The following is a 72,089-nucleotide window of genomic DNA, read 5'->3' on the forward strand; positions in this document are numbered from 1 at the left end:
CACATTCACATGGATGGGTTCGGAGAAACAGCTAACAAAGCCCTTCTGCAATTAATTCTGATTGCGTGACAGGTCTAAAGGCAGCAAAGGCGTCCCAGTCAGGTGAGCAGTGTTTTCCTACTGCGAGTTAACCTTATCTGTCAGGAATCATTTAGACAGGGCCGTCCCATATGTCACTCTAGCAACACACCAGCACGCTCATGATGTCAATGCACTTAACGTGAATTACACAATAAACATCCTTAAAGGAAGGGTAGGCAATTTTCAGAGCTGTGTAGGTAACATCAGCAGATGAAAGATCTGACAGACATAGGGCCCTATTTGAATGATTTAAGCGCATGATCTAAAGCGCACGGCGCAGGTGCACTTAGGTCGTGTCCTCATCCACTTTTTGCTAGTTTAACGACGGGAAAACTGGTCGACACGCCCGGAGCATGGTCTAAAAGAGTTGTCTCTATTCTCATAATGAGTAGGCCTAATGGGTGTGTTTTGGGCTTTACGTGCAATAAACCAATCAGAGTCATATCTCCCAGTCCCTTTAAATGCCAGTTGCGCTCGCACCGTGGCGGATTCGCTATTTACTTGGCGGAAATTGCAAGTGGAAAAACTGAACACTTCTTTAGCGAGGAAACGGATCTGCTCGTGTGAGAGGTTAAAGCGCGCAAGCAGACCATCTACGAGACAAGCTGGATTCAACCATATATTTATGTACACAATATTAATCTTTTACATTGTAATCCTTTTATTTTTAATATTTGGCTAGTTTGTGTGCTGCTGTCGTGTGTGTAATAAGCAGTTTACGCGCGTTGTGGACCTGTCTATAGGCTTACATTACTAATGCGCTCTTTAAATAACATAGCAACACGCAAACAATGCGCCAGAACACACCTCATTTTCAGACCAGCACACCCATGGCCATGGGCGCACAAATGGGGCAAATGTATAGCTATTTAAACAACGTGGCGCAGGACGTGAAAATGATAACTGCGTTGGGCTGAAACTAGCAAAAAACATAAGCGTTGCGCCTGTATAATAGGGCCCATAGAGACACAGCACAGACTTATATACACATGCAAATTGTCTAAACAGACTACTTTTAAATCTTCTGGGAAGTCTCACTCTCTCTAACACCCAAGATCATTAACTGAACTTTCTAAAAAAAAAGTCTGTCACTAATTGACAGGAGAACAGAGAAACAGGAACACAGCGTTCAAGTCATGATGGTGCTCATCATTATCTCACAGCAGAACACCTCAATCGGTGCTGATGTTGTGTGTGAGGACAGCCGTGGTCTGATGGTGTGAGAGGGAGTGAAAGAGCGCTCTGGGGTTGGGAAGCAGGTTGTTACTCCAGCACTTTTCCTCTGGGCCTATTCGAGCAGCCGGTCTTTCAGTCCAACATACCAACAGCAGGAGAGAACAGATGTTGCTTCTGGTGTAATGAAGAAGCCAGAGGCTATCAGATTATGCACAGCTTTAGATGGTCCTTTTTACTGATCCAGTTTGGGTTTCATCTTTTGGTTTGAAGACTAATAAAGGAACCGAATGAATGAAAAATTGCTTGTTCGGTGCTGCTTAAGTTCTTTAATGTTATACATGCATTCACCTTCTTCAGAGTCTCATTTATCACAAAAGAAAAGGAAATATTTCTCCTTTTTGATAGAACAACGTCAAAGCAGTGCTATTTTAATTTATTCATCACATGCTTTCTTAACAGTGACTTTTTAACAATTAACTAGCCAAAAAACAAACAAAAAACATTATATTATCATGTACTGGGGAAGAACAATGAAGCATCTTTTAAAATAACGCACTCAAGATAACTTGTTTCTACTGTATGTACAAGTTGCAAACTATTTTCATCATTTGCAAAGGACAAATTGATCTCCATATATGGACTGAATGCAAAACAAAATTTGATTAAAATGTAAAAAGTAATTGTCATTTAATTAGTCAGATTTTGCTCTTCATAGCTCTTAATTTCTAATTTTTTTAGAAAATATGATTTACTCACCATCATGTCATTCCAAACCTGTATGCTTTCTTTTATTTGATGGAAATATTTAATTATTTGTAAAAACAAAAAATTATATATATATATATTTTTTTTTTTTTTTCTAGGTTTAACTAAACTTTCTAAATTGGTTATTGTAGCGTTGCACTGTAAAAATGTATCAGTTGACTTAACTTAAAAAAGTGATGTAACCGTCGCTTTAAAATGAAATAATAAACTTAATGTGTCCTTAAAAAAATTAAGTTATGTGAACTTGACAACACCACATAACTTACATATTTTTTCCAATTACGCATGAAGTTTATTTACTTAATTTTAAGTCAATGGGTTTACTCAATTTTTTAGGTCGTCAACAGATCATTTTTACAGTGTGGGTTGAGACTGTCAATTGCTTAGAAATAAATTTTATTAAACTTCCTGTTACGAGAGGATTAAAAAGTGATTTTTTCCTGTATTGATTTAACATGTTAACTTGTCAATTCAGTCTTCAACTTGTCTTCATTTGGCAATGCCTCCAGCAGATAAAGAATTCAATGTTTACTTAACACATAATAATGAGAAATTCTTAGGAAGTTCAGTAATTAGACATTTTATTCGCCCAACAACGCAGCACACACTCCTAAAAACTGACCAAAAATGTATGGCTTGTCACATTCTAAAGTGCTTATTTGTTAGAGGCAGACATGCTTAAAACATAACACTTAAAAAAGACACGACAGCCAAAATGAGCCCAAGACTGTTTCAATTAAATAGACACAGAATTAAACATTTGGTCCTTGTTGCAAGCCTTGAAGTACACACAGTAAAGAGCATAAACATCTCCAGAAAACAGTAAGAATGTAACAGTCCTCAAAAATTTGATGTAGTTGTCAATGATCCCTACCATAATCTGGCACTATATAGAAGTTCGGAAATAAACACAGATTCAGTATTTGACTTTATGAACCTCAGAGGAAAAGTGAAACTATTCTTTTTATATTAAACTTAAAACATAAAGTAGTCATATTACATTGCCCTGTTTAAACATCACTTTTGGCTAAAAAGTAAAAACCATTTCTATGAAATACAAATGTACATTCATTTAATTTATACAAATTTGACTTTGCATTGGCTCTATCTTGGAATATGTATGGAAGCTTGTTTCCACCAGGAAATAAAATAGGTAATTGCGAAAAAAAATGTGAGTTTATATCTCTAATTCGCAGTAAAAAAAGTCTGAATTAAGAGATAAAAATCGCAATAACCGTTTTTATTACGTGGTGGAAACAAGCTTCCATAAATATCACACTAACCTCAGGCTTAAACAGACACGTGCAAATAAACGGTCAAATCATGCTTGAAATGAACCATCAACCATCATCAGAAAGAATAAAAATTTAAAAATAAAACTTTCAAGTGGACACAACATCTTTATCTTGAGAAATAAATAAGCTGAACATCAAGTGGTCAAATGCTGTCTTGCACCATTAAAATGATAAACCAGAATCGAAGCATGCCATTCAAATGCCTGACAGAATGCATGCACTCCACAAGCTTAACTGGAAATATCAGAGCTGTTGTTGCGGTTTCCGTATTTGTGATGAATGAAGAGGAGCACCACGCCGAGGAAGAAGCAGATGGAGCCCACCGTTATGTAGGCAATGCCCAAGAAGGGGTTTTTCCCTCCCATCCAGGAGATGGTGCTGAGGATCATACGCTTGCGGCCCTCAAAGCTGCGGACGGGGTAGTCTGAGGGGCAAGTGGTTGAGGAAACAATGTCAATTTAGAAGTTATTAAAGACCCCCTGAGGTGAAAATCAAGTTTTTAATGTTGTTTACATGTCGAGTGGATCAGGTAGCTATTCTGAGCTGGCGTGAGTGAGTGGAGGCGGGGCTAATTTGCATATTCATGAGTCCACGCATGCTAAATGAAGCAAGGGTGTAAAGTTACTTTCAAGCCATTTTAAGGCATGAAGAAAATATTTTCACAGGAAAAAAAACATTTAAATATGTAATTTTGATTATCAAAGATGAGTTTTAAGGGATAAAATTACTGACTGAGAGGGCAAACCCTCTTTTGGCGCTAAAAAACTACCTTCAGGATTTACTAAAGACACAGTGAAAAATTAGCGCTGAAAAGGCGTGAACAGGGTTATTTTTGTGGCTGACCTTATTATGCATTTGTAGGAGTTTCCCTTTCAGACGGAAAATTTATCAGAGGAAAGTATTTAATTGACTCATGCAAGGTGATTTACTAAGGTTTGCGCTCTGAAATTTACTGGTATTTGCACCATTATTTACCACCCAAAAAAACATTATGGAAATAATCCGGCTGTGTTCTTTAATTTGCGTGTCGTCAGCAGATCACGTGCTGAACTTTACACTCCCATCTGTGCTTTTGTGGAATTGCGCTCTCAAGCTAATTTGCCCTGTTTAATAAATCGTGTGTTTTGTTGTTAATATTTGGAGGTGAAATACTGGGTGTCACAATACAATCATCCAGTGTGTGCAAATTTAACAATGCATTTTCTGTATATGCAATGTATGGTTTGTAAATTGCATTTTAGAACTGAACTAATTTGTTTAAGAACTGGTACAGTTATTATGGCATAAAATTAATCCCTCCCTCATTTAAAACACTTGAAGTTATTCATTTATTATCATTAATCAGTTTTCGTTTTTTTTTAAAACCTTTTTAATAAATAAGTTCAAACACATAAAACAGTTTGTTTTATCACTCTCTATTGTTCATGGAATTCCTATGCCATTTTTAAATGGTTCTTGCATTAAATATTTGAATTACTAGTCAACAATAGCGGTTATGATTCCACGGATGGCAAAAAATATATATATTTTTTTTTTCGATTTCAGAGCAAATATACATTATTATTTAAAAGTTTGGGGTCAGGAAGATGTTTTTGGAAGAAGTCTCTTATACTCACCAAGGCTGCATTTATTTGATCAAAAACACAGTAAAACAGTAATATTGTGAAATATTAAGCATTCTATTTGAATAAATTAAAAAATATAATTTATTCCTGTGATGGTAAAGCTGTATTTTCAGCATCATTGCTCCAGTCTTCAGTGTCACATGATCCTTCAGAAATCATTCTAATATGATGATTTGCTGCTCAAGAAACATTTATTATTATCAATGTTCAAAACAAGCGTGCTGCTTAATATAGAACATTAAAATAAAAATCTTCTGTAAGATTATAAATATCTTTTCTGTCATTTTTGATCAATTTAATGCATCCTTGCTGAATAAATGTAATAATTTAATTCAAAAGAAAAATCTTTCTAACCCCAAACTTTTGAACGATAGTGTATACTACTTACCAAAGTCAAAGACAGATAGTGAAAATGCTTAATTTTAATTGAAAATAATCATTTGAATTACAAATAATATGATTAGCCTAGCAATTTGAATGAAAAGCTATCGGAATATGGTTTGATATTGTTGATCTCGTGCAGAATCGGAAATATTTCTTGTTCATTTTACTGTACATACTCCTTACACACACACACACACTGTTAGCTATCTCTCACGTTGTAAAGGTAAGCAATGCAAGGATACTGTAGGTGACTTCCAGGGTGTAGTTTCCTCTGGGCAGTGTGGGTGTCATGTTGTTCTTCTTCTGAATGATGCGGTAGAGCTTTCTGAAGGTGGGGAGGGCAGCCGTACGCATCCATACAATGAAATCCTCATTTATGAAGCCGTTGTTTTCTGAGTCCGTGTCTAGCTCATAAACAGGCTTGAGCCAGTTGACCGGCTTCGCGGTGTCTGGAAGATGAGGAGAGTTTTAGTTCGAGATATGGGAGAACATACGCCAATTCATCACAGTAAACATGTAAGTCTATATATAGAATTATACCTTTAAAAACAGCAGTAAGATTACTGCCAGCAGGATTTCTGAACTTCACGTGTTTGTCCGTCCACCATGCGATCCCTTTTTTGATCAGTGGAATTGTTTTTTTTGTTCCATTGGGATCAATGTAAAACAAGTCCAATGTGTCTGAAGCAAAGAGTGAAAGAGACAATCGATATTAGAACTCTTGAGGAAACAGTCTCGCACGATGGCAAGTATTCAGACCCAGGTCTTACCATTAAACATGCTGTTAGCAATGGCTCCACACGGGGCTATTGGCTTTTCATTAACGCGGTACGGCTCACATTCTTTGCTTGGATCCTGAAATATATAAGATACGCTTTGAGCTTCATATATAACATACAATCAAGTACGTTTTTTATTCAGGAAGCAGTAGACTTGTTGTAACCGGTGACAGCTGTTTAAAGTTCATTAAAAGCAACAAGGTCTCTTGGTGATTGACAGGGCTATAATAGGTGTGGAGATGTTTTAAACCCATAATGACAAACCCTGCTCTCATGCAGCACTTGCTGACATAGTGTTGACATCTGTCAGCGCTGGCGAAGCATACTATGCTGTCAAACACGTCAGACAGCTGAGCTCAAAACTAGGAGAACTATTTAGTTTCTATTTGCTTCGTCATTAAAACTAGGGCTGTCTATATATCATTAAACTGAAAGACAAGAGTGTCAATAGATAGATAGTGTAATAGATGTTGAAAAATGCTGCCTCCACAGGAAGCATTCGGAAGTAGGAAGGCAACAGGGCACGTCCGAATCCAATGATCACTTCACATCCTTTCTACCGAGATCCCTTCATCTGAGTGATTTTTGTAGGCAGCGGCATAGATGTGTCCTTCGCTGCCTATTAGGCTATATCCCACAATCATGTGCGTTCAGTTCCATAACAGTTAAACTAAAAAAATACGGATGTCATCTGAAAGTTGTGTTTAGTGGTCAGTTTGAGTGTAAAATTGACATTTTTGGCTAACTTTTTCCACTTTTGATATCATTTCTAGTGAGAACTTAGTATCGCAGTAATTCAATATTTGCTTAGTTATCACCAAAGCTCTATGCTGCCTCAGAAGTCTGTCCAAAATCAGTTTCGTAAGATACCTTCATGCGCAAACACAGCCTGCAAAGTCATTGCCTGAATGGGCAGCGAGGCAACAAGAGTATAGATCTGTATCTGTGTAGATATATAGAGTTACAGATAGATAGATAGATTCAAACAGTAATACCTTAAGTGAGTTAAGGTCTCCATTGAGTTGGCTGTCATCTCTGGACTTCACATACCGTCGATGGTTTTGGTAGAAATTTGATAGGCCATAGTACATGAACACATTACTCTGAGGACATAAAGTTAGAGTCGTGAACTGGCATTGTTGTGAAAGCTCATCAATTAACCCACCAGTAAAATATCTTCTATAAATAACTAAACTGAGAAACTTTGGATTTAAAATGCGTGTCAGATGTTATCAGGAAAAACAAGGCCTTTCGTTTCCTCATAGTACAACTAAAAGTGATTGATGAAACTACTAACAAAAGTACTATGGTACTATGTTTCTACATAATGACCAAAACCATGTAGCAATGAATATGATAATTTAATACCTATCAAAGTGTGAGAGACCTCCAATTTATTAGCCGCAATGAGTAAATAACTAAAAGAATAACAGTGTAGTAAACGGTTTAACTATTTGTGCTACAAACCAGTGTTTTTATGAGTACTTTAATAAATTAAAACAATATGGTAATAAATAACAGTTTGCAATATCAAGTAGCATAACAGACTGTTTTTGTGCAGCTAAAAAACACTGGAAGCAGCTGACACCAGAAACCTTGTACACAAGTTAAATATAGCCTAATTTTAATATGCAAAAGCTTGAATGATTTGAAACATGAGAGGTAGAAGATGGTAGAAGGCTTCAGAATACATGGAACATTATAATATAGAACACAAGTCAATTATGAGTATGTTAAGACGCTTTTGTGCAGTATTTGTTGTTGCGTTTTTGTCCTTTTAACACTTCGACATTCAATGGCTACTAAAAAGTTTCATTGTATGGGGGGAAAAACTGAGCATGGGTCCTTCTTCAACTTTAATGCACGTTATGTTCAGGGTTCTAAATTAACTTTTTTGATCACCAGCCAATGTGGCTGGTAACTTTCTAAAGTTACCAGCCAATCAGAATATCCACTAGCCAATTTTTTTTTTTTTTTTTTTTTTTTTGAGTAGGCTATACATGTGGCAATCCTGACAATACATGATGACATTATTGTGATCAAACACTAGCCATTCACGACCCGTCAGCCATTTGGCATTACATTTTCTTTTCTTAGTTTCTCTGTCCTACCCTCCTCATCCCCTGCCTCGTTCCTCTTCTCGCCCCCAGAAGTCTGTCCAAACCACTGCCGCATTTCGTTTAATATTAACCTACTTTACTAGCCAACTCCGTTTGTCTTATTTCTTGTGTTTTCTGTGTCCGTTCGTTTCCATGGTTTCTCGCAAACTTTAGGCTAAAGAAAACTCAGAAAAAAAGTTTCTGTAATTAACAGAAGAAAGACAATATAAGTTACACTGTAGTTTCCACAAGTGTAATGGCTGCCAACATTAACAGACGATTTTGCAAAAAAATAAATAAAATAAAAATAAAACCAAAAATGTTCCGTCCCGCCCCTCCGTGTTCGGCGATCAGGTTTCGTTCTCTCGCAGCTAGTAACTTCACGAGCGTGTCTTTTCCGCTCTGTGTGTGCGCCGTTCTCTTCCGTGTGTGTGTGTGTGTGTGTGTGTGTCGGCGCGCTGCGCTCTCTGCTCAATGTTCTGCTCTGTCGTTAACGGGCCAAATGCTCGAATCATGTACCGCTCGGCGATCACGCACTGGAAAAGCGTGAAATTTAGAGGTGGATAAACGCAATTTACACACTTAGGAGAAATGCTATTTCCGAATTTTGGGAGGTGCGTAAACGGCGTTTACGTGCGTTTAGCCTCCACTACATCCCTGCATGTAATGCCTCATGCATCACCGGCCAAACTGGCTAGTAAGTTTTTATTAACACCCGCCAAAATGAATTTTAACCCGCATTTGGCGGGTTGGCGGGTGTTAATTTAGAACCCTGGTTATGTTCCAGCTAGTTGATGGTTTTTGGGTTATTTTCAGTTCCTATTTACACTTCTGACTGTTGCTTCATATGTCAGGCTTTAAAGCAACAACATGTAACTTTTCAACCTTCATAATATATTTCCAAGACCCTTGTGATAGTACATCGACTTACAATAGGTTGAATGAGACGTCTGCCAGAGCCTGACGGGGTCTGTATCGCTTTTACTGGCACTATGTAACTTCGGGGTGCGGGTAGTAACCAGAGCTCAAAAAGAACTACAAAATTCGACTGCTTTACGGCATACGTCACTTTGCCCACCACTTCCTCAAATGTGGCCAACCAGCGCGTTTGTTTTCGTACGTCTGTTTTCGTCATGGCTGAAGCAGCAGCGAAACGTAAGAAGTCCAAGGTTTTGTCGGAGTAGAGTCGAAAGAGGAAAAGGGAGAGTGATAAACTGAAAGGCAGGACGAGGATCAATATGGGTCGAGCGTTTGCTCGCTGGCGTTAGCTTATGGAGGAGGAGAGTTACCAGACCGATGCTGACTTGGCCGTCATGCTGTTGAACTAGTAAGTAACTGTAAATTGCTTGCATACTATCTTTAGTTTTTCTAATCTGTTGTCTGCCTGGCTACGTTATGGAAACTATCTGGTCCTCCATTTATTTATCTTCATGAATCAGCTAGTAGATGAGCGAATTATCAATCTGGTAGCAAGTAAACACTAACATGCGTTAGTTTTAGATGGTTAGGATGCTATCGCTATCATTCTCGTTCAGATTTGAGCATTGCAATCGACATGCAAATCGCAAATGTTTGAGTTAAAATGTTTAGTCTACTAAACATGTATAAATTATGAAAGGGGGAAGATTAATAATTTTATCATTGCCCATATGAAAAAAAAACCTGCATGCTTCATATACAGTAACCGTAAATCATTTTACGACAGCGGTAATGGACAATTCCGCTTCCAACCTGTAGGGCGACCGCAGAGGAAAAGTTCCATGTTGTTGCTTTAATAAACGGTTAAGTCACATGGAGTTGGAACAACATTGAGAGTGAGTAAAAGACAAAACGTTTATTTTGGCTAAACCATCCCCTGAAAAGGAATGCCGCATAATGGACAGGTCACAAACACGCACTCACCTCGAAAGGCTGGTCGAGAAAGAAGGACAGGACACATTTGCATGGAGTCGTGCTGTTCCAGCTGAAGTTTTGAGAGCAGTTAAAACACGGGCTGGACATGTCAGTCCCGGTATATTCAATCTGTAAAGCAGAGAAACATGCTTAACACGCGGTTACATACACCTCACGACGTACGAGTGAACAGTAGACGTCTATTAGCTGTGTGTTTGTTAGTAAAATGACACTACACACACTGCAACAGACTCAAACCTCAATCTCTTTGATGTTGTTGGACGTCACGAAGAGGCCGATTCCTATGGGAATGAAGATGAGGCCGATGACGAAGAATGCGGGCAACACGGTCCCCGCGGTCAAGATGGGCTGCCAGGCCGGCAAACGCTGCTGTTTGAAGGCGGTGTTGTCGGGCTTTCTGGTCCGGATGGCGGTTCCGCCGAGCCCCGAGGATCCGGAGAGATGACCGTCTTCCTCTTTCGCGTTGTAGCTGGCCGCCATAATCGCCGTAATTACCAGCTCACAGCTCCAGTATTTGTGTTAAAACACACGATTCCCCTATTAAAGACACGTAATTATTATAAAAGTGTTTTATATGTCCGCTGCAGTGGATTATCTTCACTGCGGCCTTCTCTCCGGGTTATATGGGAAACTAAAGTTGCTTGTTTTGTTTGAGGCGGTGCAGTGCTACAGGAAGTGTCAGCTTGTGTGATTCGCGAATCATGTATATGATCCGGTCCATTTGATTCAGTTGAACTGATTTGCGAAATAGCTTTTGAATCACTGAGCTGAAATTAGTGTCAGAGTTTTGTTTGTTGGAATTGTACTTAAGCTTGATTGTACTTAGTTTAAGGCAGCAACTTTTTTTTTTTACCATGAGTTGGGTAAAATTCTATTGTGGTGAATGAGAGACTACATTAAATATATGTTTGTGTTCCAATGTGCTCAAATAGCAAAAGAAAAACTTTCAATTATTAAATTTTTTTGTAATTTGATGCAAAGGCAATATACTACAGTAAGTATAGTATTATAAATATACATACAACTTTGCAGGATTTACAATGCTGATGAGCGTGTGAAAAGGTTCCATTGAGTGAGAAAAATATTTTACTAAATAAATATATTAACAGTTAACATGTTAACTTAAGATATTAATTAAACTCAAATATTACATGTGGCCTATGTGAGCTCGATCATTTTTAAAACATTTACAACATAATATTATACTTTTTTAATTCTGTTTAGACTGTCAAGTCAGACATCATAAAATCAATTGGATTTATGTTTAATAATGTTTAATAACAACAGGTGAAGAACAAATGAATGAACAACAAAAATGTCAAAACAAAGTAGATTTTGGTTAATATTTAATTATACATTTTCAGATCATATTCAACTCAATAAATGTCTCTGGCTAGAAATCATTATTAGACAGCGTTTACAAGAAATCAAATCAAAACCTCGAAAATTTCACGTAGGCTATAGGCTATGTGCAAATTTTCAGTTCTGAATATACACTGTAAAAAGTGATCAGTTGACAACTTAAAAAAGTGAGGAAACTCGTAATTGAAAAAAAAAAAGTTACGTGGAATTGTCAAGTTCACAAAACTTATTATTTATTTTTTTCAATTAGTAGGCCTATGCATGAAGTTTATTAATTAATAGTTTTAAGGCAACAGATTTCCTCACTTGTTTAAGTTAAGTCAACTAAACACTTTTTACAGTGAACCTGTTACTGATGAACGTGATGATTAAAGGTATTGGTGAATCAGTTTTTTTAAATGGTTTACTGAACCGAACCGATTCGTTCAAATGAATCGGACATCTGTCAGGCGTCATACCACATGACACCACCACACAGAAACGTTAGCAGCGAATTAGAAAGAAATAGTATTAGAATTGTATATACTTTTATAACAAACCAATTGTTAAATATCAACCTTTATTATTGTTGTTTTATTTAAAAAAAAAAGCTGGTCAAAACACATATATTTCAAACTAATTAAAGAAAGGCAGCATGTAAAGCAAATATACAGATTTTTTTAAGTGTTTACTAATGGCCTTTATGACATTATTCTGTGGTGTAATAAATCTTTTTTTTTTTACCTTCATGCAATATTCACAACCACCTGTGTTTATCTCTCTCTTAAATACACATTTTATTAAAAATATAATATGTTTTATAATTTTATATCAGAAATTCTGCACATCATTTTCACACTAGTAGCGACATTTAGATAGGCTACTCCTCTCTAAATGCCTCTATTGTGTAACTTATGTGTGGAATTTCTATAAATTCTATACATATGCAAATATTCTAGCAAACAATCAGTTCTAATAATCAATGTGTTGGATGCAGGAGAAATGGGCAGCAACAAAGATCGACTTTGACAAGTGCCAAATTGTTATAGCAAGGTGATGGGTCAGAGTATCTCTGAAATGGCAAGGCGTGTGGGTTGATCCCAGTCAGCAGTGGTGAGAATTTACCAACAGAGTCCGAGGAGGGACAAACCACAAACCAGCAACATGGTGTAGGGCGTCCAAGGCTCATCGATGCATGAGGGCAACCAATGCTATTCCGTCTGGTCCGAGCCAACAGAAGGTCTACTGAGGCACAAGTCACACACAATTTTAATGATGGGTATGGGAGGAATGTGTCACACACACATTGATTCACACTCTGCTGCATATGGTGCTGCGTAGCTGCAGACCAATCAGAGTGTTGACCTATGTTGACCTCTGTTCGGCATCTATAATGGACACATGAGCTTCAGAATTGAATGTGTCTGAAGTGTGATGCTTTGCTGGGACACCCTGCCTGAGTACAGGCACACCCCTTCATGACACCTGTGTTCCCTGGTGGAAGTGGCCATGTTTCAGCAGGGCCCTGATACACTACACATTGTTTAGGAATGGTTTGAGGAACATGATGTAGAGTTCAGGGTGTTGACCAAGCCTCCAAATTCCCCAGATCACAATCCAATTGAGAATCTGTGGGATTAAGTTTGATCAATGGCTCCACCTCACAACCCACAGGACTTGAAGGATCTACTACTAATGTCTTGGTGACAGACTACAGGACACCTTCAGTGGTTTTGTAGAGTCCATGCCTCGGCGGGTTGGCGCTGTTTTAGAAGTACGCAGAGGACCAACAGTATATTAGGCAGGTGGTCATAATATTTTGGCTCATGGGGTATATATTCAAATATTATATATAATACTAAAATATATATATTTAAATAAAATATACTATTTGGCATTTTCTGTAGGCTATGTGGTTCAATTCACAGTCAGCATTTAGAAGGTGCACTATTTGAACCACAAGATGGAGCAGGAGACCAAAGCAACGACTTAAACAGGAACAGGTTCTCTCAATAACAGGAGTGGAGACTAAACTTGCAGTATTTTATCAAAGCTGTGTTTATGCCAAACCTCTTTTCCATTCAAAGTTCCAAGTTCCTTATCATGCAGGTGTAGACCTCCAGACTTGCGCGCCTTAAAAAACCCTATATATTTTTCAAGGTCTTACATGCTCTTTTATAGTTTGTCAGCCTATGATTTCTGCTCACAACTTTGATTCTTTTTATCCAATAACTTCCCCTTCTCTGACTTTGTGATTTCTTTATCTTTGTCCTCCACTCTCTTTTCACAACTTGCCTTTGCTTACTTCATCCCTAAGGTCCCTTTTTCCTTCTGAGCTTCACTTTTGTTGTTCTTTGATTGCTCAGTCCAAAAAGTTGGCCAACTTTTATACACTGTCAGCTCTGCCCGTTCCTGAACTGCTGTACTAGCAGTCAGCTCCTCACAATCCTGAGCAAACTTGGCTGGGATTTATCTACTGTGCTACCCTCCAACCTTTTGGGTCATTTAGCTGTCTTGTTCAGCTTTGCTGTTGACAGCCTCAAGACACTGCTTTGCCGAAATCCTAGGACAGTGTAATCTTTTTGTATGTGTGAAACTGACACTTATTCACCAACATCAATGCAAATGATTCCAGCTATATCATCTTTCTATTCTCCTTATAAATGATTTATCCATGCATATCATTATTTAAATATATATATATCTTTAATCAAAGTAAGATCCTGTGACCATCACAATGGGGAAGGAAAGATTATCGCAAGCAACTTCCATTTCATGCCTACTTTAAACGAAAGCCTATATCGTATTGATCGCCTCTATGCAGTTAAGGGTTAAAAAAATGATTTTCAGAATGCTGAATAAGCTAGATACTAAAATAATCTCTTTTGGTTCCCATGTGGAAAATCCTGTTTGGTTCCCTGGTGGTGTATCTTTCAGTGAAGTATCTTATGGCTGCCGCAAGGGTGTTTAGCCTAAGCTGAAAATTCAGTGTGAGTGTAAAATTACATTATGGAAAAATTCATCTGTTGTTTTGATATTTTGAGAAATTGGACACACTGTGTTAATGTATATGAGTTGAATAAAAAGAAGGGGATTCCTTATGGGATATGTCCTTCAAAGTGAGTCAGATAAATTAAATCCTCTCCCGTGGCCTTATGGGAAAGTAAAGTGTCCATCATATGCTCACTTGACTTTGGAATCTCACTACTGTTTTATAAATACTGTAAATCTGGACATGCATCATGTTTAACCAAGTAAATTGTAGAGAACTAGCCATATTTGAATGCAGCCACACTTATCCACTGTGAAAAAAAACTTTTTTTTTTATCTTATACAAAATATATATTTTCAAAGTAATTGTTACTCTAAAATTGCTAGAAAATCAAAACCATATGCCTAGCCAAGTTGTGCTCCAAATTTGAGGTTGATATTCCAAAAATTTAAGTTCCCATGAGATTTTGTTTAGGCGCTGTACCAAAAATAGCCACCCATTGTCACCCACATTCCATTGATTTATTTTTTGATGCGTTCTCCTGTAACAAATTAATAAATATCTGTCACAATATCAGTTCTATCACAAAACAGCTGCCACATATGGAACCTTGAGTCTCAGACTGACGATATGCGTCTTGTCAAGATTAGAAAACTTTGATTTTGTAATATGAAACATGACACCGCCAACTTGGAGGAGGAGTCCGCTAGAAGGTTTTAAAGTAAACGGTTCAAAACGGTTTTCACAGGATGAATTTTGAGTTTTTTTATCTTTTGAATGATACCAATTTATGTGTCTTTACACTGTTTTGCGGGCTCACAGGAACAATTCACTTATAATGACAGAGACCGCTGAAATCTATTTTATGGATAGGCCTACATGATGCAACGAAAGGGCAAAGAAGCTAGTTAGGTCTTTAGAGTGGTCTGAAGTTGCTCACCTGGTTCAGAGAAGGGAACCGAAGATGAACAGGGTCTGGAAATCGGACTTTTCCAAACCAGTCTGAAATCTTGCACGCCTCTGCAGAGCTGCAGTGAAGCATGCAAAACAATCCAGCATGGAAACACTGTCGTCTCCTCTTTTCCTCACAACTTTTCTGCTTTCTCAGCAGGAGATATTGAAATGCTAAACCACCATGATTAATCAACCGCTTGTAGCTGGAGACACCATAAGCTGCTTGGCCAAGAGAGACACAAACAGACAGCAAGGGGCCTGGATGCTCTCAGGGTCTGAACGAAGTATGCTAATAAAACAAGAACTGTTGGTGAGAAGCTATTCAATCAATGATTTCCACTGACTCTTGAAAAAAGAGGAACAGTAAAGCAAATATGTAAACCTAAATACTGGTGGTGGTACATGGAAACTTCAGCTTAATCTCCCTTTATGAATGATTCAGGTGCCAGTAACATCAGTATTATGTTAGCTACTACATTGCTCTTTTATGTACATGATGTATAAACAACTCCAACATTTGGTCGAATTTCAGATAATGTCTTTAAAGGGATAGTTCACTTTGAAATTAAATTTTGGTATGTTTTAGCTTACCTCAAGGGCATCCAAGATGTAGGTGTCTTTGTTTCCGCAGTAGTTTCAATTTTGATATTTTTAGGTCAAACCGTTCTTGTCTGTCAGTCATTTAATGCAGGTCTGTGGTCACTGTCTCAAAGAGCATGCACAGAGTCCAAATTAAACAATTCCCCATCGTAAGTACACATTGATGGCCTAAGACACGAAACGAGCGGTTTGTGTGAAAAAACGAACAGTATTTATATCGTTTTTACCTCTACACAACCACGTCCAAGTGATCTGAGCGCTTCCTGGTGTGTGACGTGTGCGCGCGTTCTGGTTTAGTCTGCGCAAGCGCCGGAAAGTGCACAAGAGGTGAAAACTATTGGACTTCTCTGTGCATGCTCTTTGAGGTGGTGACCATAGACCTGCATTATATGAATGACAGACAAGAACGGTTTGACCTAAAAATATCTAAATTGAAACTACTGCTGAAACAAAGACACCTACATCTTGGATGCCCTTGAGGTAAGCTAAAACATACCAAAATTTAATTTCAAAGTGAACTATCCCTTTAAGAATGAGGCCCAAGGTCATAGCTGGGGAATCTTTAAAGGATCATCTTTAAAGCTGGAGATGAAACTTAAAGATGAGTGATAGTGATAAACAAGATCGTTAGATCCAGGAGGATAATGGATCAATCTGTTGTGGAGGATTTGGGTGGACACCAGCAGATCCATCTTAGCCTTTTCAGGGGGAATTACACAATTTTCAAATGCCGTTTTTGCGTCCTTGAAGAGCACTGCAGAAAGGGAAACACTACTTAAAGGGTCAATAAAAGTGAGCAATTAAATCACCACATGAAGATCCTATAAGCCTGTTAGCAAAGTGTAAAAAGATTGGGACTGGGATTGCCTAAGCCAAAATTATAAAAAATTAGTTAAAATAAAAAAGTCTGGTGAAAAAAGTACCGACCGGACCCTCACAATATTTCAGCAATTATGTCTGTATTTTATGTTGATAGTTTACAACCAACAGCAGCGGTTGCCGATTTGTGAATGTATCACTCCATTAATTCGGTCCGATCAATCTGCTTCAGTGGCCGTTGAGTGGCACTAACAATTGTACTGGACTTTTTTAAAAGTTATATTAAACTGTCTGAAAGGGTTCACACACTGTCTAAATATGTTCACTTTGGTCCATTTCTGTATATAATAAAGGGGATAAACTATATGTAATCACATCTATATGGATATACGTCAACATTTGAACCGCTTTAATTTTTTTTTTTTTTTTTTTTTTTTTTTACATGTATCATTAGATATTTTAGTAAGCTGAAACCCAATACTTACGTTTAAAAGTGTAATTCGGAAATTTCCCTCAAAAAACCCTGTCATCACTGGTGCGCAATGAATTCTGGGGTAGGCAAGGTAAAGGATCCATCTGTTGTATCCTTCATTGCACAGGAAACAAAGGACGCTCTGAAGCATCAGGCCTTCGAAGGATGAAGCCTCTGAATTGGGATGCAGCTGGTTAAATGGGGAACTTTGTAAATCGGATTGAGATTAATGAATCATTCAGATAGACCTCACAATCGTAATAGCTGATTCTCGGCTACTTCACAACACAAGAACAAAATGAGCACAGGGTGAAATTAATATTTACCTAATCAGTTGCAATCAACATTTTATCAAGTGAAGATTTTCATTGTGTTCACATTTTTCTTACCAACATCGGGCGAACCATTCTTTAGAGTCGGTTTTGAGTGGGTTAACAAAACGGTCTGAATCGGTTCTAAATTCATGAATCATTCCTACAGAGCTTGCAAATGTTCTATCATTTGACAACGACAAATGACAAGGGTGAATACAGTATTCTTCTGACCGATTCTAACAACATCGGATGAATGACTCTTTTGAGTCGATTCTTTTTCATGAGGGATGTGGGCTCAAATGTTCTGAATCGGTTCGCGATTTAGAATCATTCTGACAGCTCACTCACACACTGAATTGTTTGGAATGGTTTGGTTTCTCGTTCCATAAACGTGGCACTAGAAAACAGATAGGCCTAACAAAAAAAGCGCCGGATGAAGTGGACATTTAGCTAGGCTACTTCAACGAAAACAACATGCAAAAGCGTCCTATCGTTTGTCAGCATACGTGCATCATCCGAATGACTCTGTTGCAGGTAATGGCCAAAAATAGTTTCACAAAACACGGTACCATGGCACCATGTTTCTTTTGGACATGTTCTTCCATATGATACCATCACTTTACTCGAGTAATAAAAAGGGCTATATATATGCCTAATGCCTCTGAAATGTGTATGTAGCCTATATTCTTTATGAGACACTCTTTTTTGTTTTTGAATATCATTAGGCCTATATTTCTTTGGAAGTGTGTGTACTTCACTTAATGCATGCTAATATATGCTACTTGTTCATGTTTTTTTCTGTTTATGCCTATGCTTATTTATGAATCCCAGCATGAACTTTGCATATCTTTCATTCGTTAATCATTAATAAGGGCAGTTTATATATATATATATATATATATATATATATATATATATATATATTCATTTTATTTATTCATTTTATTTATTTATTTATTTTATTTATGTTTGTTTGCTTGTTTCAAAAAGCACATTTTAAAACCCTTAATTGCTTTTGAATACCCAAATGCTATTTTGGAATTGTTTAAGACCATAAGTCACCTGAATCTGCTAGTTAGAAAAGCTGCGGCATATAAAAGATATAGACAGAGAGAGATTTTCTGAACCCCTGAGGAGATCAAGAGGTTAAAAACAAGTTGTTTAAAGTCACCATGAGATCAAAATGGACGATTCTTATTCTAAATGGTTTATTTGTGCACAAATAAATAATTTATAATCAACCTGTCAGAATTCTTTATTTTTCAGTTTTTCAGTTTTAGAATTGTAATCTAAGATAAAGTTTAAAAACCTATTTTAATCATTCCTTTTAAATCTCTTTCTCGCCATGAATATAGCCGGGGTAGCTGGCATGGCTATTTATTAAAAACAAACAAACATAATCTGTCACTCACAAGTGATCGCAGCAAAAGCAAACCATCCAATCAGTTCCCGATGGACAAAATAAAGTCAAACCCAATACACTCGATTATACACAATGAGGAAGAAAAGACTAACGCAACTTCCTTTTCATGCCGACCATCAAGGGACAATAGCTGATGGCATTACATCTGAAACTGAAGATTTGTTTTGACCTTATGAGTGAAAGACACAAAGGTCAAATGTGACAGCAGGCAATGACAAGCCTCTGCAAATGAATTTCCCACACAAACTGTCATATGAACGACCACAGCAATCTGATGGTACGCCGGTCTCAGTATGCCTCCCCTGAGATCCATCTGCCCATGTTGCTCCGTAAGGTCACTCCGGTGGGCGTCTGCACCCACTCTTTTCGGCTACACGGCCAAGCAGATGGCCTCACAGCGTAAAGGGTTTCCATGTCTTAGGATTCGCTGGGAAAACGATGAGTCAGCCAGGATGTGGCCTGCCTTCAAAAATACCCCAGCCTGCCAGTGTCCTTGCCACCCTGATCAGCCATCCACATGACGGACTTCCATGATGTGCCATCTTTCATTAACCTCCCTGTGAGTGATGGATTAACCCTGAGGGCAGAGACAGAGTCATAGATTATTGAGAACGCGTTTGCCTTTGCTCAGCCTCACCTGGTTTATAGCGGATGAGACTGAGCTGCTTTAACTGCTATAGCACTCTTGTCTTAGACCAGTTTTCTAGAGGACAGTTTTTGGACTTCAGATGTAATGTTTTTGCTCGAGCTAGCAGAGGTGAGATTACAGTATGTGCAGGGGAACTGATATTAAAGTTGGCATGAAAAATGTAGGACTTGGGAAGTGTCCCGCCCTCGCTTTAATAAACACGTCATCAGAGAAGAGAAGAGGGCTGCATCCGAAATTGCATACTTCCCTATAGTAGGCGAAAAACAGTATGTGACAAAAGAAGAACGTCAGAATTCAGAGTAGTCATAAAGTATGGCAAAAAAGTACCATTTAAAAATCCCATTAAAAAAATAATTGTCTATTTTGATTTCATGGTGACTTTAAAATCAAATAAAAACCTGACTAAACATAAATAGTAATAAATAATAATCAAAAGTTTTTCCATGCTAGAAATTTAAAGAATTTAAATAAACTATCATTAAAATGAAAAAAAAAAAGTGCTTAAATGATATAGGCAAAAATAGGCACTTCAAACAGGTCTTCGAAATACATTGCCTGACAGACAAGCAGAATATTAATAATAATTCCATTAGCAATATGTTGATGCGGCAAGGGTTTTTTAGCGATTTTTAGCAATTGGTCATAGGTTGAGATCATAATACATGACAGACTTTCACGGGTAAAGAATTGGAGAACTGCTGATAATTAATTTCCTACTATCCATCAATCACACTTTTGCATTGATTTTATTCTATCAGTAAACTGTTATGTCAGATATTTCATGTATTACATTTCACCCAGTTCTCATCTCTGATCATGAACTGGTTACCTTCACTCTTAAAACATAAGAATCAATAAAACTATAGACAGGAGGCAGTTCAGTAGATCTCAGTTGAAAGATAAGAACCTTAATGAATACTTCAACAGACAGTGGACATCCTTCATGAAGACAAATGACAAGCCAGATATTAATGCGGCAACATAAACCGAAATCAAACTCTACAGTGATCTGGGAATATTCCAGATTATTTTCAACATGATGTATACTAAGAGACAAATGCTTTAAATAATTTAGATTTTATATATATATATATATATATATATATATATATATATATATATATATATATATATATATATATATATATATATATATATATATATATATATATGAAAATTTTAAATATTGTTATAGCTGTTTTCTATTTTACTATTTTAAAATGTAATTTATTCCTGTGATGGTAAAGCTGAATTTTCAGCATCATTACTCCGGAGACTTCTTACAAAACATTAATTTGACCGGTAATGTATATGACATGTAGTCATTTACCACAGACCATTATTATAACGTGTCCTTCAGTTTGTAAAAATGAATAGGAAACACAAAATAAATGAGAGTGAGTAAATAATGACAGAATTTTCATTTTTTGGGTTAACTATCCCTTTAACCCCCTGTAGTTGATGCCTGGCTGTACTACTGAGTTGGACTGACCATATTTAGAGTGCCCCTATTATGCTTTTTCAAATATTACTTTTCACATAGTGTGTAGCTGTTTGTGAATGTAAAAAGTCTGCAAAGTTTCAATTTCAAAGATAAAAGTGCCATCAAATGAGGTTATTGTCTCCTAAAAGAAAGAACTGATCTAGAGCTGCTGAAAGGAGTTGTCAGCAATTCCAGTCTTACTTCCTGTTACAATTTACAAACCTATGTAGGTTTGTCACACATTTGCATAATGCCAGCCTGTGGTCTTCATTGGCTGCCTGCAAACAATGTCTACTTTGACCCTCAAATACTGCAGTAGTAGCTGAGGCCTTTGGTTCATGCTGTCAACATGTCAAGAAGACGCTGTTTTCTGTGCTGTGAAAGCAAATCTACTTTGCATACGCTTCCAGTTCCAAAGGATGAAGACTCTAGCTTGAACTGATACAGTAAAACCGACGCCATTGTTACTGTTCATATCACTGTGTATCAAGTTCTGAGGATGCTGCCGCAGATGAAATTGAGATTTAGGTGTTTCTTTCTGACTCACACTTCAAGCGGTAGACCAATCACAACAGACTGTGCTATCCAATAAGAGCAGAGTAGACCAATCACAACAGACTTTGCTATCCAATAAGAGCAGAGTAGACCAATCACAACAGACTGTGCCATCCAATCAGAGAAGAGTAGCCCAATCACAACAGATTGTGCCATCCAATCAGAGCAGAGTAGACCAATCACAACAGACTGTGCCATCCAATCAGAGCAGAGTAGACCAATCACAACAGACTGTGCTATCCAATCAGAGCAGAGTAGCCGAATCACAACGGACTGTGCCATCCAATCAGAGCAGGGCAGCCCAATCACAACAGATTGTGCCATCCAATCAGAGCAGAGTAGACCAATCACAACAGACTGTGCTATCCAATCAGAGCAGAGTAGCCCAATCACAACGGACTGTGCTATCCAATAAGAGCAGAGTAGACCAATCACAACAGACTGTGCTATCCAATAAGAGCAGAGCAGAGTAGAACAATCACAACAGACTGTGCCATACAATCAGAGCAGAGTAGCCCAATCACAACAAACTGTGCCATCCAATCAGAGCAGAGTAGCCCAATCACAACGGACTGTGCCATCCAATCAGAGCAGAGCAGGCTGTCGGAAAAGAGGGGTTCAGAGAGACTGAATCTTTGAACAAACTGTTTTCAGACTCTTTGAGAAATTAGGTGATGTGCAATGTATATTATGATAAAATGATTATAATGTACAATGATTTTTGCTACATTGTTTTAGACAATTGTTTACAATATCATGCAACTCAATCATCTTAGACACAAATACAATTTGTTTTGTCTCAAAAAATCCACTAGGTCGATGTTTCCAAGGCCACTTAAGTTTCGGCCAATGGATGCTGGCGGTGGTTCGGGAGATCTGGTCCGTGCTGGTATGGAATGGAACGCCTATGTTTCACAATCCAGTCAATTCCCAATGGATAAAATCAAATCACCCTAATCACCCCCATCCTACCTTTAGGCCAAAAGTTTGTCAGAACAATGAGACTGAACACAGCAAACAGTGAGCAATCTCATTTTGTTGTTGTTAATGGTGGATCATGAGCCGGCTTTCCATACATGGCTCCTGCATGCTAGTTATTTTTTGTAAACAACAGTGAAATATTGTTATACTGTAAATAGGCCTATATAGCACAAATAGCATTGTTAATATGTCAATTTTAATATCACGTACAAGCAAAATGAACATCATGACAAATTAGCCACTCTTTAGGTCCTAATATTTATCTTTACTGTTATTAAGCTTTATCTTGCCTGAGGGGAGCCCACTGAAACATCTGAAAACAAATTAGAAGTAGAACATGAAATTAGTCAGTATGAATATAAAATATACATCTGAGAAAATGTTCGAAAGCAGTTGCTTCCATCTGTAATTAGGTCAGCTTGGGCTAACAAAGACATTTAAACAATTTCACCCTGTAGTAGAGCAGACTGAGATATGAAGGGTTAAACTGTCTTCAGGTGGTTAATAGAAGAATTATGATGCTTTTATATTTTACTCTACAGTTTAGAATTTTGGGTTTAAGATGCTTTTGGGAGAAGTCTTATCTGCACACCAAGACTGCATTTATTTGATCAAATACAATAAAAACAGTGGTATTGTGAAATATTATTACAATGTACAGTAACTGTTTTCTATTTGAATATATTTTAAAATGTAATTTATTCCTGTGATCAAAGCTCTATTTTCAGCAACATTATTCCAGTCTTCAGTGTCACATGATAGAAATCATTATAATATGATGATTTGCTGCTCAATAAACTATTCTTATTATTATCAATGTTCAAAACATTTGTGCTGCTTAATATTTTAGCAAAAATTGTGATTAATTTTGAGATAGAATTCTTTGATGAATAGAAAGCTCAAAAGATCTTTTACTTTTCATCAATTTAATGCATCCTTGCTGAATAAAAGTATTAATTTCTTTTTAAAACGTCATACTAACCGGTAGCTCATATTGGGCCGGGTGAGTGAAGCGAGAAAGGTTCTCACAGACTCTCATGCTTGAGCTTCAGTCCCAGGATTTATAATTACTTGAGTTTGTTGGGAGGATACTGTTAATACCGCTAATGCTTTCAAAGCAGGAGGAAAAATAAGATTGCTGTGTCATAAAATCAATCTCTCTTTATGAAGAATTCATTGGTCTGGTGTCGTTCTCCTGAAAGCTCTAGAAGTTTTTGATTAGTGTAAAATCAATACTATGTTGGAGATAGTGTGTGAATAACCAAAGAGAGATTGCGGTGTGAGCCCCAGAGTGAATGAACCCTCTCCATCCGTGAGGATCTGTGTCAGTTCTGTGGAGTCTGGGTTAATTGGTCTGAGAGAAATCAATAACATCTGCTAATTTGCCTCCAGATCTCACCAGCTCAGTGACATGGAAGGGAGAGCTGGATGCGGAAGATCACAAGCTTTTGATGAACGCGCTGAAACGTCTACCGTCAGCAAACCTCAGCAATTACGTGCCTTCTAGTGCTAATGATGTGTGTTTTCCATGTCTTAGTTCAAAGCTCAATCACAGTTACTCAAATTTAGCATGACACCAGTGGTCACCTAACAGGATTGTTTTCCGTTGGTTTGATGATGATGATTATGAATCCATAATACAATGTCTCAGGAACGCTTTTAGATTTTCAGACCACTGTGATTGTTATTGTGCTGCTTTGTTTGTTCTTGTTTTAGGTACTTTGGGAAAGGAATATAGCTCGACCCAATTAATAACTTAATGAGGGAATCTCAGGAGCTAAGTTTCCTTCTGTAAGCCAGGAGTGATAGAAACCATAGTTTTCTCTTAAATGGAAAGTTCATCTAAAAGGTGAAAATTCTGTCATTTCCTCAACCTCATCATGTTATTCCAAACCCATAAGACTTTCGTTCGTCTTAAAAACACAAAAGAAGATATTTGGATCATCTTTTGTGGATTTGGATTTCTTTTATAATGTCTGGAATGGACTTTCAGTGGAGGACAAAAATCTCTGGAAATATCTGCATTTGTGTTTCAAAGACGAACAAAAGTCTTATTCTAATATAAATTATTGTGGCGTGAACTAATTCCTAAAGTCACCATGAAATCATGAAATCAATCAATCAATCATGAAATTTAATTCCTAAAGTCACCACGATATCATTATCATCAGCGCTTACAGACGCTCAAATCCACACATAAACACACCACTGACGTCTTCACTTCCAGGTCAAAAAGCTGTCAATAAAAAACTCAGTAGCCAATGAGAACACACTGCTACTAGCCCCGCCCCCACGAGAGAAATGTATCAGAACAGCGAACGAAAACTCAGGGAGCATAAACGAAAACTTCAGAAGCGTAAATGAAAACTCTGGAAGCGCATTTGTAAGTTTAGATCAGCGAAAGAAATATGAGAAATAGTTAACAAAACATGCAGTGTATTAAAACCGAAGTAAAAAAATTTGCCTGCGATTTATTCTTTTTCAGTTTCAAAGATATTTTATTCAGTATCAATTTATATTTTCATTAGTTTCTTAAAAAGTTACATTCATTATTATTGGCACAAAAGTAATTCCATAAATTACAAGTTCTGAGTACATAAATGTTCAAGAAAAGTTGTGTTTACAAGTGTTTGGAAAACTCAGTATTTTAGAAGATACACAATTTGATTCACAAAAAGATTTGAGACATGAAAGAATTATTTATCTATATTATTGACAATATAATGTATCTACAATCTATATACTGTATAGAGATCAGTGAGCGGAAAGCAAGTCTGTAGTGAAGGTTGTCAACTTTCAACTTTCATGGTATGTAACAAAAACATTTAGTGAGTAAAAGAGTGAGTATAAATGACTAAAGTAAGTACAGAATTTTTTGAGTGAACTTTTCCTTTAAAATGCATTAATTGAACTGTTAACTGTATTAATTGAGTCTAAATAAAAAAGGTCTGTTTGTAATATTATTGTAATTTTACTCATGCAAACTGCATTAACTATCCATCAGATAACTGAAGCAGAAGACACCGGCTCACATGACTGACGGCTCTAATGGGTAGATGAATATCTAATTCTTGTCTCACTCGTGACCTTCTCCATTGCTAACCCAGTTGCCATGGCAGCCACGTGTGATGTTTTTGACAGGGTATATGGGTGCAAAGGTATGTGTTCATCACACTCATACACACATGCAAGCACTTTCATCTACGGTTAAGGTTGCCAGTGGATCTTACAAGCATGCTTTTGTTGGTGAATGAAGAATCTCTGTTTGTACAGACTTTAAACTTCTAAGATGATTTACACATGAACACCAACAGTGGACAGTCTCTGTCAGCCAACACTAATAGAATTCGCCATGCAGCTTTGAGATCTAGGCTGTTAAATCTATATAACTGTAGTAATTTCAGTAAAGTAATTTCAGTTGTTTTGCTAACATTTTGTTAACTGGAGAGAGACCTCTCTTATATTCCAACTTTTGTTGTTGTTGCAGCATTCTCACAACTGATACAATGTTTTTTGTAACTGCAACTTTACTTCTAACAATTGTGAAAAAAAAACATTTTATAATGGTGAATATTTCTTGTAATTATAACTAATTATGAATATTTCTTTTAATTATAACTTCATATTTCAAAATTGTTACTTTATTTCTCCCAACTGTAACATATCTACTACTTCTCACTGACTTTATTTCCTACTATTGAATTTTTTTTTTGTAATTGTGTCTTTATGTTTCTCAATCTTTAACCTTTTCGTAATTGCAGCGTTATCTCACAATTCTGTCAGCATTATCTCACAGGGTCTGTCTGTCTGTCTGTCTCACTGTCTGTGGGCAGAGGGAACCGCGACTTCGGATTCCATACTTGGAAAAATTGGTGACTGGTACCCTACGCTTCACTCAAATGGAGACAGGCCAGGATGACACTGGTACCGAGTTATGTGTGTACTCAAGGACGGGTTCTGTAACCAAACATTGTAACATACGCTCCAAATCTTGGTTGGCCCTCTGGCTTTCACTCTGAGGATGGAAACCAGAAGAAAGACTAACATTCGCCTCCATTAAATGACAAAATTATTTCCAGTATTTGGAGACGAACTGGGGCCCCCTGTCAGAAACCACATCCCCCGGAAGGCCATGAATGCAAAAAACGTGGTCAATGACTGCAACCGCTGTCTCTCTGGCAGAGGGTAATTTGGGCAGAGGAATGAAATGGGCTTTCTTCGAGAACTGGTCCACCACTGTCAAATCTACTGTGTTACCCTGCAAGACAGGGCTATAACGAAATCTAGACCAATGTGGGACCATGGGTCTCGAAGGAACCGACAGCAGTTGAAGGAGTCCAGCAAGGGGTCGATTGGAAGTCTTACAACTGGCGTAGACAGAGCAGGCCAATATAAAACGACGCATGTCATGAGCCATAGATAGCCACCAGAAATGTTGCTTAATGAGAAACAAAGTTCGACTGATCCCTGGATGACAAGCCACCTTGGAGCAATGCCCCCATCGAATGACGTAGGACCGCAACTCTCAGGCACGAATAAATGATTCGATGGGCATCCGGGCGGAGGCTTTGCCTCTTGTAAGGCTGTACGAACCTTCGACTCGATCTCCCAAGTCACCATCAAAACAGATTGGTCAAAAACATGAGATAAGGCATTGGGTTTGATGTTCTTGGAACCCTGGATGGTAAGAGATGGAAAAATACAAACGACTGAAAAATAAAGCCCAACGAGCCTGCCTGGAGTTTAACCTTTTGGCGTATCTGATGTATACAAGATTCTTGTGGTCGGCCCTGAACCCTCCAACCAATGACGCCATTCCTCCAAAGCGAGCTTGACTGCAGGCAACTCTCTTTTACCAATGTCATAATTGTGTTCAGCAGGAGACAATTGATGAGAAAAATACTCGCAAGGATGCATCTTGTCGTCCGTAAAAGAACGCTGGGAAAGAACCGCGCCAACCACAACGTCTGATGTGTCGACCTCCACCCACAAACTGACGAGAAGGGTCAGGGACAACAAGAATGGGAGCTGAAACAAAGCGGCTCTTGAGTTTGGAAAACGCAGCATCTCTTGAGTTTGGACCACCTGAAAGCTGTTTTGGTGGAGGTCAAGGCTGTCAAAGGAGCAAATGCGAATGAAACGCCAGCAAAAATTGGCAAAGCCCAGACACCTCTGCAAGGCCTTGCGGTAATCTGGAGTTGGCCAATTTACCACTGCCAGAATCTTTGCGGGATACATGCGAACTCCCTCGGACGACACAACGTACACCAAAAAAGGGAACAGACTGTGCATGAAAAATGAATTTCTCCGAATTTCTGAATTTCTTTTCTTGACAAAAAGCCCATTCTCTAGCAGCCTCTGAAGCACTCACCTGACATGTTCCTGGAGAGACGAAGAAAATATCAATATGTATCCATATAGACATACAATATATGGATTGATCAACCATGTCTCTCAGTACGTCGTTCATGAGTGCTTGGAAGACAGCAGGGGAGCTGAAAAGCCCGAACGGCATTACAAGATATTCAAGTGCCCCCTGGTGGTATTAAAGGCAGTCTTCCACTCATCCCCCTCTCTTATGCCGTCCAAATGATAGGTGTTCCGAAGGTCCAACTTTATGAAAAAAGAAGACCCCTGCAGTCGTTCGAAGGCTGAAGACTTCAACGGTAAAGGATAGGTAATATTTACTGTGATGCTATTCAGCCCCCTATAGTCAATACAAGACCACAGGGAACCATCCTTCTTTTCCACAAAGAAGAAAACCTCATCTGCAGGGGAAGACGAAGGGTGGATGATTTTGGCTGCCTGAGAATCAGAAATATATATTTTCCATGGCCTCCCTTTGCCAAGCGGAAAGCAAGTATAATCTGCCCTTAGGCAGAGACATACCTGGCAATATATCTATACACAGTTGTAGGGATGATGCAGAGGGAGCGAAGCAGCTCGAGACTTACTGAACACTTTTTTCAGGTCCAGGTACTGGGCACTGGGTTGTGAAGCGAAAGCCAGGGATGACCAAGGACAACAGGAGCCATAGGAGAATCTATTATAAGGAAACAAATCTCTGTGTGATTACCCGAAGTTATGAGACTCACTGGCCCTTTAGTATGGTTGATGGACGGGAGAGACTGACCACCCAGGGCACTGACGGAGATCGGGTGGGTGAGTGAGACCACCAGTTTCTTGAGTTTGCGGGCAAGATTGAGGTCCAAAAAATTCTCCTCAGCTCCTGAGTTCACTAATGCTTGACAAGCATGATATGATCCAGCCCATTGCAGTTTAACCGGGAGGAGAGTGGCGACAAGGGAGGTTTTTCCAAAAGCAAGACTGCCTGTCAGTAACCTCTTCCTTACTGACGGACTTTGGCTTTTACTGGGCATTGAGCGGCGATGTGTCCCATCACCTCCACAATATAAGCAGAGTCCCTGAATCAGACGTTTCTCCTTCTCCTCCTGGGACAGATGAGCTCTACCCACCTGCATGGGCTCAGGATCGAATGAGGAATCAATCAGAGAATCAAGAGCTGTGGGTAATTCCAGTGCGTAGATCTCGTTCAGGATACGGTCGGCCAGCCAATGCATGAACATGTCCCACTGCGCCTCAACGTTCCAGTTACATTCTGCTGCTAGTGTGCAAAATTCAATGGAGTAATCAGCAACTGATCTGTTACCTTGCCGCAGGTCCGCCAGAACTCGTGCCACTTCTCTGGGGAAACCGTCTGATCAAATACCTTCTTGAGTTCATCACTAAATGACTGAAACAATGAGCAGCACAGGTGTTTCTGCTCCCAAAACGCAGTGCCCCAGAGCGCAGCCCGACAAGACAACAGAGTAATAACAAAGGCCACTCTGGATTCCCCCGTGGGAAAAGATGATGGCTGAAGGGCGATGTACAGGGAACACTTGGCTAGAAATGAATGGCAGTCGTGGTTTGCTGACGCGAGAGGCAGGGTTCTGGGGTGGAACAACACGGGATGTTTATTCTAATACCTGTGTTACCAAAGCCTAAACAGCGTGACCCGTAGCCAGGATCTGTTCAACTTGATGTTCCATCTGTGCATTACTGCTTGATAAAATGTCTCTTAACTCCAAGATGCTCTCTGGATCCATGTATGATCAGATCGTTATGTCAGGAACTAAAGAGGCAAGGATCCAAAGGCGAGTGAAATAAGTTTATTAAACTAAACAGAAAACTAGAGCAAGCAGAGCTGTCCAGTTTTTCTGGCACAGGAGAAGTCCTTGGCAGGCCTTGGTAGCGAGGGAACTGCAATGGACTGGAGAGCAGAGGAACGAAGAGTCCAAACTGGCTAGGCCACTGTTGCAGTAATAGTTCACACACAACCAGGCTGTAATCCAAACACAGTAGGGAGCAAACACAGGAACAGATAGCTGGAAAACTGGTGAAACTACGAGAAATGAATAGCAGAATGGTCTGACGCTGAACACAGCAAACGTAGGAAAGATAAAGGTGCCAGGAACGAGCGACGGGTGCCGTCAATCTGATCTGATCAGACCAGCTGCAGAACACAACACAAAGAGCAGGAATGAACACGTGGATCCGTGAACCGTGACAATTTTTTACTCCGAAATATACTTCCATTAATAACTGCTTATACTGAAAAAAACCTTCCCCACATATCGTCTCTACAAAACCCCACTCTTCACAAACATACCAAATGAATTCAGTGGGCCTGAATTCACGGAATGAGGTCTTTTCTGATTGGCTGATTTTCTGATTACAGCTGTAATAGTGAGGACATTTTATGCATGGCATAGCATAAATCCCTCATAGCACCTTTAATGTGGTTTACGAAAATATAGTGCTTTATATATTGAAGAAAATAGTGATGGTGACCATCTACGTCCTTCACGCTCTGTGTCTACATGCATTTAGATGTCCAGAGTGCCCGTTGCTGTCCATAATAAAGCAGCTCAAAGCCCTGGACATCCATCTATCCATTTAAATCAGCATAGTTTCTCCTAGAGACCTTGAGGCATCGGTTAGGGTGGCCGATCCATCAAAGTCCCAAGTGAGTGATGATGTCATCACCACAGGCCATCTGACTGATATATATTTTTGTCAGCTCTCTCATGAATGAAGGAGAAACACCCCCGCATGCCTCCAACTGCATTCCCATTAACTCTACTGGTATGGCATCTTCAGTCCACCAAACGGCTGTATCCCCTAATCAACGCAGGCTGGCCCCGTACCATCCGTAAGCGACTGCCCTTTCCATCCTCCCTCCTCCACAGAGCAGTTCCCACAGCGGTGCTTCTCAATGGCCCATTTCACCAATTACTGTTTTCACTGAACCAATTGAACCACAATTGTCTGCTTTCTGAGAGATGATAATTTGTAGCGAACTGAGGCCGGCTGTGTCTCCCGTGTACCCCAGCAGTTTAATTGCCATAATTATGGAATTACAACTGCAAATGAACTGCCCTGTCGCCAGTGAATGGAGATCTTACTTGGGCTCTTCTGTAGAGCATTAAGAAGGACAGTGATAAACCTCACAGGACGCTGCAGTAGATAGAAAAGAGCTGAAAGGAGCTAATTAACTAACCAGTAAAAGTCATTGCTCTATATTCTATCTGACGTCTCCTTCCTCTTTTTCTTGTTGGCCTCTAGCTCTCATTTTGTGTAGATTCATTTTTCCTGCATGATTCATGTTCAGAATTTACTGGAAACTGTTTTCTTTTCTATTTGTCAAACTTATGGAAAGACTTTCATTCTACTTTAATGGAGTCTCTCGTGATGTCTTATGACTGACTCATCTTGAAATGAGTCGTTATTTGTACTATAAGGCAAACAGTGCTCTTATCTGAAGTGACAGGACACTTGAAGGAGGGAGAGAGAGGGGAATTGGATCAGGAGAAGACTCAAACCAGATTCTTCATGACCCAGCAGCTCTTACACGCTAGCCACATCATTATAGTTTAGATTTTCTTTTGTTTTTCTCTTACTTAAACTTTAATTATTGATAATTATTAATGTGCTAAGACCAGAGGAGGGAAAATAAATGACCTTTCAAATTTTACACAGCACATCTATAACCTATAACCAAATCTATAACCATTTGTACATGAACAATACTCTGATGAATGTGATAATGATTAATAATGTGCATTTTCTGCATTATCATCACACTAGTAGACTGGAAACATTTGTGTATGGGGTGTAATATGTGTAATTATTAAATTGTATATAATTGTATCACTTATATAATTATTAATATACATATAAATTGTATATAATATTTAATATTAATATTTAATAACTTATTAATATAAGTGTTTATATTTTAGACCTAGCAGGGTGGTTTTTAAGGGAAATTGTGTACATGCGTCACTCGTCCATGTGTGTCTCGTCAGATCTGTAAATAGAGAAAAGTTGCTCCGGATAGTTTCACATGTGTGTAGTTTGAGAGTGGCATACTGCAGGTTAGTTGTTACAACGAGTGAGAAAGGTAGGAGCAGCTAAATCTCCAAACTCCAGGGAATCACATGTTTTTTTTAAAACAGAAGAGAGTCTGCTAGCAAAAAGATAACGTAAAAGAGCTCCTTATAAAATGAGAATCAACAGTGGCTTGGCTTTTCATTGAGAACTGATGGGTTTGAATGGTTTAAAACTGATGTGGAGATGACGTTTTTTATAACTCAAGAGGTGAGTTAGGTATTTTATTGAACAGATAAATTGGCATTGGTAGTAGCTCTCTAACAGAGTTCATTGTAAAGCATTATCTATTGTGAAGGGTCATTTTATTATGGGTTGCTGGAGCGCTGAGCGAAAGGAAGTACTGCGTCTGTTAATGGGTAAAGCTAGTAACGTCTTTAGCTAGTCAGATCCTTTCAATCTAAACTGGTTATATCTCTTAATTAAGCCTAGTAGTGAATGTTTTATGAGCAGAATACCATTCATCCACACAGCCACACAGAGCCGAAGCACAAACAAAACAAAGTTCTTCCACAAAATGCATGCAGTTTTGTTTTTTAACCGCTAGAGTGCCAAGCTATGGAAGCTTGTTTCCGCCACAGAATAAAACATTTTAAGAGATAATTGCGACTTTTTATCTCACAATTGCGAGTTTACATCTCGCAATTCTGACTTAATTTCTCAGAATTTCGAGATATAAAGTCAGAATTGCGTGAAATAAAGTCGCAATTGCGTGAAATAAAGTCGCAATTGCGTGTTATAAAGTCAGATTGCGAGATATAAAGTCAGAATTGCGTGAAATAAAGTCGCAATTGCGTCTTATAAAGTCAGAATTCTGAATTTTTTTTTCGCAATTGCGACTTTATATCACGCAATTCTGACTTTAAAATACGCAATTGGGAGATATAAAGTCAGAATTGCTTGATATAAAGTCGTAATTGCGTGTTATAAAGTCAGAATTCTGAGATAAACTATTCCGAGGTTAAAAAAAAAAGTCTGTCTTTTTTTTCCCCTTAGAATTGGACTTTATATCTCACAATTGTGAGTTTATATCTCACAATTCTGACCTTATAACACGCAATTCGACTTTATATCTCGCAATTCTGACTTTATAACACACAATTGCGACTTTATTTCACGCAATTCTGACTTTATATCTCGCAATTCTGACTTTATAACACGCAATTGCGACTTTATTTCACGCAATTCTGACTTTATATAATTCTGAGAAATAAAGTCAGGATTGCGAGATGTAAACTCGCAATTGCGAGATAAAAAGTCGCAATTATCTTTTTTTTTTTTTTTTGTGGCGGAAACAAGCTTCCATAACAAACAATACATAGTGTACGTTTAATAGTATACCAAAGTTGGAAAAAAAAATTGCCAAGCCAGCCACTCAACTAACTCTAAGTGTTATATTAAAATATTCTATAAAATATTTTTGCACTAGTGACACAGCCTAGCAAAAGTACATTTTAATACTGTTCATAGGATTATTGGGAGCTTCTGAATCCCTATTATTGTAATATAAGAACAGGAGCATTAAAGCTGTAACACATCTTCTGTCACTATCCACTCCAGTGTGATCCAGGAACAGATCGCACTCACACTCAGTCAGGATGTGCAGGTCCTCAGATGACCAGACTGTGTGCTCTATGCCTGTCCTTTGCTCAGTTTGATCTGGACAGTGTTATCTGATGTTCTCTACCATACATATGCTACTTTTTGTTGTTTAGGTGACCGTTAGGTGGCGGATCCTCATTTTGGATAATCTGAGGGAAAGATATACTTTTTTTTTTTCTTTTTTTTCTAAGGTCAGCATGAGTATTACTGTTGCTCATACTTATGATTTGAACAAAAACAGAACTTTTTTTTTTAGTTAGGAGTTACAGAAATTAATGACACCTTAAATCGTTTGCCGATTTTTCTTTCCCCTTTCCAAACCATCCAGTACCCCATAGTATCATGGCAGTGAGTTTATGCACACATTTTTTATTATTCATTATAGTAACCGAAACAAAACACAAAATCAAAGCGGAAAAAAAAGAGATTGATTGCATCTAGAATGGAACATTATATTGCAACAACATTATTGACCTTTGAATGGCTGGAATATCCAGTTGAGTTTAATTCACAACATCATTCAAAATTCAAAGACTCGTGGTGACATTCATTACTAGCATTACTTCAAATATGAAATGAGATAAACAACCATATTGTTTTGACCTTATGTTGTCCTTGTGAAGCCAAGTCAAACCATGCATAAGAATTTCGCAGTGGTTCTCCTTTGAAAAGTTGTTTTTTTTTTTTTACATTTTTTTGGCATTTGAATAATGTGTCATTTTCAACGCTGAAAAAGCTATGTTTGCGTTTTTCCCCCTCCACTCCACCATTCTCCTCCTTCCCTCAAAATAGCATACAGAAGAGGGTTGTTGCTATGGTGATACATCCACTGGCTTTTGCAAGACATTTATAGCCATGCAATCCATGGGGGATTTAGCTCCCTGTAACTTTCTGTAATTTCCAATCTAATTATATCCCGCTGCTGTGGCTGGGCTGGAACATTGCATGGGTGAACTGGGATTGAGCTTTTGGCTTGCTTCTCCCCATATGGTGACAGTGCAGTGTGCCGTTACCCATGAAAGCAAAGGCTTCAGCATGAAATATCATTTACTCGCATGCATATGAAGATGATATCATGTCAGGGCCCTTTGCTAGTGTTTCATTGTTGTTGCCGATGGCAGATCATTCGTGTAGTACAGAAAAGTCTTGAATGGTCTGAACGGCTTTAACCCATTCAGACCCAGACACTAAATTTCTTTTAAACATTCGGTTTTAAAAGCAACATCAAATTAATATCCATGTTGGTTTTGATTAGTTCTTATTTCAGTATTATTTATATAGTATTTATTATATCTTTAGCATCTTTAATTTTTATATTTTCTTTTTTTAGGTTTTTGTAATTTTGTTATGTTTACAATTGTGTTTGTTTTTCAACTAATATTGATATTTAATTTCATTTCAGATTTATTTAAATTAATTTTAGTTTAGTTTTTAGTTTTAGTTAACAATAACAATACCTGTGTTTAGTGTATCTTATGGATGCAGTGATTATTCAAATTTTGACTGATACAGATATAATATAGCTTTTACAAGCTGATAAATATTATAATTAATTTTTAGCAAGTAGCCAATAAATGTCCGATATCAAAATTATATAATATTTTGTCTAAATGAAAAAAATAAAACATTAAAAACTAAAATCAAATATTTTAATGATACAAGTTAGGCAATATTATAATATGTATAGAATAAAAAAAAAAATAGATTTTTGCTCTGAGATTTGCTAAAAATTACATTAACTCGAGAGTAAGATGACAGATATGGTATTCTAAATGTAAAAAGAGGAAATTCATTAAATATGAAAGATTGACTGATATATAAATACTCTGAATATAAACACTTATTATAGGTGTACCGTAGTGATTCAGGATAAGACAAAAACACGGTTTGGAAAATGGATTCATGATGTACTCGCTCATTATATTACGGACTGCAGCTTTAAATAAATGCATGAAGTCCATTTGGCTCATCAATTTATTAGACTTAAAATATTTTTTATTCATTTTATAACACCTTGTATATTATGAAGATCTCAAATTTTTGTCAAATGATTTGGGTTTATATGCACAGTGGCTATTGTCCAAAAAACCAGCATTTTACATGAGGTTACTGTGTAAACCCACTCAATTTTCTATATACAGTATAATTGTAATATTTTATAGTTAAAGGCAATACTCATTCTGCAGTATTGCCTTTAATAAAGCTCAAAGGAATTTGTACAAAAAGAAACCTAGTTCAGCAAGTAAGATATTTTATAAGTGCTGGCATAAACTGTTGGAAACAACTTTGGTGAAAACTACAGCTACATCATCACCTTCTGTGCCCTACTTTTCCTCGGCTAAACAACAAAATCAAATCAAATCAAAATGTTCACAAAATGGAAAGATTTTAAACTCAAAAGTAAAATCAGTGCTTTGAAAATAGTGCTTGAATTTGCACCGTCTTGTCCGAGCTGCCATTCAAATCGACAAATTAACGAAGGTGACATACAACTCTCTCTAACATGAATCAATCCTCATGTAGAGAATGAAAAGCTGTCAGACACATCCATCAAAGCAGGGCTGACCGTACTTCACCCTACAAGACTTGGACTTGTTTCTCCATGTGAGTGCAAATGGGCACCTGATAAATGTAGGGTGGAGGCCTTCTGACCGTAACATCTCCACTGTCATTTTCTGCTTCATACCAGCCACAGATATTCATTTAATATGACTCCTCCATGAGCAGCTGTGTCTCTACAAACTCATTACCACTGTCGGCCACCAATGATCAGAGGAGCCGACTCAGATCCAAAGGCCTGTCTTCAGGGTTTAGTCGCATGAGTGATGTGACATGTTGTAATACAAGTTACATAAGACATAACGTATGATTAACACTGGACATTAGACTCTCAAGAGTGCTGGCGCAGGTGATAAAGTTACAGTATGGATGTGAGAGCAGACGGGCATCAAATGCAAACCCCGGCCAAATACTTCTAGGTGATGTGGGTTATTTCCATGGGCGTAGAATACACTTTTTTTCGGGCAAGTGTGTTCGTGTAAAGGCCAATGTAAATAAATCTAGATTTAAATTCAAAGAGACAAGATAGTCTATGCATGACCTGTCATTTTATTCTTATCCAAAATGAGGCGATACTCGAAGCCGGAGGGCGCTCTCTCAGAAAGTCCAAAACGGATTCGCAGAAGTGATAACTTAAGACGTTCCAGGAAATCCTTCATATGGACAAAGACATCCAGCTATTCGCTCATTTCGCTGCATAGCAGCAGATGAATATTGCGACAATATATGGTTTATGCGTGCTTTTCAAGCCACCTCATGGTATTTATTGACAATGAAGTATATGAATAATGCAGTAATTGACAGCCTTTTTAATGTTTTTGAAAGAAGTCTTTTCTGCTCTCCAGAACATCACATTCTGAAATATTATTACTATTCAAAATAGCTGCTTTTAATGTCAAATGCAATTTATTCCTGTGATTTCAGCATCATTACTCCAGTCTTCAGTGTCACATGATCCTTCAGAAATCATTCTATTAGCTTTACATCACTAGGATAAATCAAATGTAAAAATGTATTAAAATAGAAAACAGCTATTTTGAATTAATAGGCTATATATATTATATTTATAGGCTATATCTTAAAGATGCCTGCTCAAATATGGACTTTTTTTGAAAGTCCTGCTTCGGTTTAGAGTATGAATAGCTGTAATAAACTGCATTTAATTACGGCTCTCTCTGAAACTGTTCTGATGAAGGATCTCATATAAACTTGAACGATATTTAATTAGTGGCGTAAATAGCAGAGATGCTTCTGCCAGAGGGTGATGTCATTCCCACACAGGGAGAAGAAGAGGCGGAGGGAAGCATCTTTTATTTATACAGTTATAACCTAACATTTAATGAGGAGTTAAAGCGATACGTTAAGATTATGTGAAATTGGCTATCAGAGCAATACTCTTTCTTACCATTAGGACTAAAAAAGCTATAGGAAACCTAGCAAATTTTTCCCAGTTGATCTTCTTCCAACTTTTGATAGTAATTTGATCGCAATTAACACCAGCTGAGAGTTTAGCATATAAAAAGGGGGGAAACAAACAAACAAACAAACAGCAGATGAAATCAAGCTCCTCATTTATGTCGGTGACCAGATTGGCTTGTTCATTACTCCTGCAATGCACATCTCAGCAGATGGAAGTCATCATTACTGAAACTTCTGCTCGAAGACCGACATCACACACACACGCACGTTTCTTCCCTTCGCAAGCTCTGTTTGCTTTTCCTACCTCATTGACTTTGTTTATTGTTTGTCTCTCGGCACTGGGAGGCCTTTTTTAACGCACAATGCAGGAGCGCTCCAAATTGTTCTATTAAGTGGGTCATCATTTCCTATGGTCTCCTGGAAGACAAAAGAGCTTTTGTGCATCTCTTCCTGCAAGGCAAAAGCCCCCTGCCTCCATTCTCCTGTTGTATGCGCGTTAGAAAGCGTTTCTGGAAAACAATCTAATGTCTAGGATTAATAAAGGAAGATAGTGAGGGGATTTGAATACAGGGAGTGCACATGCACCCTCATTCATGAAAATGAATCGGATGGAAATTTTTTGGCACGAGCCGAGCTTGTCTGTATGCCACGATGGATAAAGTCACATTCTGAGCGAGATCTGGTTTGAAGGTCTGAGTGTTTAAAATGGATATTTTTGCCCTGGAGCTTGAGTCTACGCCAGTGACTCAGCCCTGTAACTAATAAATGACGTAGGGTGCATGTGCTATCCAGGACACTTCTCTTCAGAGCAAGGAATGAAACGCAATTTGTGAATTTTCTTGCTGGCTTTCGAAGATGCTACGACTGGAACTGCATGACTGTTATGGCTCTTTAGCATTTAAGCACGTAGGATCAACAACTTGTCCTGGAACAACATTGCTAACATTAACTAATCCCATCTTTTGGGTTAAGGTTATGCTTAGGATTCTTAGGATTCCCATCAACCTGACAATATGCATTGTCCTCTCAGATTTTAAAGTTCTATTTAAGATTAGGAATTGTTCCACTTACATGTCCTACTTGGCTAAATTGCATTGATCAGCAAAATGTCCTCCAGCTTTCTCTGATATTTTACACCATAACTTTTATTTTTGCAAACAAAATGCTGTGCACACATCTTTTTTAGGACAGTGCAGCACTGGTTTCCTTTATCATCCATTTACTTAAGGCCCCTATATACTAATGGCAAAGTTATTTTTTGTTCTTCGTTTTGGGGTGAAAAGAAGAATGTGCTGCATGCAAAAAAAAAAAAAAAAAAAAAAAAAAAAAAAAGAAAAGACAGCGGTGATAGTAGCGATGTGGATGTTTGCACTGTCTGCAATTCAGCACTCCAGTTTAGTCACGTCACATTTATTTATATACCACTTTATTCAATAGTTTAAAAGCAAGCAGCTTTACATTATTTAAAAACAGTGTTGGTGTCTCTTTTAACTAGTATTACAACTTAATTTCCTTCCATAAAGCAGCTCTCCAGGGTGTTCATGTTTTTATTCGTGGATGTCCAACCTCAACAGAAGAAATAAACTGGAGATGATTTCCATGTCAAAGAAGGCGGAGCCTCAGAGCCACACCTACCTATGACATCATCACCACAGACCAATGGTAGTTAGAAGGAGTTTGGCACGCGGAGTTTGGCACGCTGCACGCTGTTCGAAAAATCGTCAGTGCAAGTGAATGTGAGAAAATAATTATTTTCTTGTCCCGTTTGAATTTTGCCATGAATGTGAACATATGTTATCTGTGAATTTTTTATATCATTTTTCGTGTGAAGAATGCTACAATTTAGCGGGTGGAAGTTTGATACGGTTAGACTTTGTGTGAGAGCACTTTGCGGACTACAACTCTTCGCTGCTTGCGACGGGAATCTGAAGAAAGAACCGCCCATTTGGTTTGAATGGTGACATTTGGGTACAAAACACACAGGCATCTCGATCTGTCTCCATAGATTATCGCAGCATTAGCGCCGTGATTTGACAAGTGGAGGGAAAATGTGTTATGGGGTGACGTCACATAGGCGACATGTAGTCTTTCTCGTTATGTCTTTTCCACAACTGCTAGCCAAAGAATCATACAATATACTGTCAAACTCGTAACATGAAAAATTATATAAAAAATTCACAGACAACATATGTTCACATTCATGGCACAATTCAAACGGTACCAGAAAATAATTATTTTCTCACATTCACTTGCATTGACGATTTTTCAACCTAGAGGTCCAGTGGGGTTTTATGGATGGGCGGGACTTACCAGCTCTATAGTGAGGCAAAAGGCTGAAAAAAAAGGCTGTTTGTGTGTGTGGTAGACGAACCCGTGCGTCTGCGCCATTCATTCACACAGATACTCAGAACATGCAGGATTCGTATTTAAACAGTCTTTTGCAGTTTAATGTTCACAGACACCGATATCGCGATTTTTTTCATTTAAGTTTACCTGCTTTGTGTTCATCAAAAATCTGACAAATTCTGTGAAATTCCACGTTATACAGTTAATTCCGTTTTTATAGATTCCGAAAATTGTTGGATAATTTTTGTTCTTTTGTCTTATCAAAATTCTGAATGACATAAGCGTGAGAAACCGATGACAGAATTTTGATTTTTGGGTGAGCTTTTCCTTTAAGGCTCTTGCCTTTTTAAAGACCTTGATTTGTCCTACAGTCCATGAAACCATTTCATGGGGTCTTTAAATCAAGCCCACAGTTCACTGCATCGCTCTGTGACCACAGTATTTCTCCAATAAATGTGTTAGGAAGCAACTCATAATTTGAACCTCTGTAATGGTCTGAGTGAGTGCTTTTAAAGGACAAATTTATGTCACACTGGCATGTAAAGCTTTGGTTATGCCTGTGAGTGTGGCTCAATTACATTATATGATAAATTCTACTATGCCGTTCTATTTATACACAGTACTTAAAACCCTACAGATGCACTTTAGATAAAAATCAAGTCAGTTTCCCCTAAGGACCGGTCACTCTCTACCAGATAACCTGATTACTTTTGTGTCCTGTGTGTTTTCAGATGGTTTGGCTTTCAATAGCACGCGTCGGTGAGGAGGAGCTGCCCAGCGGGTGTGTGAGCTACGACTACAGTAAGTCAGTGATGTGTGTCCGCTGTGTGGTATGTGGACAAGCATGTGGGCATTGACACGGTGGTTCCTCCCCTCCATCTGATTAATGGCTCGGTGAGAAAGCAAGCCACCTCAGGCCTGAAAGGCCTCTCAGACTTTCCAAAATAAACAACTCCTGCTTTCTGGATTACTATCGATCCGAGCCGCCGCTGAAGACGAGCGTGCAAGGGCGAGATCTCTTTCCCCCTCTTTTTGCTTTCCCTGTAATCTTCCTTTCTCTCACTTTATCTCCAACCTTTCAATCAATCACTCAGACAATCATCTTGTCTTTCACCCTGCAATTGTGGCTCACCTGGAGTTGATGTCTTTGTCTTTTTTCTTTTTTTTTGGAGGTTAACCTTTTATTTATGTGACATACGTTGTGCTTAACAACTGTAAAAGCATTTAAAACCCACTAAAAAGAAGTATGACTGCCAGAGGAGGGATAATGTTATTAATGTCAGAGATCTACAGTGCCCTTGGTATCTTCTCAGCAGATTGGTATTTCGTCTTCTGCTGAAGCCTGTTATTACAGTCTCCTGAGAAACGCAGAAATGCAGCGCACAGAGAGGCCTATTTCATGCTCGGAGTTCAAAATATGCAGTGTTTTTCTACCCATTCCTTGCATATTTCCCCCCAGCCAGTGTCTGAGCGGTCAGTTGCCTGCCATCGTCTCGCATAGACGGGTTTTTGACAGTCTGCATGAGGTCTGGTTCACTTTGCAGATTATTCTGGCCTCCCACTTAAATGAGAAATGGCTGTCTATAATGCAAACCAGTAACAGTTTGTTTTGGTTGTATGTGGCAGTTAGGGAGGGGTAAGATTGAAATACCCTAATACTATGTAAATTATGGTACAAGTTTCAGATTTGCTTGCTTGAAAACAGTTATTTTACAGCTGTCCCGATTAAAGTGAAATGTGCAAATGGATGTAAAGTTTTGATTGCGGCATTACATTTAGATGATCTCGCCTTGCATCAGATTTCTTTTTACTCGTTTTCTACTTACTGTAAAGATTTACTAAAGACACGCACAGAAATATTAGCACTGCAAATGCGTGAACAGGGTTATTTTTGAGGCTGATCTTTTAGGAGTTTGGGTTAGCCTAACCCTAACCCTAACCCACACAAAGTAATATACAAAGGTTTGCGCTCGTCAATGTACTGATGTTGTACTACATTGCGTTATTATGGAAATGATCCGGCTTCGTCTGTGTTCTTTAAAGGGGGGGTGAAATGCTATTTCATGCATACTGAGTTTTTTACACTGTTAAAGAGTTGGATTCCCATGCTAAACATGGACAACGTTTCAAAAATTAAATTGTACGTTTGAAGGAGTATTTCTGTTCCAAAAATGCTCCTTCCGGTTTGTCACAAGTTTCGGAAAGTTTCGGAAAGTCGGCTTTAGGGAAGTCAATGTCACCAAAGAAGTGTGTTTTTGGTTGCCAGGGCAAGACAACCCTGCACAGATTCCCAAAGAACCCAGCGTTAAGGGACCAGTGGATGGATATTGTTTTTTCAGAGCATCAACAGAGGTTGTGCAAGACTGTTTGTTTCCTGCATTTCGACGATGCTTGTTTTATAAACAAAGCCCAGATCGACGGATTTGCAGATCGTCTAATGCTTAAGGATCGAGCAGTCACAATGATAAAGGTTCGCGGTCGTGCGTTGGAACCGGGCGGTGAGTAAAACTGCTTCAAATGTCTCTGGGTGTTGTTAGCTTGGCGCGTTAGCACAGCTTTAGCTCCGCCCACACGGCCCGCCTTCAGCCGCTCGTTTTTTTCCGGAAAGACTCGGTACAGCCTATCTTTCTTTTATACATATAATAAAACTAAAGACTTTTTGGAGATATGAAGGATGCAATACTACTCTATAAGTACTCAAGATTAACAGGAGATTGAGTGAAAATGAGCATTTCACCCCCCCTTTAATTTGCGTGTCGTCAGTAGATCACGCGCAGAACTCTACACTCCCATCTGCGCTTTTTTGGAATTGCCCTCTCACGCTAATTTGCCCTGTTTAGTTAATCTGCCCCAAAGATGTGTTTTGAAATGAATCGGGATTAGTGTAGACCCGGGCTGGGCAACTCTGGTCCTCGAGATCCACAAACCCTGATCAAACTCCCCTGCCTGTAGCTTTCTAGCAATCCCGAAGATCTTGATTAGCTTGTTTAAGTGTGTTTCTTTTGGGGTGGAGCTAAAAATAAAAGGATCTCAAGGGTCAGATGCCTACCCCTGGTTTAGACGTAGCCTAATCGTCCTCAAATCGTCTTGAATCCCCACGCTAATGGTTATGCCACCTGCAGCCTCTTGTAGTGACTCTGGCGAGCAGGGCTTCCCCCTGAGCCACAGACAATGGCATCTTTGAGTGCACCCGATGAGCACTAGGACCCAGAGAGCGCTGCATTTTCTTCCAGGGGTTGCCTAAGCCTCAGCGCACACACCCCTGCTTAGGAAAACTGAGATAGGAAAAGAGAGAGGGTGAGACTAGAGGAACGCAGCTCTGTTGTTGTGGTCACTCCAAGAACACTGCTCTGGCAGAAATGAAGTGCAGGAACTGACCCGCTGCCGTCGGGAGGAGAGGAATACATGTGGAAGGGCTTATTCAGAGTGGATCGGGATTAAAAGGTGACTCAATTTGTTGCTCTGTAGGGCATGCACGCTTTTATGAGTGTGTTTATGGTAGAGGCTTCAACAAAAGGAGGCTGGAGTGTGTTTGGGAGTGTAGGGATGGTCTTCACATGCGTCTTCAGAGGGATTGTGGAAATGAGTCATCGCTGTGCACGAGGGGAATACTTGTGTGTGTATGTGTGTGTGTACGTGTTTGGGGTGCTTTTCCTGTCTGGGAGGAGGAAAGACAGCACTGGTTTTAGGGGGGAAAGTGCGCAAGGCTGATCCGTTCCATGCAAATTCTGGAGATAATGGCATGAGACAAAAGTTTGCTGTGGATTTGAGAGGAAACATTAACTTCTCATCTGTTTTGGAAGCTCAGGTTTGTATCTGGAGCGCTTCTGTGGGGAAGACAGGTTTACCACAGACTGCTTGTGATCTCTGCGATAGCCCGGACAGATGGTGGTAGGCGTGTGTGTGCGTGCGTGTATGTGTGGTATGTTGTGTCTGTCAGGCGGAAAACTAGTTAAGAGAGGCAGATCTGATGAGGACCACAGCAACAGCAGAAAGACGCCTCGGTCTGACTGGCTCAACACAGCTGATTGTACACATGAACGCTGTTCGCTTAATCGCACTGCCACGTGTGCGTGCAATGCATTTGTGTTTGAGTGTATTAATCTGCGTGCGAGCGTGTGGAGTCTGTTTACACACCGCGTTCAGTTTAGGGAATCACATTTGGATTCTTGGGTGATTGTATCAGAGTGTTCAGATTGTTTTTCCATTTTTGGTATTACAGCTATTTTGTGGTAATCTTTTTGAAATGTATGTATATTTGTGAGTGTGTGTGTGTGTGTGTGTGTGTGTGTGTGTGTGTTTGGGTCAAATCTCCATACAAGGACAGTAAATCAGCTACAATGTGAGGACTAGTCAGCAGTCCAATAACCCACTTTCATGTCTTTCCAAACCTGAATGACTGACTGACTTAAGCAGAATGCAAAGATATTTTGAAGAATGTTTGTAAACAAACCATTTTGAATACCATTGACTTAACGTGCATAAAAAAAAAAAACATAAGACATTTCTCAATCTTCAGTAGAGAAACCACAGAAAGAAGAGAAACCTCACTCTGAGTGATTCCACACTGTAAAAAACATTTTTAGTTAACTAAACTTAATTTACCAGTTTTTATTCAATTGATTTGTCCAATGTATTTCAATTGACAAAATTAAAGTTATCTCAACTTTTGGGAGTCTTTGAAACTCAAAAAAGGCCATGCAAAAAAGAAACGAAATATGAGTTGAGTTTTTGTTTTTACAGTATAGAGTGAGAGAAAACACAGATTTTCCAGTTTTTAAAAACCTCCTTAAGCTTCAACCAAAATCTCTGTTTCCACTCTTTACCGCTCACATACTCTCAACCCACAGACAATTGGAGAGATACAAACAGTGAAAAGTTCCAGTGCAGTTATACAAAATAACAGCACTCTTGGACCACCAACAAATAAAATTAACTATTGTATTACACTTTTATGTCTGCTAAATATATATATATATATAATATATATATATGAAGAGTTCAGATGCAAAAGCCTCAAAGTGCCATCTGAAGTTTTCTTCTAGAATGATCATTTTTATAAAACTTGTATATTTAAGTTCAATAATTTCACTTAAATGGCAATGCAAATTACCTATGAATTGTCATTTAAGTGAAATTACTTAAATATACAAGCTTTATAAAAATGATCATTCTAGAAGAAAATTTCAGATGGCACTTTGAGGCTTTTGCATCTGAACTCTTCATATATTTATATTATATTATATTATAATTATTATTATTTGTTCTTTAAAACAAAATAAATATTAACTAAAATAAAATATAGAAAACGTAAACGGCTAGTTACCAACATTTCTCATTTTCGTTTAGTTTAGAATGAAGTAAATATTACTAATAAATAAATGAAATAAAAACTAGATATATTTTTAGAAAACTAATACAAATTATGAAAACCACAAAATTACTAAAACTAAAATTAAAGTGAAATCAGAAAATAAAAAAACCCTAATTCAGATATTTAACTAAAAGTATAATATCAATGACACTAAAATAACACTGATCAGTATTTGTGTCTTGTTTTCCCATCAAAGTATCTAAACATCATTTACTTGACGTACAATAAATCTTATTTATTCAAGCATTAATAGCATTCAAATTTGTATTCATGTTTAATCATATAATCATAGTTTATTCATAGTGAGGTTGATACTAAATAAACTATATATTCTCTGAAAACAAGCATAATGTAATTTTGCTTCCCATGTAATTGTGTCTTGATACACTATTTTTCTTGATTTAAAGTTGTTGTTAATATATATATATATATATATAATATATAAAAAAAGTGTGACTGTGCCGATTATGATGTCATGCTCCAATATAATGATTCTCAGGCCAAAAAATCATCCGCACTAATGTGAGAACAGCCAGAACACTCTGTTTTCTTCTCTTTGTCCTTGAACTTGTTTCAGAGAAAAGAGCAAAGCAAGGATTGAGAGGGGTGTTTAGTTTCAGGGGCTGATGTCATGACTCATGATGTCATGCTGTAGTCTGACTGATTGCTCTGCAGCTCTGCCTCTGATTGGTCCATGGCCGCTTTTGGCCGTGTGAGCCAGTGACTTGATTTTATTTTTATTTTTCATAAATATTTACTGGCCGGTTGCTGGTGAAAGCGGTCGGCACCGTGTTTGTCTTTGTGTAGTAAGGCGTCTGTGTATTTTAGAGCACTGTGTAAGTATGTGTTCTCGTCCAAGCGAACCCTCGGCTCAGTCAGCAGGAGATTGTAATGATTAGCTGTGGTTATCTTTACTACTGGAACATGCAGCAGTAAAAGCCCAGATTTCATGTGCATATAGCGTCTCTGAGTGATGATGTCATGCCTTTGTGACTCATTAGAGATTTATCATCTTCACCAATGGGCCATTATGTCATTTTCTAAAATGGTATAAACAGGGTCTGTTTATTCTCAAAATCAAGTTATTAGTGGTGCTTGCTTAGGCCATCACTATTATTATTATTGCTATGTATGCGTATTATTTATATACTACTATAGTATTTATTCATACTTTAATTAGCTTTTATTTATTCAGTAGGCCTATTTATTTTTGTTATTTTATATTTGTTTTATTTCAAATAATGAAAATGATTTGTAATAAAGTTTTAGTTCACAATAACAACATTGGCTTTTATGTGACCTTGAAACAGAACTTGCGTGCGCTTTACCGCCACAATAATTGGCCTCATATTTTGGATTTAAGTGCTTGTGTTATTGTCCTGGAAACCATTTGAAAGCTGAAAAATTACTTCACTGCATTCTTTCTCTCTTCCTCCACTTTTTCCCCTCTTCCGTCTCTCTTGTGCACTGTAAAAGTGAAAGTGTCAGCTCGCTTACAGAATGGGTCTGGATGATCCTTCAGACTTGAAGAAACCTCATGGGTCAAAGAACAGCTTGAGCTGAACATTTCAGATTTAAGATCTTATATTATTTAAGCTGAAGTGTCATTTTTTTTGTCATTCTCCTATCCCACATCCCAATGTGCAAAGTCATCTACATGTAAGCTATTCATAGGATGATTTCTCTGAAAAGTCAAATGTTTACTTTACCATTTGGTAATGGTGTGAAAATCAGTGTGAATTTGCCTTTTTTTATCTCTGTAATTTGACGGATTTGTGTATTATAAGTGAAATGTCATGAACAAATGTACAATTTAATTTTACCCAACATGAATTTATTGCATTTATCATGCTAAATTGCCTAAGCAATGCCTAAATAGCTATTTTGCTAATTGTTACTGTTAACCAATAGCCCACATGACTATGATGATGTCAGTGAATAGATAAAGTTGAGTGAGATATATTATAATAAAAAGTAATGTAATAAAAAAATTGTATAGTAAAAATAGTGTATGTGTGTGTATATCTATATATATATATATATATATATATATATATATATATATATATATATATATATATATATATATATATATATATATATATATATATATATATATATATATATATATATTTATGAAGAGTTCAGATGCAAAAGCCCCTAAGTGCCGTCTGAAATTTTCTTCTAATGATAATTTTTATCAACCTTGTATATTTAAGTTCAGTAATTTCACTTAAATGGCAATGAAAATTACCTATTAATTGTCATTTAAGTGAAACTACTGAACTTAAATATTCAAGCTTGATCAAAATAATCATTCTAGAAGAATATTTTAGATGACACTTAGAGGCTTTTGCATATAGAGGCTCTCTCTCTCTATATATATATACATAGAAAGAGAGAGAGAGAGAGAGACAGAGAGACAGATATATAGAGAGAGAGACAGAGATATAGATATAGAGAGAGATAGAGATATAGAGATAGAGAGAGACAGACTGTTCAGGTAAGTTAAGTAATGAGTTACAATATTGTGTTACTCCTTTAAAAGTAACTAATTGCGTTACTTAGTTACTTGTTATGGAAAGTAATGTGTACTTTTGCGTTGCTTTTTCTCAACTGGGAAAAAGTAACAACATTTTTCGTAACAACAAAAAAGTTCTGTTTTTGGCAAATGTAAAGGCCCTATCGCACCAAAAGTGAAATGGATAGCCTAAGCCTCAGGCTGAAGGAAATGCAAATTCACATCTGTACAGTAAAGAGAGCAGCTCAACTAAATATTTCAGCTGTGCTGTTGTTCTGGATTGCAGAATAATAGGACACAGGAGAAGACATTTCAACACTCTTCAGCAATAAAAACAACAAAAAATCGAAACCCAAATGTGCTATAATTTTTGCTTATTAGTATGGTTGAATTGGATCATTGAAGGTCAGCAGCAAAGACATTTGTTAATAAAGTGAGATTAAATACATAAAGGTTATGTGTTATTTAACACATTTTATTATTGCAGGGTTGCGTAATATTCTGAGTTTGCATTTCACTGCTTTTATCCATTTTGAGGAATACTGAATCTGTTTTTGTGCAAATGAGATGAGTAAATGCATGCTTACATTTAGTCTCCCATCATGCTCACAAAGCGCACACTTTTCAGGTTTCCTGAACAACTTTTACGAGAATCACCGCAATTTAACGTAAGATCTTTTGCTCATCAGACAGCAAATCAGATAAGAGAAATAAGAGAGTTCCAGACCAGTAGCCTAACATTCATTATGTGTACAGCTGTACTAGTAATATACATGCAGTGCAGTCACAGTGACTTAGTTACGCTATAGGAATGTATAGGTGTGGTAATCTGCAGTCATAGGATTCATTCATGCTTTTTGATGTCAGCTTATGGTTATACACTGTTCTGTCATTGTTTATGGACTCCTGGAATTAGCCTTGGCCACTATATGTATGCAACTCTAGCTCCTCCACTGACTGTCATTGATCATTTTGTTTTTTACTTTAGTGTCACTTTAGTCCGTGGACAGTTAGTCAGTTGTTTTCTGATCTCAGGTTCAACTCTGATTATCTCCAGCACAAACTTTGACACAAGAACAATCATCTGCTTTCTGGGAAAAACAGTTTCCACTGAAATTAAAATCAGACATATGGATCTAAATGACTTTTCTCCCCCTTGATACAGAGTCTATCATTGCCCATGCACTGATTACATTACTGGGTAGATGCACAGCTTATCCAGGTTTTGATATCTGTTTCCCAGATCTCCATATCTCAAGCAAAAAGAGCTGTCTTTCAGATCTCATATGTGGACGATCCACATCTATCCAGTCACATTTTCATGAGCTTGTCCCTCTGCACTTGAGCGTCTCCCTCCGCTCTGCCTGGACCATGCGTGGGCCTGTTCTTTGGCAATGCAAAGGGGAAAAATACCTTCCTGTATGATGTCAGGGCTTAAACACCAGAGCAAAGCATAACACAGTCTGAGAGAGGCTCTAAACTCACTCCCTACGAACAACAGCAGGAATGAGGATCATCTTTTTTTCAATGTCGCCACTTAAGAGCAGCTCGGCGTTCATACCTTAATAGTCCTTTCGGCCGAAGCTGTGGCCGCTCCATTCATAGCGCTGGTCATCTGAGAACTGGCTTCTGATCGGGCCTGAATGAACAGCTGTGGTGGTCATGAGTGCGCTGTGGGTCTTGTTTCTCCTGTCTGAAATGTTACGAAAAAAAGCCCTTGCGTATATGCAGCATAAACATAGTATGGCCGTATCCGAGTGTTTTGGGTATGTAATGAATAATTGAATAAGTCTACATTCATACTTATTTCTTCGCTGGCGTAAACCGACTTACAAGAAAGTGCTTTTAGAGCGTTGTGACAAGTTGTCAAGAGTTTGGAGAGAGGTGGCTAGTGACGGCAAGAATGTAGTGCCGTTTGTAGACCGAGAAACTAAGCTTATGGTGTGCTTGTGCATAGTTTTATTTGGAGTGGAGATTCTGTATTATGAGAAACATTACTTGTATAGGCTATAGGCTATATGCTATAGTTATTGGCTCAGTCAGGATAATAATCTGTTTAATAGGGACAGTAATCACTGGTCAATGGTTTATATATATATATATATATATATATGTGTATATGTATATGTAAGTGTCAATGTGGTCTTTTTAATATGCTTAAGACCATGTGCAAATTCATCAGTCAACTCCATTGCTGAGTATTTCTCCTTAAAACTGCAGTGAAAAAAATACACTATTTATTTCCTTATTTTTATTTCTTATTTTATTTATTTTAATTTATTTTTTGCATAATCCTTATAAAGTAGTCATTTTGCAGATGCTTTTAGCAACAGTGGCTGAAAGTGCACTTAAAACAATCCCCCTGGACAATAGTGATGGGTCAGGGGTCACACTCAAGGGTTCAAAGTTCGCTTACTTAGCACTTGCAGTAACCTTCAGCTGGTTGATGCTGTAACGATTCCATTATGGAAGGAGAAAGCATCTTTTTCTATTAATGACCATTCAAAGGTATTTCAAGTCACTTACTCTGTGGGCTGAGCACCTGCCCTTGAGGTAGATGGGAATGCTAACGCATATCTCTTCGCATGTATTCTAGATCTCCTTGGTCTTGATCCCAGCGCTGAACTTTTATTCTTGGACAGAATAACAGGTCAATTATTCTTGAGAAGCTGTTATTGAGGAAAGCTCCTCTTTTGTCCCCTTATCGTGATGATTAAGTGCCCAAGACTATAATGTGAGGGACCCTTATATGAAGAGCGGACGCGGAGTAGGAAGTGGCGAGCTGAGATTGTGTGCTGTGGTTGGACGCAGACATGCTGACTCCTTCGATTCATGCTCTGAATACACTCAGAGGAATCAGGTTTTCACAAAAGTGTGCAGCTCACACTCTGAACATCTGAGTTGATTTATCACCATGCCCAGTGTTATATATTATAAATATGGCAAAAGGGTTGCGTACTAGTCATAGTCTAGTTCTCTGTGATGTAAATCAGTATATTGCAAATAATAGTTCAGGCACTAGCAAGGGCCTTAATCCACTAACCCCCCCCCCCCCCCCCCCTTCATAGAAAAGGTTGGTCTATGTGAATTGTTTTTACGAGAAAATGTGTCATGTCATTTACCCACCTGACTCATTACACCAACCTCTGTATAACACACCATGACCGATATCGGTCTGATAACGTTTGTTTCGTTTATTGTCATTCTTCTAGTGTTTAGATCCAGTCCCTGGAAAAGTGCACTTACCATATACTACTGAACTAGGAAGTGGACTGAAATGCACTGCTGGTGGATGCGAACGGGTTTGTTTGAACAAACTGACATGACAAGGACGCCAGGGACTGCGGTCGTCTTGCGGAAGCAGGCAAATTTGATGAACCGCAGAAGTGTATGGTGTTTCGAGTTCGGCAGATCACAAAGGGCACGTTTGATGAATATGTATCTGGTGCTAGACTGTCAGCTCTCACGGTCCCCGTCTCATCTTCCTCTTCCACTCCTCCTCTTGTCCTTTGCGCTCAGATCCGTGGATGCACGGTCTCACCCTAGAGCTTCTGTCTAATCATGGTACCATCATCCCTCAGTCACGTTACCCTAGCAGGGCCTGTCAAACAGCATATGCTGGAGGACGCGTTGACTTTGAAATGCTGCTAATGACTAGAGGATGTTCTTTTTTTCTCTCTGTCCTGATGGTCAAGGGCCAGGAAAGAGTTCGGTAACAACGCTGGGTTGCTAGTCTCGGTGGCAGGGACAAACTTCAGGCTGATGGCGAGCAGCCCGTCCTCCTGTTTGCCGGAGATAAGTGGTGATGCCACAGGGCTGAAGTTTTTGTGGGTATTGTCTTTAAACACTGGCTGCTTCAGTTTTTTAACCACCCCAAATCCAAATATCGGACTTGGAATGGAAAGCTTAGTGGTTTTGTAAACACTTTCATTTCCTCTTGCCCCTGTTATGCTGTTTTAAAGGTTCCTATTTTTGTTTTGGAGGTCTTCTATAGTTTAACATGTATCCAAGGTCAAAAACACTTTAATTTTCTCATAATATACATTGCAGCATCACCTCTTTTCTTACAGTATAGCCCCTTTCACACAGAGATTCCGGAAAATACACGGATCGTTTAATTCTGGTTCATTCACACTGCCAGTGATTTTCCGGAATCTGTGAGTGCGTTCACACACATCCCGTAAAGACACGTGGCGTCAGGATTTCAATGCAATGGCACGTGGGTTAGGGTTGTCAAAATGGCTGAAAAGTTAAATTCGAATTTCTTTCTTAAATATTAGCAAAATTCGAATTATATTCGAATTCTAAAGGCATTACTTAAAGTTAGAGGAAAAAAAGGACTATTGTCTCCTATGCCCACAAGAGGGCGCAAGCGAACGCAATAAACTAATATAAACCAAATCAAGCATTGCATCTTTTATTAAAATAAAATGACATTCACTTTTTAAAGTGCATTGACTTTTCAAACAATTATTCTTAAATAAAATATAATTTCCTTAATGACAATTTGCATGCAAGGACAATTAGGCTACAATAGTGCATCAAACTGTGTTCAAGCATCAGTAACCGAGAAAACACTCTTCAACAGACAGCGTAAAGAACAACATCAACACAAAATAGCAAACTGCCATTCAGAAACTCACAACATCTACATATTGTTCGTCAAAAACACCAGAAGCTCAACTTGATCTGCAGCGAGTGGTGAGCGCTTTTTGTTGACAGTGTTTCCAGGTGATGAAAACGCTCAGTTCTGACTGGTGCCAGGTGTGGTCAAGTATGTCTTTGCCAGCCGCGCAATATGTGCATACATACCGCATGACTTTTGCCACCAACCGAGAGGGGTTTCGTCAGCAGGAAGCCTTTTCTCACCATTTATCAAATAAACAACGCAACCGCACTGTATACTACTGTATAAGCTATCAGAAAAAAACCTGAGTCAGTTACGTTTTTTTTATATATATATTTTTTTATTCGAGAAATTCAAAACATTTTGACAGCCCTAACTTGTGTCATCACTACGACACACCCCTTATGGCATTGGCCCTGGCTTTTGTTCACACAGAGCATGTTCCCGGCAATGTTACTAGGTCCCCATCCCGGCATCAATCCTGGGACGTGTTTACGTGTGTGAAAGGGGCTTATCTAAGACGGCTCGATCAAGGATTCAGTCTCTCTAAACCCCTCTTTTCTGAGAGCTTGCTCTGCTCTGATTGGTCAATTGGCCCAGTCTGTTGTGATTGGTCCACCACTTACAGCATGTGTTGGAAACAAAATGATTAACATATCTGAATTTCAGCTCCGGAGTCTTCCTGAGCACTTGATATACAGTGATATGAACAGTAACTATGGCATTGGTTTTACTGTATCAATTCAAGTTTTATAATGAAACATTGAAGTAGCTGATCAACCTGAACTACCATCACATATTTATCCTATTGTTATTTATTTCCTCGGTAAGTGTCGTTGTGGGTTTTGGTTCTTTTGCAGCAAAGTAATAAATAATTGCACACCTTAGAACGCTCATCAACCAATCAGATTCAAGCATTCAACAGCCTCGTAGTATTATAGTAACTTCATTTATCCTACACTTTGATCTTTAAACCTTTGCAGACATTTTACATTCTCAGTCAGCTATTTTACACACTACATGAGTGAAGTGACGTGAAGGCCATGTATGATAACCCATGCTCGGAATTTGTCCTCTGCATTTAACCCATCCAAGTTAGTGCAGTCTGCAGTGGGCCTCCATTCACTGCGGTGCCCAGGAAGCGATTGGGGTTAGGGGCCTTGCTCAAGGTCACCTCAGTCGTTTCCTGCCAGTACTGAGAATCAAACCCATGACTTTCAGTTTACAAGTCTGACTCGCTAACCATTAGGCCACAACTGCCCCAAATGAAAGGTAATATCAGAATAAGAATTATAATAGACACTTTGAGTGTCCTTTCATTGTACCTTGGGTGTGGTGAATCTTTAAAGGAATTTTTGAGGTTTAATAACTCTATCGACAGCATCTGTGGCCTTCTGATGATCACCACAGAAAATCATTTCCACATGTCCCTCAGTTTCTAAAAATAAGTAATGAACTACAGTTGAAGTATTGGGCAGTTGGATAGCACTGGAAATAAACATTAAAGATACACAGTTAACACACTGTTTCCACACTTAAAAATCATGTGTTCGTATGAGACTAATTTAATAGAATCGCTTACCAACCTTGTGTGTCTCAGTATACAAACTTTCAATTCTTGTCATAATCATGAATATCCAGTAAATTCTATACATTTTGCGTGTTAGATGCAAAGGAAAGTGACGTAACTATCTGTAAAACAGCTTTAGCACAATCAGAAGTTCAACTCTGCTCCTCTCCCATCAGTTATAGTTCAGGTCAATAGCAAAGACCGTGTAATCGAGAGAAAAGCAGAGTGTACAAGAGAGAGAAAGCGAGGGATCCCTCTGCAAAAGCGTCTCTTAGCATGCTGTCAGTGTATGCTGTGAATGCAGGGGCCCGGGGGCCAGTGCTGTTTTAAGCCTGACTTCTGAGAGTAGAGGTCTCCTCTCTGCACCAAACTTCACTGGAAGACCCTCGGGCTGAGTGCGGTCAGGTCACCTTCACTAAGCTCAGATCAGACAAGGGAGCGGGGGAACAGGGGAGCAGGGGACTAAAGCAAATGAGCGCTGTAACTCTTCCAATGGTTAGTGCCTGTGGGTGAGAGAGGTTCATGCGGAGAAGAGAAAGTTCTTGCCCGGAGTCTATTGCGTTGTGACCCCCATAAGGAGAACTGTGCGCTCCGGCCCCTTTGGACAACGAACCTTCACCTTTTTGCCATAGCTTATGTACTTTTTCTGATGTTTCTGGCAGAAAGGATGGAGCGTATTCTTTGATCTGTGGACGGCTTGGCTGATTGGTTGGCTGTATGTACATGCCCTGGTGTGCCCTAACACTGTTGTCATGGGAACTGAGGAAATGGAAACTAAACAAGTCTTCTTTTTTTTGGTGCTGGAAAGGAGGGGGAAACTCCGATGTCTTTCAATGCTGTTGTTGACATCAAGACAAAGGTCTATTATTTGTACTCTACGTACCAGAACTGAAATCTCATAAGCGAGATGTACCTCAGGGTTATGTGAATGCAGTTTATTGTTGGCTTTTGTGAAGGATTTGTTTAGCAGTTTTTGTGGAATTTAAATATTTTGAAAGAACTCGAATCCGTTGAGACATTTGCTTTGCTTGGTTTGAATTAACTCACGAGAAGCCTTGCGCTACCTGTCATAATTAATTGCCTTTTATGTTTATCATTTTTGAAAAGAAAAAAAAAGATTTTTGACTCTCATGCTGCTGTAATTTAGCAGAAAATTACCTTGTCCCCTTATATCACTTTTTTTTCTCTTTTGTTTATTTTTCTTTCTTTTTTTCTTTGGTTTGGTTCTTGTTTGTTTTGTGGTTTTTCTTTGGTTCTTGTTTTTTTTGCCGTTTATGTTTTGTTTGATTTCTTGTTTGTTTGTTTTGCCTTTTATGTTTTAGTTTTTTTGGATTGGTCTGCTTGGTGGTTGTTTTTTGTTATGCCTTTTATGTTTTGTTTGGTTTGTTTGGTTCTTGTTTTTTTTTAGTTTTACCTTTTTATGTTTAGATTTTTGGTTTGTTTGGTTCTTGTTCTTTGTTTTGCCTGATATGTTTTGTTTTTTGGTTTGGCTTGTTTTTTTGTTTTTTTTGGGGGTTTTTTTTGCTTTGTTTGGTTCTTGTTTTGTTTGGTCTTTTGTTTTTTGTTGTTGTTTTGTTTGGTTCTTGTTGTTGTTTTTTGTGCCTTTTATGTTTTGTTTTTTGTTTTGGTTTGTTTGGTTCTTGTTTTTTTATTTTGTTTTGTCAAGTTAAGCATTAGTGCAAGGTCTAACAGCTGTGCAAAAGTCATACTAAATATAGTATAATATTTTGACTTTAGTCTGATGAGTGATGTTTTTTGCTAGTTGTGCAATCTTAGAAAACTGACTGATGTTTTAGCCCTTCTTCCATTTGTGAAGTAAATTAAAACTAAACAACTAATGAAATCCACAAAAGTCAAATTGCCCTATAGGCTTTATTTTGTAATGATGACGTCAATATATTTTATAACAACAATGAGCTTTAATAGGAGAAAGCTTAACTGAATTATTTGTTTAATCCATGGTTATTGAAATAATAAATCAAAAGTCAAATTGCCCTATATGATTTGTAATAGTCAATGTTTGCCATGAGCTTTTATAGGAGAACGCTTTAACTGAATGATTTAAATTTGAGTTTAATTGAATTCATATACCATGTATTATATTATATACCACATATTATATTATAACCAGATAATTCATATACTATAGTATATATTTAATTGGTATCCAAGGTATGTCCTAAAACACCATAATGATGTTGTGGTACTTGTACATTTGTTATAACTGTAGAAAGTGAGAGAGCTTGCAGTATCTATAAAGCAGATGCTGAGTTTTGAAGTTTCTTTTGTTTACACTGAGCCAAAATGCCTGTAATGTTTACATTAGATTTGTGGCACTAATGGGCATTTGGGCGAGCTGTTGTTTGCCTTTTCCAGTTTTCAGATCTCTTTGGTCATTTGACACAACTCTCACCTGTAACATCTTGCTCCCTTATTTCTGAAGGGTTTTTAAAAGCTTAAACAAAAACTGCTTTCAAACTTTGTTTGTGATCGGTAAGATGTAATTGATTCTTGAGCGCAAGGGAAGTTCACTGGCAGCCCCAATGGTACCCTGTTCGAGTAGTTCGTTGTCATAGCAACAGTAAAATTAGCTGGCCCTTTTCTGTCAGATGTGACGTTTTGTGGCAGCGCCACCATGGATACACAAAAAGCAAAACTGTATATCGTGTGTATATGTGTATTTAGCCTATATATTCCAAGAAAACACCTTAATGCGGTTACCCTTTATAATAACTGACCCGCCAGTCCACTGCTTTTCTTACAGGTTTATTTATTGGCTTTCATATTTTGAGGCCAATTTGATATAGATTGATTTTTTTTTTTTATAATATATTTTAGTACTTTGGAGTAACATGTAAATGCTGTTTTATTAACAATAACAAAGTACACTAAACAAAAAAATTAGTGTAGAAACAATTTTCACTCAGAAATTGCTATTAAATTTCACAAACAATGGCAAAGAAAACACAACATTTTGAAGTAGAAAAAACTGAAAAAGCATTTTCTTGTAAAACATACTCCGATAATTTATATTTGCAATTTCTACCTCCAAAAAAAAACGTTTTATTAGTATTATTTTCTCTCTTTATTTGACGCATTTAATTAAATTACAGGCTATAACAGTTTTCTCTTGTATTTTAGTGAAACAGATTTTTGTTTTTCACAGTTTTTGTTAATATGCAGTTGATTCTAGCTGAGACCTCGGTTGTGATGTGGATGTGATGCCGTCCACATTTGTATAATCTGCCTTATAAACGCAGCCATGCCTTGACTGACCCCAGGGAATCTCTGCTCCAGATTGCGAGGATGGATAATATTCTCGCTCCGTTGCCGTGGAGACAGATGCTGTATTAGCAATGCAGCGCTAGCTGTCAGCTGTCAATCAATGCAAGGGAAGAGAGCTTGTGCTTTGACATGTAAGCGCGAGTGTCAAAAGCAGCCCTGAGGCGTGACTGTGCATTTTCCAAGGAGTGCTCAGCTGCATATGCTGATATTGACTGATCGAATGGCATTATCAGGGGGTGCTGCCCCTGGCACATCAGTTGACATGTTAGTACGGCAAAGGCTATGTATAATTGTGTGTGGGTACGTGTTGGCATGGGTGTCAGAGAGAGAGTTAAAAGTGACGGGTAATGCTGTAGGGAGAGATTAACTGTGACTTGGGCAGTGTGTGATAAGTTCGTATTTAGATTTTATGCATCTGCAGATAGTGTCAGGCTTACTTCTACTACAATCCAACCTCGTGCTAAGCTTACCTCCCAGAATACACAAACACACACACGCACACTAACAGGTTGTTGTCACAAGAGAACACTCTATCAGATTTTCCATTGTAAAAAGGTTGCATCCTTGTTATAATGTGATTTTTGTATGGAGAAGACAATTGTAGCTTTACATCTAATAATTGCAACTTCTCATAATTATGGAAAATAAGTCACAATTTTGCATATCTTACAATTGTTACTTTATTTCACACATTTACTTTTCCCAAAGTTGAGACTTTGTTTCTCTTTATTGCAACTTTATATTTCACAATTTATTTGTCACAATTGCTCAAATCTTTCTCATTATGACTTTTTAACTCACAATGCATCTTTAAATCACATAATTGCAACTTTATTTATTTTATCTCAGTTGTCTGTTTAATTTTTTACTCTTCTTGAGACAGAAACAAGCTGCCTTATCTATGGAAGCTTGTTTCCACCACAAAATAAAAAAAAATGAAAAAGGTAATTGCGGCCCTATTTCACAATTGACGTTTTCTCTCTCGCAAATTTGACTTTGACTTTGACTCAAAATTGCGAAGAAAAAGTCAGAATTGCGCAATTCTGAGAAATAAACCTGAAATTCTGAAAAATAAAGTCAGAACTGTGAGATATAAACTTGCAATTCTAAGAAATAGTCAGAAAAGAAAGAGTTGTGAGATAAAAAGTCAGAATTATCTTTAAAACATTTTTTTTAATGTTTCCATTTGACTTGTCACAGTGACTTCTGTCATACACCATCTTATGAGTTTCCAGAATTCTGAACATGAAATTCAAAATGATGAAGTGTACATAACAAAGTTGTTATGTAATTTGGCTTATAATTCTAATACAGCCATTAAAATTCGGTTGAAACAGTTGAAGGGGAGTTTTTTTTTAAACAGTGTCGGTCACTGTACAATGGTTCCTTTTCACAGACTGCATTTTCATGGTTATCAACATCGCAAATCTTGTAAAGTTTTTCATATTTTCATTTTTTAAAAAATTATATACCGTACATTTATAATGCTATACTTTGTGTTATATTACCTTGGCAGTAAATTACAAATTCTAATACAACGTATTAGATGCGTTCTAATACAACGGCAGAGGGAGTGAGAAAAATGTCATATTCTCTCTTCTGACTGCTGTAATCAGTCTCTTTATATTTTTTCCCTCTTTTGGAAAGTCGTGGAAACGCTATCATGTATTTGTTCTTTTGCTATTGGAGCAAACAGGAATACAAAAATTATATTTGTTGTCACCTCCTATTCATCGCTATAGATATTTACCCAACTATGACGACCTCCGCTTCTGAGAACCCCGGAAATGTAAAAAGAGTTTACACGTTTTAAATGAATAGTTTGCCCATTTATTTTTGTAACCCTTTCAATTTTGCTAGCATTTACTTATAAACCATTTCATGCAATATATAAATAATTAATTAGGGGTTCAAGCACGAAGTGCTGAAACCCTATTGTAATTGTAAGGATTCGTAAAACGCATGGCTATCTCCAAATTCGATTTAGGCAGGAAAAATGTTCTGCTATGTCGCATTTTGTCCAAAACCTACTTTTGCGAACTAGCCTAGTCCCTGGTTTTTCGCCCGATCGAAACCAGACCAGTCCAGGACAATTCTCTGGACTCTCTAGATCAATAGTTATCGAAAAAAAGTTGAACTTTTGCATTTGGGTGGCTGTAACAGGGTCATTTAGAAAAGGGGCGTGGAAAAATACACTCAAAAGCCTATAAATCCTAAAGGAAAACTCAGAACTTCATCAAAATTGATGAGCATATGTGTCATGACGTGGTGAGGAAGCATGCCAAGTTTCATGAAGATCGGACCATAGGTGGCGCTATAACTGGCAAAAAGCTTTCATTCTTATTAGGGGTTCAAGCATGAAATGCTGAAACCCTATTGTAATTGTAAGGATTTGTAAAACGCATCGTGCAGGACAAACCGTAAGGCCTAGAGACGTGAAACCTGGCCAGATGGTAGGCCTCAATTTGGGGACAACCTATCAGAGTATGACCCCGATTGGCCCATAGGTGGCGCTACAGCAACCAAAAGTACAAAATCACTCATAACTCTTAGGCCGTTTGACCTAGACTCAAGTGCCTTACACCACTGTGATCCCTAGCTCAAGGCGGACAAAATGGATATCTCCAAATTCGATTTAGGCAGGAAACATTTTCTGCTATGTCGCATTTTGTCCAAAACCTACTTTTACGGACTAGTCCCTGGTTTTTGGCCCGATCGGAACCAAACCAGTCTAGGACAACTCTCTGGACTCTCTAGATGAATTATTATTATTCAGAAAAAAAGTTGAACTTTTGCATTTGGATGGCTGTAATAGGCTCGTTTATAAAATGGGCATGGCAAAATACATTAAAAAGCCTATAAATCCTAAATAAAAACTCAGAACTTCACAAAAATTGGTGAACATATGTGACATAACATCATTAATAAGCATGCAAAATTTTATGGAGATCGTACTATAGGTGGCGCTATAATTGTCAAAAAGCTTTAAAACCATATATTTCCTATGGTACATTGCCTGTATTGGCTGTAAATGGTCTTTTCCATCTATTATGTCAGTGGTCACATGCTTGCTAAATAAAACTTAATAACTTTTGATGCTTTTGTGCTTAAAGGCCTTAACTGCTTGAACCCCGATAAATGCTGCTTGCAGCTTTAATTATATATAAATCTATAATATATGGAGAGATTACTATGTTTTCAATAAGTAAATGTTCATTTGTACTGCCAATCTCTGTCCTAAAGAACAGAAAGCACCTAAAGTAACAAAGCATAAAAAAAGCACCTAAAGTAACAAGTATCAAAAAAGCACCTAAAGTATCAAAAAAGCACCTAAAATATCATGAAGTATTAAGAAAAAGACTAAAGTATAATATTTCTTGTGTTCAGAAGAACCAAGTCACCAAATTTAGCCATTATTCCTCTCTGTTGGACCCCTAAAAATCTAATGTTTATGTTAATGTTTTTTTTTTTTTTGTTAAAAAATGCTTCTAATTTGACTTGTGAGTTATGCTGAAGTAGCTTGTCTACTCTGTTCCTCTGTTCATATTAATATAATGTGAATTTGGAATTTGACTATTTATCATGAATAGACTGCATTTGTTGAGTGTGTCAACTCTGTCTTTTCCCTGTTTGCTAGTCTCACCTCTGAAATATGGAAGTGGTTGCCAGTTCTCACGCTGATTTTTAGTCTCATTTCTCTCTGGAGTGCATGTTTGTTTCGAGGGAAGATCTATAAATATAAGAGATTAAAGTAAACGTAACATGCATCGATTTTAGCCTCATGTATTTGTTGACCCTAAAAACTAGATTTTACTAACCATATATTTGATCAATGCCGAAAGCTGCAAAACTCAAATCTCACATCATACAGTGAGCAAATAATAGAGAACAGAAGTTTAACTTTTAATAGCACTCACCTCACAAAAGTCCCTGTATCAATACTGAGCGCGTCATTCCTCCTAGACTGCACACAAATGTCCTGGGCACAGCAGTATTCTTTAATAAATCATAATTATGACTTAAAGTGTAACTTCGCTGATTTTTGTTTTGTTACAGTGTCAGTAGTAAATGTAAATGAACAATGTTTACTCGCTCTATGTTACCTGGAGCAAGAAATTCATGTTTATTTGTTGTGACAGCTCCAGGGTTTTCATGAAAGCGACAGATTATACTTCTGCATTTTTGTATCCCTGTCCACAGATCGACAGAAGGTTATTAACAAAACAGTTATTGTAAGAGTAAAAATGGAACACTATGGCAACAGCTTCGGGGAACTGACGGATCGGCAGTTTCTTTCGTTTTTCCCCTCCGTTTGGCCTAAAACACTGGGTCTCATTTACTAAGCATGCCTACGCACAAAGTTGTGCGTGAAATGTGTGTACGAACAATTTTAAGAACAAATCAGGATTTATTATTATCATTATTCTAAATTTAAGAAAAAATATTGGAACGACTGAAACCAAATGTACATAAAAAGTACTTGCTCTGTATGGCCTTATAATCACGTTAAGAATTTATATTTCATCCTAACACGACTATAATTGCATTGAAGTATGTTGCATTAATTGTATTATATAGTCCATATTATATTCAGTTATATAATAAATGTATTAAATACTATTTAATTTCATCTTAAAGGAGAACTCGGCAACTCTAGCGAACTCTAGTCACTTCTTCGCTGATTTTCCCTTTTGTTGTTGCATGTTTTCCCCACGAGCTCCCCCTACAGCTGTGGTGGGGCGTATATTTCACAACACAGTCGTAAAAAACTCACTTGCGGCAGCCTCCTCCCCCTCTCTACCGCTGCTCATGTGCGTTTGTTTTGATCGGAGCAAGCCAACTGTATCGCGTGGAGCTATGTCTACTGAGGTGGGTAATCTGGTAATACATCATACATGCGTGTGTGTTTATGTCGAATTGCCGTAAAGCAATTTGTGTTTCGCGCTCGTTCTCGTTCTCGCTTTCGCTTCTCACGAGACTTCCAATTTCTATCTTGCCGGGACGGTAGTGAACAAGTTGCAAGGTTGGTTTTCCGCCTGGGAACGCTGGGGGGAGCGGGGAAAGTCACCAATATCACCAGAACAGGTTGTTTAACCATCCAAATGATTTCTAGACAGTTTTATTAAGTTAAAAAAGCTACCAAGTTCTCCTTTAAATACATTCCATCTTATACAGTGTAAGATATAAAGAGTAAGAAAAGCTGGTTATAGCCTTCAGCTGCGAGGTTTCTCTGAATAGTGCGTACAATATAATATGATATAATGCGCATGTACAGCTGGCTAATGCGAGGTCTGTAATCTGGGTCTGTATAAGTGTTTATTGTGAGAATGGCACACTTGGCATTACTCGAGGATTGGGCGAAAGTTTGACTAGTGTGATGAAAGGCTGTAAGGAAAGCATTTGCGGAAAGCCCTCATTTGGAAATGGTTTGGCCCTGTTTTATGCAAATGACTAAAAGTTTGCTAAGAAGTATTTCCTACTAAAACGAGGCAGTATTTGACTCTGGCAAGTATCCATAGCCAACTGGTAGAAGTGGCCTTGGACAGCAACATGCCCAGTGCATTATGGGTGTTGAAGTTTTCCTATCTAGCTGGCAAAAGGCAAAACAAAAGCCTTTTTTCTCAGTTTTCTACAGTCAGATAGCACCGATTGAACGTTTTTTTCCGCCTTTATTGAAAGCCCATCTTGCCAGCGTTGAAGAACCCCTTTTAAAAAGTTGAAATTATGGCATAAATCATAAATCAAAAAAAGTAATAATTTTACCATTTAATCTCAGAATTATGACTTAGTATGTCATAATTTCAAATATATATTCCACATAATTTCCAACACAAGTCATAATTGTTATACTAAGTCATAATTTCGACTTTTAAATCTCTTCTAAATCTTATGTGGTGGAAATGGCCTTCCATACTAAAAGATTAAGAGTTCCAATTAAGCCTTTTCATGAATACTTGATTAAAAAAAAAATTTGTCATAAAAACCAGCTGTCACTTTAAAGTGTGCTTCTGGTGTCTCTGCAGGAGCCGAGGGCTGCATGGGTCCAGTGGTCATGCCCCCAGGGAAGAAGGCCGAGGGCCCCAGCAGTGGGAGCGTGGCGCGGGGTCTGAGTCAGCTCTACCAGGACACCGAGGCCGCTGACCTCTCTCTGGCCCTCTCTGCCTCCCTCAGCCGGGCCGAGGACGAGGAGCTGACCAGCCTCAGCTGGTTGCACGAGAGCACGGATCTGCTGACCAGCCTGGGCCACTCCGGCCTGCGTAGCGTCAGCCCCCTGCAGGATGCTAACGGTGGCCGCGAGCCCTCGTCCTCGCCGTCGTCCTCCCCTGAGCCCAGCGAGCCGCCCTACCACCTGTCCACGGGTCCCAGCCGCAAACCTCCATACTCCTTCAGCTGCCTCATCTTCATGGCAATAGAGGACGCTCCCTCTAAGAGACTTCCTGTCAAAGACATCTACGGCTGGATACTGGAGCACTTCCCTTACTTCGCTAGCGCCCCCACTGGCTGGAAGAATTCAGTGCGCCATAATCTGTCGCTAAACAAATGCTTCAAGAAGGTGGATAAGGATCGCAGTCAGGTGAGCGCTTGTGTTTCGCTGAGCTTTACTGAGGCTTAAAGGGATGGTTCGGAGTAAAATCAACCTAGGGTCCTTTGCACCATGATATCGAGCCAAACACCCCACCAGAAGCCTTTTTTCCCTTGGTTGAACATTATTAAAGTTAGAGCTTATTTAGTGATATCAGCCGGATGGCTTAGTGCAGGCGCTAATGGCTCCAAATTTGTATCTCGTAAATTACCCCACTAATAATGCCTGTGATGGTACCAAACTTCTACAGTAGTACAAATAGGTTCTGTACTCATTAAACGAGGCATTGGAAAGTTTGTAAGTACATCAGGAGTTTATTTAAATAACGCTTGCCTGAGGCTCATGCTACCGCTAACATGGACACCGACGTCACTTCACTGAGTTGAGAAAAGCACGTAAAAGTCCTGACAGAAAGCGATGCATAAGGATGTAGTGTAATGACGAATTATTATTTTTTTCCGAAGTGTTGACAACTTAGTGTTAACTAATAATTGTTATAAACTGGTACTACCAACAAAATATTAGTGCATTCCTGGAACTGGGCGTCGTTACACTACATCCTTACGCATCGCTTTCTGCCAGGACTTTTACGGTGTCCGGGTTAGCAGTAGCATGAGCCGTCAGGCAAGTGTTATTTAAATAAACTCCTGATGTACTTACAAACTTTTCAATGCCTTGTTTTATGTACAAGTTATGTAGAAGTTTGGTACCATTCTGGGCATTATTAGTGGGGTAATTTACAAGATACAAATTTGGAGATTTCTCTAAATAAGCTCTAACTTTAAAAATGTTCAACCAAGGGAAAAAAGGCTTCTGGTGGGGTGTTTGGCTCGAGGTCATGGTGCAAAGGACCCTAGGTTGATTTTACTCCGAACCATCCCTTTAAGGTGTAAAAGAGCCGGTTGTTTTTTTAGAACGCACACTTTCATCTTCCTGTTTGATTTTTTCCTTCAATATTTCTTCGGCCTGATATTAAATACTTTAACCAGAAGTGTGCACATGTTCTTAAATGCTTTGTTTGCTTCTTTACATTTATTATTTATTTTATCTTTGTGCTGTCTAGGAGTTATGAACATTTTTACCAATATTTTTGGAGCAGTGGTGTCCACGATAAAGAAAAAGATAAATCTTTTTAAAAATGTTCTTAAAGTTCTTAATGTACTATTTAGTATTCATGTTGGTTTCATATGGGTTTGAAAAAACCTTTATGCCAATTTTAAATTAGTTATCTTTTTTTTTTTTAAGAGATGATAATAACTGTGCGTTCACACCGCCGGCGGCGAGAGCGTCACAGTGGCCAGAAGCCATTCATTTTCAATGAGAGCCGGCGGCGAGCTCCGGCGAGGGCGGCGCGGCGCGTCTTGGACGGCGAGAGCGGCGAGAAGAGTTGAAATCAAGTCAACTTTATGGTAATAAGCTATGACGCGGTTCGGCGGCAACGGCAGCAACCAGTCGGAATGTAGAAGTCCTCCGCCTGAGGGAATACGAGAGAACACAATTCTGTAAACTTTGGTTCCCACCACATTAGTTCCTAAGCAAAATGGAGGAAAAATTAATAATTTCTGTTGCGGGTTTCCCGTTATTGTACGACTTGTCATCCATGGTGTTGTCAGTTTGATTAGAAAAAGCTGCGCAACACTATTTATAGGCAACATTTTCGCGCTAGAACTTCTTTGAACTAAAAACGCTTGTTTTTTAAGCAGGAATGCAATTCATTTGCTCAAAATAATAATGATTTTGACCAATTGCAGCAACGGTTTTTGCGGCCCCTTTAAATAAAGTTTTTTATAAAATCACGCATTCTAATCTACGTCAGAGCGTCCCCGAATCTTTCTACGGCGTCGGTGACAGGGCGGCGAGAGCGAATTTTGCCGCTCTCGCCGGTGGCGGTGTGAACGCACAGTAAGAGCCAAACTACTTAATAATGCCAATAATTATACCACACTACTCAATAATGGTTTGTTAAAATAAAAAAAACATTATATTTGTATCGTCCTGACATTTTTAAATGTAACAAAGTGAACAAATTCTCATCATAGAAGTGGTGTCTTTTTAAATTGCATTTTTAATGTGAGGTAGGACAGAAAAAAAAATTTGCGACATCTCATTGACCCATTATTGCAATATTAACCTTAAATCAAAGTCCACTGTGACTTTATGACGGATTAGTTTCCAGTTAGTTAACAACGGCTTATGTTTTTATGAATAGATTTTATGAATGTGGGCTGTGGATATGCAAACATGTCTATAATTATAATTAAAATATAGTATGATTATAATCAAAGCGTAACTACAAACAAAATGTAATCATTCTTTTTGTTTAGATATGATAAAATTCGCAGACTGAAATCAAAGCAGATGAAAAGATTAAAAACACCTTTTGCACTGGCAGAGTGAGTTTGCATCGTGTGTGTGTGTGTGTGTGTGTGTGTGTGTGTGTGAGTGTTTGTACCTGTCCAAGTCGTCATGTTGTCTTTTGGTTCTTAACTACGGCCAAAAGAGTTCTCCTTGTATATGTATTCCCATGGCAACCAAGCTGTAGTTGACATGAAAAGCATGCAGTTTCTGTAGCAACAGCAAAACTGATTGGCTGCGTTGCTATGTGTGTGAGTAGGTCTGTATATGTGTGTGTGGGTAAAATATGGGAACATTTCAGGGAAGTGGTATGAAGCACAGTGATGTTGATGATGGTGGCTAAAGTTCAGGTTACTTGGCCAGCTGTATCACATTTCACTAAGTACAAAATAATCAAAGTAAGTCTCTGGCAGAATACCAAACTAATCTTCTGAAATTGACATGTTCATTTAACCTGTCTAATATAGTCTGTGAATTAACTGAATTAAATGTGAATGTATGCGTTTCATTTAGTTTAATTTTCAACTGTGTTTGGAACAGGGAACGTAAACATTTTATATTAATATTTCAGAATGATTTTTTTCTGTTTCTGTTTTTCATGTTTGTCCTATTCAATTTTATTAAAAATGGTATTTAATCTTTCTGATACATACAAACATCAGAAGGGTGTTTGGAGGAGAAGGGCAAACTTGTGGGTTAACAGCAGACTGGAGGCCAGATTTGCTAAACAGGGAAAATTGAGAGCTCAATCTCAAAAAAGTGCAGATGGGAGTGTAAAGTTCCGCGTGTGATCTACTGACGACATGCAAATTAAAGAACACGGACAAAGCCGGATCATTTCCATAATGACCAACACCATCTACCAAGAGCAGTGCAGATTAGCATCTGGTTTAAGATGTGTTGTTGTTTTTTTGGTCATTAAATAATGGCGCAAATACCAGTAAATTGACTAATCCTTAGTAAATCACCTTGCGTGGTTCATTTAAATACTCTCCTCCCATAAATTTTGCATCTGAAAGGGAAACTCCTACAAATGCATTTGTAAAGGTCAGCCACAAAAATAACTATGCACGCCTTTTCGGCGCTAATTTTTCACTGCCTGTCTTTAGTAAATCCTGACAGTAGTTTTTGAATGCCAAAAGAGGGTTTACGCTGGTGCAAGCTGTTAGTAAATCTGTCCCTCTGTATAATAATTCACAGTGTGTTACTCAATAGCAGATGTTAAGCTAGATCAGTCTCAGCTTTCTTAAAGGCCTCCAAACATCCAGCCAAGACGCACAGGTTAAAGATAAAAAAATGTGTTTGCACTCCATTTTGTGCTTCAGTGTACTAATCAAATGCAATTTTCAGTGCACTGTGTGTGTCTGTGTCTTAAAGGGATAAAGTGCTAAAACTTTTGTAGCACTTTATTTTTTTTTCCCCTACTGAAGTCCACTTATAATGTTAGTCAAGGTAACTTGAGCGAAAAGCTAATTTAGTTTTACCTGACCATTTTTACCCTCTGTCTGACACTTGAAATGAAGTGGCCTGTACTTGCTTCTGTACCTTTAAGTCTTCAGCATGCAAATGTAATAGGTTTCCATAATACTTCTTGTTAATGTTCCCAATGATTTTAGTTGCTTAGCTGGCACACGACCCTCCAAAAACAGGCTCATGGAAACTTATTTCCACATCTAGGTTTGTTTTAACCAAATAACGTGTGTCATAAATGCCATGTGGCTAATCACTCTGAAGCTTCTATTTTTTTTCATGACAGCGCTGATTGGCTGATGGAACAAAAAAACGTACGCATTCCCAAACCCTTCAAGAAGCGGTGGTCCATTTTATGCTTTTAAAGAGCTCTCCAAAAACATCTACTATCATATAATGAATAATTTACGATTTTCTGTTTGGTCAGAATATGTAGCAACTTTTGAATCACGGTAGAGTGAGATTTGGTGTAGTTACAGCTTCAACCAGGAGAGCCTAACTTGACTATTCTACCCAGACAAAACTTGAGCCCTTGGACTAAAATCTTTGCGCAGGCGTACTTCATATTAGTGTTCCAGTTTTCCATGATATGACCCCTTTAATATTCATGAAAATATGGGTATGCTTTATAAGCCATAAGTAGAAACCTTCTCCTCTAAGCATAGGCAATCATGTATCCTGGCTCTCTCAGCGTAGAGTCTGTGGCAGAAATCTGCTTTCCTCATTTACCACGGTTGGGAAAGATTAACACATGGGTCTGGGCTGGTTTTAAAGCGCCATCATTGTCTCCATGTAGACTGAGAATCTCCTGCCAAACCTTCCGACCAGACAACCAGCCATCCCTCTCTTCTACTTGTTGCCTTGGAGACCAGTGAAACCACAGGTGCTTGTCTGCTCCTCCTCTATCTCCTGTAGTGAGGGGTCGTGTGGTTCTGGCAGGCAGGTGAGCTGGAGCCGTACCCGGATGCCGTGCCGGAGCTTGTGAATGATGTACGTCAGTCTGTGATGTTGTTTTGCAGGCGTGTTGATAGCTAATTGAGAGCAGATGGAAGACTGGTAGGGGAAGTTATGAATGAAGTCATGGGGAGTGTATTTGAATTACCCTGCACCCCGGGTGGAAACGGCACGCTGGGCCAATGGCTCCTTGAGCACTGTGAAAAACACAAATACACACAGAAATGTGAAATAAAGTTGCTTCCCCCAACCATTTGGCAATTGCAAGCTTGTCGGCCTGTTTAATCAAACCTTCCCCTAATTGCCGTGAGTTGGTGTGTCAGTAAACACTGACAATCACTGCAATAGCGACTGTTCTGTAACTACGATAATATCAGAGCGCTTTCATCATCCCGTCTCACTTATTTTTGTGCTTAATACGAGAGCCGAGATCAAAGGCACACGGGTTGAATTTCATGGCTTGTGTGAGTTGTGTTTTTTGGTAAAGTGAAATGTGGCTCTGGAAGCCCCTGATGGAGGGCAGACAGCTTAATTAGGTGGAGAATGGCTTCTTTGATCTAAAAATATATGCCAGTGTTGCCTGTTGAGGCAGTTTTAAAGGTGCCTCTGTGTTCACTAGACAGCGAGGGTCTCGAGTGCAAGGTCTAATCCTCCACCCTGCTGTTCAGTTTCCTCAGTGCTTTGCAAATGTGTATTCATTGATCATATACAATATATTCCAATATATATACACATGTCATTACTTTGAAGATTCGCGAGAGCATCAGGCTAATCTGAGTGTTCATTTTTTAATCACGTTTTCAATATACATGCAGTATTTGGCGTACACTTAACTCATGAAAACTTTCTCTCCACAACTTCATTTTTCTGACATGCTGCTGTAACAAACTGAGATACCGTGTCGTTTTGCTTTATTTAATAGTTGATTCATCGCAGGTTCCCTCATTCGCATTTATGCACTGATTGTTGACTCGCTAAAATATATAGCTTAAAATGTATATATATTTAAATGGGAGGAAAGATTTACAATGCACTGAATGTTAGCTTGTTTACTGTGCCCTAGAGCATGATCTATTTAAGTCTGTGTCATATTAACAAGAAACTATGCTTCTGACTACAGCTCAAGAGCTCCAACCACATACATTTGCGAGCTATGCCTTCGGGAAAAGCCAAATCGTTCAACTATGTCGGTAACTTCGGAACTTGCGACCATAGTTGGAAAACGATGCTTTTGGGGAATGCACCCCTTGCTATTTCAAGTAATCTTGAATATTTTGATTAGCTGGTTCAGGTATGTTTGATTAGAGTTGGAGCTAAACTCTCTAAGACGGTAGCCCCCAAAGAGTAGGGTTGGCTACCCCTGGTTTAAAGGTATGATTCTTTCTTGGACTCGGTAAAGTCCTAGTTTCCTATCCTGGACGAGCCCCCCATGTAAAGAACGATACTGTACAGCAGGGCTGGGCTACTTTACCCTTCGAGGTCCACTCTCTTGCAGAATTTAGTTCAACCCTGATCAAACTCACTAGTGTCCTACTGTTCCCCCCTTTTTGGGATATAGGCTTTCAACCTCGTTCCAGGTGTAACCCATCTTCTTGCCTTCCTCTTTCCCTTTTTCTTTGAGGATTTCAGGTCAGCGCTTGCCTGGTGATGTTAGATGTAGGCTTCCTGCTGTACAGTACCTTGGAATATTGTTAATCTTAATAAAGATACTGTGTAACATGAGCGTAATTTGTCTTTTTTGTATTTTAGAGCATAGGAAAGGGTTCTCTCTGGTCTATTGATCCTGACTACAGACACAATCTGATCCAGGCGCTTAAGAAGACTCCATATCATCCGTATTCCCCTCGGCTTCCAAAACCACCTACCTCCCCATCTGCCTCTCCTCAGCAATACCACAGGTAACGCCTCAATTTCTCACTCAGTTTTTATTTTTTGGCCGTCCATTTCTTTTTCTTTTTCCTTTCTGTTCTTTTCCTCTGCAACTACCAGTTATGGCTTTTTTCCCTCTTCATTGGTTTTCTTCTAGTACTCTCATTCACACTTTCCATTTTGTGTGGCCCTAAAAATCCTAGTCCAGACTTTTCCGTCTCTAAAAAAAAGAGCTTGGGCACAAAAACCTGTCTTGGTGTGGAATAACAAAATGTGACTGACTGGATGTTGACTTTACCACAGTCAAAATTATTTTGATTGTAAAGTAGTCTTCAATTAAATGAAATCTCAAGAAAGAGAAAGGAAGAATGAAGGAAGGAAGCTCATATATATACACCTTTATTTGTTGGCCTCTCTTATGACCTTCCTGTGAAGAACACATTGATTTAGTGTCTGAGGGTTTTGGGTCAGTTCCTTCACTCGTTCCTGAACTCTTCGTCAGCAACTGGACATGGTCCTCTGGGGAATCTGTGGGATGTAAAGAAGCGGCACACGCTTGCCCTTCCTGAGTCGTTTCTTCTCCTCTGCTGTTGCTGTGACGACCAGAGCACCTCCATGGCAACATATGTATGAGACAGGTGTAATAGAAGCACAAAGCTATTTGTCTGGCAAAAGAAGAAAAAAAACATAGATAGGACAGACAGTTAGTGCTAAGAAATACATTATAGGCTTAGCAACACTAAACTCCATAGCAACAGCACATGCTGGCTTCTATTTTCTTGCTTTTTCCTTGATTCTCCTCCTCTATTCTCTTTTGGGAAATTGGAAAAGTTACTGTGTAAACAGTAAAAAAAAATATATATATGTATATATACACACATATATAAAATATAATAAAAAAATATAAAATATAAAAATATATATATATAAAAAAAAATATATAAAAAAAAAATATATATATATATATATATATATATATATATATATATATATATATATATATATATATATACCAAAAAAAGTGTTTTTACTTTAATTTTGAATAATTTACTTTAACTTTTTCATTAGTTGAAGAACCAAACAATTCAATTCACATTTAGTTGTATAGCACATTTCACAATACTGTACATATAGTTTCAAAGCAGATTTACAGTAAATGTATGCGTCTACATTATCCAATTAGAACGGCTCATACTCAAAGCAAATATGTTACCACTATACCAAATCTTAATTTTATTTTAATATTAGTGCTGTCAAATCGATTAATGGCATCTAATGCTGAACCATGCATTTATCAGACGACCTAAAAAATCCCTGGAATGACATGTATCAATGTAAACATTCCAAACCACTAAAAGGCTATGTTAAATTGTAATCAAAATAATAATGAGATTAGATAAA

At 38.2% G+C, this 72,089-nt stretch overlaps 2 protein-coding genes across 5 annotated transcripts in view; one reads left to right on the forward strand and one right to left on the reverse strand.

Moving 5' to 3' along the window:
• Positions 1–2,763: 2,763 nt before the first annotated feature.
• tmem30ab (transmembrane protein 30Ab) lies at positions 2,764–10,846 on the reverse strand. Of its 3 annotated transcripts, none has more exons than XR_014031021.1 (8): positions 10,356–10,846; positions 10,107–10,226; positions 7,101–7,208; positions 6,097–6,181; positions 5,867–6,007; positions 5,569–5,775; positions 3,350–3,741; positions 2,764–3,149 (listed from the first exon to the last, which is right to left on the reverse strand). XR_014031021.1 is itself a non-coding variant. In XM_081377801.1 (7 exons), exons 1-7 carry the CDS (start codon positions 10,596–10,598, stop codon positions 3,548–3,550), a joined length of 1,098 nt encoding a protein of 365 aa, XP_081233927.1. In that variant the 5' UTR covers positions 10,599–10,846; the 3' UTR covers positions 2,764–3,547. The 3 variants fall into 3 exon arrangements, 1 of the variants encoding a protein (XP_081233927.1); XR_014031022.1 differs by having other exon boundaries at positions 3,313–3,741; XM_081377801.1 differs by having other exon boundaries at positions 2,764–3,741.
• A 32,285-nt stretch (positions 10,847–43,131) lies between these two features.
• Positions 43,132–72,089, forward strand: part of ches1 (checkpoint suppressor 1) — a 35,902-nt gene continuing 6,944 nt past the window's right edge. The window contains exons 1-3 of one of the 2 annotated variants that reach the window (XM_081377802.1): positions 43,132–43,524; positions 63,481–64,031; positions 70,569–70,717. In XM_081377802.1, the coding sequence (XP_081233928.1) occupies positions 63,495–64,031; positions 70,569–70,717 (686 nt within the window). In that variant the 5' untranslated portion in view covers positions 43,132–43,524; positions 63,481–63,494. Of the gene's footprint in view, positions 43,525–43,716; positions 43,889–63,480; positions 64,032–70,568; positions 70,718–72,089 lie in introns of those variants that run through there. The other variant, XM_081377803.1, reaches the window with a different exon arrangement.

This window comes from Scardinius erythrophthalmus, assembly GCF_964197995.2.
Source record: "Scardinius erythrophthalmus genome assembly, chromosome: 11".
Taxonomy (NCBI): domain Eukaryota; kingdom Metazoa; phylum Chordata; class Actinopteri; order Cypriniformes; family Leuciscidae; genus Scardinius; species Scardinius erythrophthalmus.

What these genes read in the sequence shown, in the direction of transcription:
- tmem30ab (XM_081377801.1), bottom strand. Translation starts at nt 10,598, where the DNA reads ATGGCGGCCAGCTACAACGCGAAAGAGGAAGACGGTCATCTCTCCGGA. An exon ending in ACAACATCAAAGAGATTGAG is followed by an intron (nt 10,227 to 10,355) that starts GTTTGAGTCTGT and finishes TCTGCTTTACAG; the next exon opens with ATTGAATATACCGGGACTGA. An exon ending in GAGACCTTAACTCACTTAAG is followed by an intron (nt 6,182 to 7,100) that starts GTATTACTGTTT and finishes TATATATTTCAG; the next exon opens with GATCCAAGCAAAGAATGTGA.